This window comes from Mya arenaria, chromosome 12 (genome assembly GCF_026914265.1).
Source record: "Mya arenaria isolate MELC-2E11 chromosome 12, ASM2691426v1".
Classification (NCBI taxonomy): domain Eukaryota; kingdom Metazoa; phylum Mollusca; class Bivalvia; order Myida; family Myidae; genus Mya; species Mya arenaria.
Genome location: NC_069133.1, coordinates 52,718,173 through 52,779,120, shown reverse-complemented (window position 1 = coordinate 52,779,120; position 60,948 = coordinate 52,718,173). Strand labels below are relative to the sequence as shown.

The 60,948-nt window shown below is 35.1% G+C and overlaps 3 protein-coding genes across 4 annotated transcripts; all 3 read left to right on the top strand.

Moving 5' to 3' along the window:
* The first annotated feature begins 629 nt into the window (after positions 1-629).
* Positions 630-8,324, top strand: LOC128210325 (uncharacterized). Of its 2 annotated transcripts, XM_052914598.1 has the most exons (4): positions 630-752; positions 2,899-2,995; positions 6,149-6,312; positions 7,133-8,324. In XM_052914598.1, exons 1-4 carry the CDS (start codon positions 710-712, stop codon positions 7,282-7,284), a joined length of 456 nt encoding a protein of 151 aa, XP_052770558.1. In that variant the 5' UTR covers positions 630-709; the 3' UTR covers positions 7,285-8,324. The 2 variants fall into 2 exon arrangements, with proteins under 2 accessions (XP_052770558.1, XP_052770559.1); XM_052914599.1 differs by lacking the exon at positions 6,149-6,312.
* Positions 8,325-13,439: 5,115 nt separating this feature from the next.
* LOC128211876 (uncharacterized) lies at positions 13,440-16,862 on the top strand. The gene is made up of 4 exons (XM_052916986.1): positions 13,440-13,598; positions 15,469-15,565; positions 16,192-16,355; positions 16,622-16,862. Exons 1-4 carry the CDS (start codon positions 13,556-13,558, stop codon positions 16,792-16,794), a joined length of 477 nt encoding a protein of 158 aa, XP_052772946.1. The 5' UTR covers positions 13,440-13,555; the 3' UTR covers positions 16,795-16,862.
* Positions 16,863-27,913: 11,051 nt separating this feature from the next.
* On the top strand, positions 27,914-35,921 carry LOC128212130 (uncharacterized). The gene is made up of 4 exons (XM_052917417.1): positions 27,914-28,071; positions 31,958-32,054; positions 33,726-33,886; positions 34,135-35,921. The coding sequence occupies exons 1-4, from the start codon at positions 28,029-28,031 to the stop codon at positions 34,323-34,325; spliced, it is 492 nt and encodes a 163-aa protein (XP_052773377.1). The 5' UTR covers positions 27,914-28,028; the 3' UTR covers positions 34,326-35,921.
* Positions 35,922-60,948: the final 25,027 nt, after the last annotated feature.

Genomic DNA, 60,948 nt, shown 5'->3' with positions numbered 1-60,948 from the left:
TCATTTAAGCTCGATTGTGAAAGAAGCTTTTTGAATCACTGTCGAGTTCATTTCTTGGGTAGAAACCAGAACTGGTGTCCATTTTGCGAGGCCGTAAGAAAGGACATCGGGTGGTATCGAACCCACAACGTCTTGGGTGAGAGGCGGACACCTATGTCACTATACCACTCTCACCATCAAATTTAAGAAAGCAAGTTAATCATCAGTTTTCAAAAGAAATATCCAACATATGTATGGATCAGTCAATGTAATCTAATAGTTACTGTTAACCAACTATTGAAATTTTTTAAGAACAGTGCTTCTTCAGTTTTACCCTTACTACACCCCTAATAACTGGCCTTAACCTAGGTTGTACTGGGTATTTCGCCTTGAAAAATATTGGAGATATCCAAATCTAAACATTAAAAATTTGGAGTCAAAACAATTCAATAGTCTGAACTCAGGATATAATTCCATTAATGATGTGTATCAGTTTCTCTTTAAATAAAGTAACACTGCAATAAATAAAAAACAAAGAAATTAAAGGATTGTATTCAGAAATGCCTCAGCAGTTATTTAGTGGTTGCAATAGTTAAATAAATTACGACCATAATTCATTTTTTGCATTTTATATTGACACAGCTCAAGAACTGAAGTAGTCAAGCGGAAACAGAGTTATTTTGTAACTTTTAAATTTGAAGTATTACAACTACGTACACATCTGAGTAAAATGGCGGTATTAAAGCATGTTTTCCTTCTCATTCTAAGCACAGGTAAGTTTCTTTTTATTGTCGTTTTAAAGGGGCTATTAATTTTCCTTCTTAAAACATACTAACTATTCGGTGAAATCAATTTCCGATATGATAATGAATACTTTCATTTTGTAATGGATTATGAGTGACTTTACAATTAATCTTTTGATCTTTCGTTGGTGTCTATGGCCATGCCGATTTCATTCAATGTTCATCGTCATCTCGCTGGTAATTTTTGGGCGTTCAAAACAAATACTAAAATTAAAAATGCCGGACTGATTTTCCGAGTCCTAGCTGTTGTATATATCTCAAAGACGGTAAAATTATATAATGTTTGCACATTTTTCATGACGTTTGTTTGTAAATAGGACTGTCATTGGCTTACTCATCGAAAAGTTTGTATTTTGTTAAGTGCTGAGAAAACATTTCTGATTCGTAAACTTGCCAAGTAAACTAATATTGCCACTGTTAAACGTTAACAAGTTTTTTTTGGTTACAAACATGTTTATCGTTTGTCTCTAATTAAATTATGTTTCTTTTCCTTTTCTGTGTTTTCCTGCCTAGGTTTTAAAACTTGAACTTGGCGATAAAACTATAATCAATTTGGTATGTCCTTACTGGGAAGGTAGGTTTTGGGCCATCCAAATCAATAAAATACTTCTTTTCCAAAAACTGAATTTATAAATCTTGATATTTATGGACAGAGATAACATGTATTATAAACACTAGAAGGAAAGTTTGCGAACTGTAGGAATTACTTGGCAATTTTCAAAACGATTGCCAATTAAAACAATAGAAATTTAATTCATATTTTTACATACTACTTATTATAATGACAACGGGCATTGAAACAGTCTATTTTTAAAATATTCAGTTGTATATATCTCAAAGAAGTTAAATTTGTGATAGTGTGCTAGTTGTTTTGTTGACCTTTGTTTGTGTTTTCCTGCATATAGGTTTAAAATTTGTACTTAACGGTAAACATATAATCAATTTGGTATAACCTTAATGGGAAGAAGAACATAGAAGAATGTAATGTTTTAAGCGAATTATTGGATATCATTATAAATTCACATCGAAACACATTCTCTTTGGTAACCATGTTGGGTGTGTTTTCTAAATTCTAAAGAAATATTTGTTTGTTAACATTGATCTTTATCATATTTGAATTCAATATATTATATTTTTTGTATTCTATCAGTTTTAATTCTCATGATTAAGGTATTATTCTCTGAAATAAAAACTGGTTAAACCAATCATTCTTATGGGATTGCACATACGCTCCCAACTTTTACCGCAACGCGAAACATCCGGGTTCTCAAGGGCCAGTGAGCACAACTACCGACGTACATCAACTTGCTATGTTATTTTAACGACGCGCTCAAGTGACTTTTAAATTGAAATTGTTTAAAACGATTTTTTTCCAAATTGATAGACAACACAAAACAGCTGTTATGTTTGACAAATGCAGAATGTATATTTAATTTACTTAATTCATCCTTTGCATAATTATAATAATTACGCAGAAAATGGAAATATAGCTTACTTTACCTACTACAAATAGTGAAAAAAATCTCAGCAAATAACGGGTCTCATTTAAATAATTTTACAATAGCAATACACTTGCGAGGTGAAAGGAATGTCTTTATATACTAGTATATACAGCTGTATCAATCACTGTTATGATACTAGGTAATTGTATTAAAAAATCATAAATTTACATTACCTATTCTAATGCAATAATAGAGACTCATTAGGTACAGTTTGGGGCTGCTCAAAATATATTTGGGGCTGATTTTTATCACCTGTGAATATAATTGTAAACATACAGTTTAATCGCGCTGTCGGTCCTGCAGCCTTTCAACGCTTTCATTCAAACATGGCCTTCTTAAAATTAACACTAAAATATGACCTGGATATTAAACAGGGGTCCCTTTGTCAGTGCTATTAAAATGCGTTCTTTAACGATCAAGGTCTGCCACTTATCCGGGTCATTCTGTCTTTGTAATATGTTCATAACACCGATTCTCTGAATTGGCGTAAACTACATTATTTGATTAGATGGAGACTTAACAATGATGATTCTGTTTTTCAATTCAATATATTTGCTGTAATAGCTTTTCCAAATTACTATTTCTCCAAACCATGTGTTTTTATTTTGTTTCAGTCGGATTAGTCCGGTCTTACGACTATTGTGGCGAGATTCTATCTTGCGCAGAAGGCTACTGCTGTGAAGACAATACACGTTGCTGCGATTCCTTGTGGTAAATCACCTAGAATTCAACTCTCCTTTACTCCTTTTGTAGAACACTCCGATTGGTCAATGGGGAAAACACATTTTCGTGTATCATTTAATAATAACACATTTAGTGTAGCCTTGTCAACAAAGTAATGCTATTATGAAATGATCTTTTTTAGTATCACAATTCTGATGCACTTGTATGATTGGTATCCATTACACTGCATCATTTTTGAATGGATTCTATGTTAAGCTACTTATCTTATTCAATACATAGATATAAGAAGCATTCGGTACGTAATGCAAGTGAATAGTCTGGAGACTGAAATAGTTTTGCTGTAGAAAAAATACTTTTAAAGATTCAGCAATAAACACAAATATGACATCTGGAACACCTGTATTTATTGTACTTAAAACAGTGGTTTACCAAATTAAATCTTACCATATTTTCTTGTTTTAAGTGGGTAACCTTTCAACCGTTCATTAGACTCAATAAATTCTTTTAGAATAATTAATTTTCAGATGTCTTTGGTCGTCTAACAGTACATAAAGGATATTAGGTTTTGCGTTTATTTGGACTATAACAGTTTGATGCTGTCTTGTCCAAGAAAAAGATAATGTCCTCAGTACCAACTTAACTTTTTCATGAACGTTTTTAATTACTGTTGACATATGCTTGAAACAGACACTTTTACAAAAGTGAATGGATTTGAACTAGAAGGCTTAACATAATACTCTTTGGCCATAAACGGATGACCAGCAAAACATGACTCTAGTTACAGCTGACATATGCTTAAATCAGACACTTTTACAAATGTGAATGGATTTAACTAAAATGCTTAACATAATACCGTTTGGCCATAAACGGATGACGAGCCAGACACGACTCTAATTACTCGTGACATATGCTTGAATCAAACACTTTTTAAAGTCTACAAAGGTAGATAGATTTGAACTAGAAGACATATCACAATTCCCTTTAGCTATATCGGATAACAATCCAAAAGTTCTGTAAGCAAGCAAAAGCAACTTTGCCAGATAATCTTTTCATGACTCTGTTTCATTGCTTAAGTCTTTAAGTTTAAAATGGATAAAGTTTGAGTACGTGAAGAATACGCTACGAAGTTGTTGTAGTGTCAATTTGGTGGGTGTAAAGAGGATAAAGTAAATATAATCAATATACTATAAACTTTTTATTTGATCAATTGATCTATTTGCTTTAAATATGGATCCGTTCATAAATTATCATGTATACTTTTTATGATAATCGAGCTCTAATTACATAACACACTGACCGTACAAGCCTCAGTTGCACAGCAAACTGGTAATACGGGCTGAAGTTGCATTACACACTGAAAATAGAAGCTTCTGTTCTATAACACACTGAATATACAAGCTTCATTTAATTAACAAACTGGATGTATGAGTTGAATTGCATTACATATTGAATATACGAAATGAGCTGAATGTCGAGCTGAGCTTCAGTTGCTTTGTTATTTGTTGCTTTGTTGCTTTGTGCATGACATACTGAATGCACGAACTTAAGTTGCCTTGAATCCTGAATGTACGATATCAGTTGCATTACATTCTGAACGTAGAAGCTTCAGCTCCATTACACACGTAATGTACGAGCTTTATTTATGTTACATAATGAAGTTACGAACTTGAGTTGCCTTACATACTGAATGTACAAGCTTCAATTGCATTGCACACTGAATGTACGAGCTTCAATTGCATTACACACTGAATGTACGAGCTTCAATTGCATTGCACACTGAATGTACGAGCTTCAGTTGCATTACACACTGAATGTACGAGTTTCAGTTGCATTACACACTGAATGTACGAGCTTCAATTGCATCACACACTGAATGTACGAGCATCAGTTGCATTACACACTGAATGTACGGGCTTCAATTGCATTACACATTGAATGTACGAGCTTCAATTGCAGTACACACTGAATGTACGAGCTTCTGTTGCATTACACACTGAATGTACGAGCTTCAATTGCAGTACACACTGAATGTACGAGCTTCAGTTGCAGTACACACTGAATGTACGAGCTTCAGTTGCAGTACACACTGAATGTACGAGCTTCAGTTGCATTACACACTAGATGTATAAGCTTCAGTTGCATTACACACTGGATGTATGAGCTTCAGTTGCATTACACACTGGATGTATGAGCTTCAGTTGCATTACACACTGGATGTATGAGCTTCAGTTGCATTACACACTGGATGTACGAGCTTCGGTTGCATTACACACTGGATGTACGAGCTTCAGTTGCAGTACACACAGGATGTATGAGCTTCAGTTGCAGTACACACTGGATGTACGAGCTTCAGTTGCAGTACACACTGGATGTATGAGCTTCAGTTGCAGTACACACTGGATGTATGAGCTTTAGTTGCAGTACACACTGGATGTATGAGCTTCAGTTGCATTACACACTGGATGTATGAGCTTCAGTTGCATTACACAATGCATGTATGAGCTTCAGTTGCAATTCATACTGTACTGATTCATCTACATTGCACACTGGATATACCAGTTTCTGTTACATTACACATTGGATGTACGCGGTTCAGTTGCATTACATTCTGGATGAACAAGATTCATTTGCATTACCTAATATTTTTTTCTGAATGTTCGATCTCCGGTTGCATTACATAATAGATGTTGCATTGTTTTCTGAATGTAAGCTCTATCTTGTTGCATTGACTACTGAACGAACGAGCTTCAGTTGCATTACATACGGAATGTACCAGTTTCACTTGGATTACATTCTGAATGTACGAGATTCAGGTGCATTATTGAATAATTAGGCCTTAATTTCTTTGGATGACAAACCTAATGTTCTGTTTGTAGGCAAAAGCGTACATGTCTGATAATTGGTCCATGACCTTATATGATTGCTTGGAGTATAAATTGAATATAATCTGTGATAAGACATGGCGCATGTGTTTAATTTGGATAAGACACTGAATGAACGTGTATCGGTTGTATTACACATTTGATGTAGGAGCATCAGTTGCGTTACATACGGAATGCTGCTCGTACTTGTAAAACAAAAATGTTATTTAAGTGATCGTTACCGCCACCAATAATTGCTATTTAAAACCCAGAATTGTGTATGATTAAAGGGTTTGTCTACCATCAACCTTTTTTTCAGGGGGACGGGCGGGTTTGTCGGGCTAGGATTTGGGATCTTCGTCTTCGTCTGCTTTATTGCTGCGGTTGCCTACTTTTGCCGGAGGCGCTACTACACAAGGCAGCCAGTATATATTCAGCATCCCTTGCCCGGCGCCAATGTGACCGTGGTCAACACATCAACAGGTTGCTTTAGTAGGCTCTTAAACAACGAAAAGCCGGTTTTATCATGCGTCAGCGCGCTCGACACGCATGCTTAGTCTTTGAAAAGAATGGTTTGGATTTGACAATGATATTTTTTGACTCGGGATAATTATATCTGGTAAATGAGAAATCTGATGTTCGAGTTGTTTAACTATGTAAAGAATAAGTGAATTAGGAATAAATCAAACGAAACAAGCAACACACATGAAACGAGCAAAATGATACAAGAACATTCCTCAAAAAAAGACTGCTTAAGTCAAAAATATAAATATGAACACAAGTTTGTTCCAAAACGCTATGGTTGGGGTGTCAAACGATGCAATATTTTGTACTTAATTTATATGTGGTATAATGGCAAATGTATTTTTAAACCTTAATGTTTGTCTGGAATTTTGCAAAAGTTATCTGGTAAATCAAAAAATTAAATACAAACATGCCATTTACAATATGCATGCAAATCATTGATTATTATGTTGCATAATAAAAATGACTTCAGAAAAAATACGGAAAACATAAATATAGAATAAAAACAATGAAATGACAGTACAAATATGAAATTTAAGAACATGAATATGACATTTATCGCATAATTATAATTTATCGAATATTGCAACATCTTACACTCGTACATAAGTTAATAATTAATAGTTAATTAATATTTAACGTTGCGGTTTACATTGCAGATATGGTCGTACTATGTCATCGTTTTTTTGCTTTGCAGTATGGACGTGCACTGCTGTGAAAACACATATCCCCCATACTATCAAATGATTGTTAACCATGTGTTTCTGTTTCTGTCCAGGTGCACCTGTTCCCCAAGGGATACACCAGGGATACATGCACCAACCCCCGACAGGACAGGCGGAATACATGCACCAACTTCCTACAGCACAGGCGGGATTTGTCAACCCAATGGCGGACCAGACATCATACTCTCCGCCCTTTTCAAAGTAAATCAGGCATGCACGTTGGAGTCTTACGGTTTGACTGGGTGGAACAGCCTGCGATTACCTGTCTTATTTTTTTTAAAGTTTTTGTGTTGTGAATGAATATTGACTGGTAATTTGTTTGTCATTAGGATATTTTGAAATGTTGCTCTGTTTAGATTAATATATAGTAGAATGAAATGTTTTACAAACGTATTGTATTTGAATTAAGTTTGCTTAAATCATTGTCCTGATATTTTATCTTCACAACTCAGGTTTAGCCATTCTGCCCTTCTTAATATTATCGTTTTCCATTTGTTAATCTACGGAATCTATTGTTTATGAATTTCATAGTTCGTCTGCCAAAATAGTTAATCTGATAAAGATCTTTGAGAGAGGATAGTAATTGTGCTTCATTTAACCTTTAACTCATTTTGCAATTCTTCAAATTATGTGAGTGACACGAAGTCAAATTGCCTTTTCTCATTTTGTTTCTATTTCGGAATGTTATTTGCGGCAGATTTGTTGTGCTATGCTTTTCAATACCATGCAAATATACTGTATTGAAATCGCCTCTTACGAATTGTTATTTTATTGCAATTGTTTGTATAGGTTATAAACTTTTATATAACGAAGATTATATTAAGTTTAACTTTGTACGTAACACAGTTCAAAGGTCACAGTAAACATACAGATACATTTTTTTTCAATACAATCAAATCAATACACATCATTCACCCTGAGTCAGGAAAACAACAACAACTGTAACCAAGTATTTATCAAGCATACTAATTAATTATAAAAAAACATGATTGTAATAACCAACCATCACTTCAACATTAAAGACTCATAACAGAAACTAGTGTTTGGATATTTCACACAGTTTATTGGCTTGTCTGCTCACATTAAGTTACATAGACTGATAGGCTTATAGTCTAAACTTGAGAGGTAATTCTAGTGTAAAAACAACATTTATCAACAAAATCCATTTAAAAAATATATTAATGTATTTTTTTATTAATACATGTACTTACAAATTGACAGAAATAAACTTTCGAAAAATTTTCATGTTGTTTTATGCCTTTTTATATATAATAGAGTTTTTTTTTATATTTTTTATTATATTTTCAACACTTACTTTGAAATATATATAGTTATGCTCATTGAAAGGGGCGTAGCATGGCTGAATATCATTTGCTACGGGGTCCAGAGGCATGTTCCCTCGTGAGTTATTTCATCATTATAGATAATACATGTTGCGTTTCGGCGTATTCTCGGTACCCTTCTAGTCATCAAAATTAAGTAAACACTAAATAAAATACATTATGTTTTTCTCTTGCTATTTTTACCTTCCTAACTTTCCTCCAGGCCATGGGAGCGTTTCAATAAAGAATTTATGTCGTAACTTTAATAATAATAATTTCGTACAAACGTCACAAATAGTGGTGCGGTCAGACCACTCGTATGTAAAAGTTGTCGTTCTAGGGGCTTCGAGCATGCTCCCCCGGAGAAATATTTAATTTGCAGATGCGAGTAGTAGCGTTTTCGGATGTTTATCAAAATCAGCATATCTTATTTTAGAAAAATATTAAAATGCTTAAGACCTTATGAGTAGCTAGTGATGTAATAATCTAAAAGTGAAAACACCCAAGAAGATTTATTCTTAATTTTGCGTTTCCTAAAAGTAACATTACATTACTAACAGTACTGACATTTAATGTCCCTCCCGGACGGCGATTATTATTTTAGTCCATTTAAACAAATCAAACTACAAGAAATAAGGTAATTGCACATAGTAAGGATAGAAATCATAAGGACTATATAAGTTTAAACCATTTCACAAGGTAAAGTCTAGAAAGCATTTTCACTTTACAAATATTATTATTGTATGGTGTTAGTTCAAAACTTAGTCAATCGTAACATAATGAAAATAGTGGTATAAATCTTAGATAAAATATCTCACTACATTAAATGTAATGAACGTGCATTGAAAGCCTCGTATAAATACGAGCGTATTTACTTAACATTCATATTTCAGATTTATTTTCTGACGACAACAACTGTACAAGTAAACATACAAGGTCGTTATCTATTGTAACGCTTTATATATTTCCCTCTAATTTGTTGGTAAAACTGTAAAAACGAGATGAAATAGAATTCATCGTCAATAACATTTGCAGTACAAATCTGGCATACACGGAAATTATGGAAGGGATTATCCGCCAGTTAATTCATGCTGCTTTATGACATTTCTCATTTTAAATTGCAAGTGCATCCGTCTAAATGGCAGGTGCCTTCGTGCAATTGATTCGTGCCTATTTGTTATTGACAAACGCATTTGTCTATGTTTACAACTTTATGTTGCCTTCACTTTATTGCTTAGTGTTTACGTCTAAACGAAAAATGACCTGTGTCAAGACGTTCTTACATCTAAATAACTTAATAACTAAATTGTGTACAAAACTACAACTTTACTATAAATACTAAATAACTAATAACTAGTACACAGTAGTCAATTAAAAGTAAAAACTTGACATCTGTCATTTATTGTTTAGACGTAGACACTAAGCAATAAAATGAAGGAAACTTAAAGTTGTACACACAGACACATGCGGTAGTCCATTACAAACACGAACGAAGCAATTGCATGAAGGCACTTACGATTTAAACGAATGCACTAGCAATTTAAAAAGAGAAATGTCATAAAGCAGCATGCATTAACTGGCGGATAATCCCTCCCACAGGAAATGTCTCATTCTATTTCGAACATACCTTTGTGTATTGACTCTTCGACAATGAGAAGACACGTGTAGCTTTGTTAGGGCAACTCTAAGGTGTCTGGAAATAATATTCTCTAAGTACGTTTCAATATCTAGTAAACTTTGACATGTACATATACCGTCAGTACACCATCGTCATTCATTCCTCGTACCATTTTTGCACAAAATCATCAATTACTCTTTGTAAAACAATGGAATAAAAACATCAGCATCGACATTGGGAACATTTCCACAAACTCCTAAAAATTAGATTAAAAGATTATTTTGTTCATTAGTTAAATGGTTATCGATATCATAGCCTTTAATATAATGTTGTCTGCTTGATACAACTTCAACCAAATCTTAATTATTTTAATGTATCTCTCTTCACAAACATTTGAAACAACTTTGGACAGAGGTTAATGAAGTGCTAATGAATTGCGTTTTGGCCTAATTACGCAAATAAAATCATATAAAACGCGACTATTTTAATTTCGATGAGTTACAAAACGCAATATACGTAAACATAGAATACGCAAATTGTTTTACAATGAACGCGCAAATGAATAAAAATAAATACATGTATATATTTTTGTTTTCATTTTGGCCTCGTCCGGGAATCTAGATACGATCGGCTTTAGAAAGAATCTGAGTTCACGGATTTGAACAGATATATTTCGCGGAAATTAACCCGCAAAACTCGGTTAATCCCAGGAAAAACAGGGATCATATTAAAGATGCAATACAATGCTCGTTAGGCGTAATATATCAAACCAATATGTTGAAATGAAATTTTAGTACTTCATTTTATCCGATTTTATTTTGTTGACTGTTATTAATTCATTATAGTATGGTTTCTATGTTTAAAATACCCTTAAATCGGCTCTTTCTTGACATGTTTTACTAAGATTGCTATGAATTGAATGGAACGGATTGTGTTTGAAGATTTCTTAGTTTGTCTCAGTAATTTCAACACTAAGTCTTAAGCGTGTTGCATATGCATATTTATAAAACAAAATAATATAAATCTGTTCATTTGTGTTTATGAGTGACATTATAGGTTCAGGGCAATATTAAGATACATCAATACAAACATACATAGGTTAAAAATAGTACTAGTATAAGGTTAAATCGATCCAAAGGAATGTTGTGCGAAGATCCTGTCATTGTAGAAAAATATCTTTAACATATACTTTATTTACATGTCCAATGCAATTTGTTGGATACATTTCTTAGCGGGCATAGCCTTGTACTAAATTAAATAAAACTCAGTCATGTTTGAAGTGTAGCGTAGATTTAACTATCGACTATTGTGCGTGTCCCTGTAAATCCTCAGATTTTTCTCCTTACATTACGATAATCTTTACTATGTATAGGTAAGTGTTTTTTTATGTATGTTATGTATTACAACTACGTAGACATTTAAGTAAAATAGCGGTATTGAAAAAGGTTTTCATACACATTCTAAGCATAGGTAAGTTCCTTTTTTCATGATTTTATTTTGAACACGCGGCATGGTTTACAGTATCTATTGTATGATGAAAATACATTGACATACTGCTGAGAGTTGCCAGCAGTATCGACGGCTTGGCGTATTTCACACTTAACATCACTCATGTTAGAAAAGTATTTAAATGCGTAAGACCGTTGAGAGTAGATTGTACTATCAAAGTGAGCACACTCATGAAGAATGGTTTTGTTTTAAGTACTCAGGTTGCCGATTCGGCGCTGTTTCATGGTAATGTGCAGCCTATGTTTTGAATCATCTCAGCGCTCAAATGGTTTAGGCAAGTAGTCCATTTGTGTGCTATTCACTGGGAGACTTCCATTTGAGTAATTCACATAAATACTTTTCTAGTCATCATATGTGATTTCAGAACATTACAAATTACATATTATAAATGATTCATGTAACCATGTCGTCCATTCTATTTAAGATGCATTACTTTACATGCAGCATAGTATCCATGGTAAAAATGTACGTCACGCGCACCAGCTGACACGGTTTCATGCATTTTATCGAGATTGTGCCCCCTAAAATACATCAAATTATCGATTTTATTGACTATGACTGAAGAAATATAATTCCGTCCGCAGGGAACCATATCTGGAAAAAATGACGGAATATAATTCCGTCCGCAGGGAAACATATCTTGAAAAAATGTGCTATTGTTTTTGCTAAAACTATGTCGGTAAATGTTTTTAAATACAAAATACCTGATTTGTTGAAGTCTTTCTAGTATGCGTGGAACCGTTCAAGTAGGTGTACGCAACGTACTGCCATTGAATATATTTGAATGGCCCGTTGGTATGAACAGATACTGATGTAAACGAAAGTCAAAATGTAACATTAATTTCACTTTCCAGCAGTACTTTCAGTACTTTGTTTGATTAAAGTGCTTTTACAGTTTGACCCTTGCTGCGCTCCTAGCTATTTGCCTAACATATGGTTTTCTGGCCATAATTTTCTCTTCACAATTTCCCTGAACATATAAACTGCTAAAACGGCACAAGAAGACCACACGTCATGTCATGGGTTTACGTGTGCTATCGATACGCTCAAGTGATATCGGTAGTGAATATGTTAAAAGAAAACAACTTTTTTGTTCCATTACAACATGCTCTAAATTTTACAAAATTACACATACATAATTATGCCTTACGTTCGATACAAAAGGTTGGTATCTAAAGTTTGCATATTGTTCAAATAACCTAAATTCTCATTTCAATATGTAATTTAGAATTTATGTTTGTCAAAAATGTAGTGCAGCTATTTTAAGAGGTATGAGGGTACTTAGATTTGTTCAAATTTGTATGCTAAAGATATATCATAGCTCTATTTTCATTTGCGTTCTGTCAATAACGGAAACATACAAGGTGAAAAGTCAGTGTACGTTGATCATAAGATTAACTTAAGTTGCGTACTGAATACAGCCCAAGGGACCGTATTTAAAATCTTAACATCTATTAATCAAGTGTGAGTCTATGAACTTCATACTAGTTTAAGTTCCCAGTAGATTTGTGTCCCAGTGATCGTGTATTTCACTGACCGTTCAAATGTTGTTATTCCATCATTTATTGGTCAAGCTATTTTGATGCGTGTGTGGCCTGTTCGTAGTGTTTGTATTTGTTTGTGTGGTATTTATACATTTGTGGATATAGTTCAATATCGTTTGGTCCATTGCCTGGTGCCTCAAACAGGTTTTATTTTTAAATGTTCGACTATTGTTCGTGTTTCTGTAAACCCTCAGATTTTGCTCCTTATATTTCGATCAACCTTTTAAGATTTTTGGTCGTTGTTTATCATTTTAATTTAAGTTCTTACACATAAATTAAACCAAACAAATTAATTTAAAGATTGTATTACGAAATGCATCAGCAGTTATTTAGTGGTTGCAGTGGTTAAATGTATTAGGACGAGGAATCCTTTTTATATTCTGTATTGGCCCAGCTGAATAACTCAAGTAGTCGAGCGGAAACAACGTTATTTTGTAACTTTAAAGCTTATATGTATTACAACTACGTAGATATTTGAGTAAAATGGCGGAAATGAAAAAGGTTTTCTTACTTATTCTTAGCATAGGTAAGTTTATTATTATTATTATTATTATTATTATTATGATTATTATTATATATTCTTCTTCTACCTTATGGTCTTATGTTAAACAGGTACTAGCTTAATTGATGTTTCGAGTTTTCTATATGATCATATTTAAACTGCATTTCGTTGTTGCAGTTCGTTGATATGTGTATATTGTAATGTAAAGTTGCCTGTAATTGGAGATTTCCTATTTCAAAGCATAATTACTATTCACTCATTTAAGTCCCCGCATGTATATAAATACTTTTTTATGTCTGACTTTTCAATTAATCTGTTCATCATTCATCTTTACGTAAGGCCATGTCAATTTGTTTCAATGTTCGGAGTCATCTGGCTGTTTGTTTTTTGGCCATCCAAACCAATCAAATTTTCTCTTACTGCATTTATAAAGCTAATATTTTCATAAAAATATAACAAGTAATAAACAATCTATAAGAAATGTTGAAATGTTTCCTACTTATAAGTATAAAGCTGTATTTGAACGAATGGCATTGTCGGATTGATTTTCTGAGCATAAAAATCTCCTAGAGATTAGTTCTATGATAGTGTGCTAGTTCTTTTCTTGACCATTTTTTGTGTATTGCTGCCTGTGGGTTTGAACATTTGTACGATACGATAAACATATAAAAACACTTTAATGGACGAACCGGGGAGAAGAAAATAGACGCATACAATGGCACTAAGCTCATTTTTGGAGTATAAATTTGGGGTTTATTGCTGAATTCTGAAGATATGTGTTTGTTAACATTGCTCTTTATCATATTTGAAATCAATATATTATATTTTTGTAATATATCAGTTTTTATGCTCATGATTAAGGTATTATTCTCTGAAATAAAAACTGGTTAAACCAATCATTCTTATGGGATTGCACATACACTCCCAACTTTTACCGCAAGGCGAAACATCCGGGTTCTCTAAGACCAGTGAGCACAACTACTATCGTACATTAACTTGCTTTGGTATTAAAACGACGCGCTCAAGTGACTTTTAAACTGAAATTGTTACGAACGATTTTTTTTTTCAAACTTGATAAACAACAAAAAACAGCAGTTATGTTTGACAAATACAGAATGTAATTTTAATTAAATTAATTCATCCTTTGCAAAATAATAAAAAAAAATACGCAGAAATGGAAATATGGCTTACTTAACCTACTACGAATAGTAAAAAAGTTATCAGCCAATAACGGGTTTCATTAAATTATTTAACACTAGCAATACACCACTTGTGAGATGAAAGCAATGTCTTTATGTCCTAGTACATATAGCTTTATCAGTTACTGTTATGATACTAGGATACTAGGTAATTGTATCGTAAATCATAATTTTTTATTACCTATTCTTATCAAATGACAGGCACTGAATGGTTACAGTTTGGGGCCGCTCGAAATATATTTTTGGGTTCGATTTCTATCGCCTGTGAATAAACTGTAAAAAATAGTTAAATCGCGCTGTTGGGTCTGTACCCTTTCAACGCTTTAAATGCTTTCATTTTGTCCTCCTTGTTATGATGTAATTATAAATGCAGATTGTTTCTGATTTGAGAGTTTTTGATAACCTCCCTTTGACTTTTTCCCCCAAACGATATAATTTGAACTGGATGTTAATCAGAGGTCCCTTTTGACAGTGCTATTAAAATGCGTTCTTTAACGATTAAGGTCTGCCACTTATCCGGGTCATTCTGTCTTTGTAATATGTTTATAACACCAATTCTCTGAATTGGCGTAAACTACATTATTTGGTTAGATGAAGACTTAACAATGATGCTTCTGTTTTTTAATTCAATATATTTTTGTTGCAATAGCTTTTACAAATTACTATTTCTCCAAGCCATGTGTTTTTTGTTTCAGTCGGCTTAGTCCGGTCTTACGACTATTGTGGCGAGAGTCTATCTTGCGCAGAAGGCTACTGCTGTGAAGACAATACACGTTGCTGCGATTCCTTGTGGTAAATCACCTAGAATTCAACTCTCCTTTACTCCTTTTGTAGAACACTCCGATTGGAAAATGAGGAAGAAACACATGTTCGTGTATCATTAAACATTTACACTTTTGTGTATACTTGTCAACAACTTAATGCTTTAATAGAAAATATCATTTGTTACGTTATATCTCAGTTCTGATGCACTTATATAATTGGTATGCATTAAACTGTATCCTTTTTGAATGGATTCTATGTTAAGCTACATTTCTTATTTAATACTGTTTGATACATAAATATTTCTGTTTAATTACACACTGAATATGCGAGCTTGAGTTGCATTACACACTTGATGTACGAATTTCATTTTTATTTTACACTAAATATGCAAGTTTCAGTTGCAATTCACATGGATGTACGCGTTTATGTTACATTACACAATGAATATGCGAGTTTCAGTTGCAATTCACACTGGATGTACGAGTTTATGTTACATTGCACGCTAAATATGCGAGTTAATGTTGCAATTCACACTGGATGTACGAGTTTATGTTGCATTACACACTGAACAGAGGGGCTTCAATTGCATAACACAATAAACCATGAGTATACGAGCTTCAGTTGCATTTCATACCATCAATTTTTGTTTTCAGGGGCACGGGCGGGTTTGTTGGGCTAGGATTTGGGATCGTCATCTTCGTCTGCATTATAGCTGTGTTTGCTTACTTTTGCCGGAGGCGCTACTACACAAGGCAGCCAGTATACATTCAGCATCCCTTGCCCGGCGCCAATGTGACCGTGGTCAACACATCAACAGGTTGGTTGAGGGGCTCTTTAACAACAAAAGCCGGTTTTATCATTCGTCAGTGCAATCACCACGCATGCTACGGTTTTGAAAAGAATGGTTAGGATTGGACAATCATATCGTTTTTCTCGGGATCATTATATCTGACAACTGGAAAAACCTGGTGTTCGAGTGTTTTTACTATGTAATGAATCAACAGGAATAAATCACTTCTGTGTAAACGCATATCCACATAACATCAAATGATTGTTAACCATGTGTTTCTGTCTCTTGTCCAGGGGCACCTGTACAAACGGGATACATGCCGCATCCCCCGACAGGACAGGCGGGATACATGCCGCCAGCCCCGACTGGACAGGTGGGATACATGCCCCCAGCCCCGACTGGACAGGCGGGATTTGTGAACCCAATGGCGGAACAGACATCGTGCCCTCCGCCCTATTGGAAGTAGAGCATGCATGTACTTAAAGACTGGTTGAAATGAGCCTGTGATTTCGTGCATAAAATGTTCTAAAGTTATCTTGTTGTGAATGGAAATTGCCTCGCAATTTGTTTGTCGTTATGCTACTTTGCAATGTACGTGTGAATATATAGTGAAAGCAAAAGATCTACAAGTGTCATGCATTTGACTAAAGCTTCTTTATATTATTGTCCTGATATTTTATCTACACAAATCTTGTTTTTGCCATTCTGCCCTGGTACTTTATCTTCACAACTAAAGTTTTGCCACGGAAGCCATTGTTTATAAATTTTATATTTCTTCTGCCAAAATTGCTCAACTGATAAAGTTTTTTTTAAAGAGGATAGAAAATGTGCTTCATGAAGCCTTTTTACTTCTTTTCCATTTCTTCGAAATTTTGTGTAACACGAAATACAAAATAACTGTTCTAAGAATTTTTGTTTTATGCTGTTCACCATGCAAGCATACTGTATTAAAATCGCCTATTAATTATTATTTCATCACTATTGTTTGTATAGGTATATGTACTTTTATATAGCCAAGACTGTAAGTTTAACTTTGTATGGAACACAATTCAGAGTTCACAATACACATGCTTGTACATCTTGGTTCTTTCAATACAATCAAAGCAATACACAGCAATCATTATTAGTCCGTAGGTAAATAAAATACAACTGCTAACAACTTACCAAGTATATATACGGTTTATAATAAATTTATCATAAATAGAATAGAATTTGTTATAAAAAATATTATATTATTATTATAATTAGAAACCAATCGAATCACTTTAGGATTTTGTTCCGCACGGAGTTCTTCGCATGCGCGCAACCTGGACGGCCAGGACCAATTCTATCGTATCTAGGGTTCACTGTGAAGTGGAGGCAAACTAGGTTTTACCTCGCACCGGTTTTTAGGGTGTGAGCTGGACCATTTACAGGTAAAACTATGCAATTTGGTGCTCTGATATCCGCTCCTGCGCAAAACCGGTAGAGCAAGGACCGGTCCCGTTCGTGTCGAGGATCGAGTGTGATGTGTATATTAACTTAGTTTTTATCATCCGAATTGTGTGCTGGATTTTCAGATTACACCGTAGACGTGACAATGCCTATATTAGACGGATTTTTGCGCTTTTGGGCAACCGGGAGGGGCCTCACCGGTGATGTTAGTTTATTGGATCAAGGACCAAGTGTACGCAAATTTGGTTTGACCTTGCATGTCATTAGTTGCTCTGTCTGCCTACTATTCTGGCGACCGATAGTGATTTTGGTATTTACAAATTGCGCATTTGCAGACTTGGGTGGGTTCACTAAGGTTCGAGTGTCGAAAGTATGCAATCTTAGTTTGAACTCGCAACTAATTAGGTTAACGTTTTTGAAATTTAATTGCTTGACCCTATTTAAGTGCATGCAGGGATTTTGGAGCCCAGCATTTTACGCATGCACGCACCTGGAAAGGCAATGACAAGTTCCCTTCGTGTCAAAGGCCAAGTGCCAAGTGTACCAAACTTTGGTTTCACTTCGCACCTTTTTTCTCGATTATTTAAGTGCAGTTTTTAGATTAAATAGGAAACTCACCAGTTTCTATAGTATATGTTTTGTGTGCAGATTTCTGCGCATTTGTGCACCCGAGAGGGCACGGACTGGTTCCGTTCTTGTCAAAGGTTAAGTACCAAGTCTTCCCACCTTAAGTTAAACCTTATTTTTGCTTGGTTATCGTATTACACCGGAGACTCGCCTATGCCTGACGCACAGGTCGAATTCTAAGACTTCGATTTTTTAGTTGCAAGTTTTTCAGAGTACTTTTGTTTATGTGAGTCTTGTCCCACCAATTGCGTAATGGATTGACGCCATCACGACTTTATTTGTGTTTAAATACCATAAGTGACAGAAGAGATAGAAGAGACAGCGATTCGCAGTAAAATCCAGACAAAAGACGTTAAGAAACAGAGTGAGAAAAAAGGAACCGGATGCAATACCCAAGGTCTTTGCGAATATACCTCTTAGTTCTTAAACGTGCTCGTTGTAAAGCATCGATACACGGGAAACAACATTGCTGGGTTGAACCAGTACTGAGTACACATATATTTCATGACTACCCTTTAAATGCAGAGCGCTGGGCAAGGTAGCTTCTTATACCATATTTAACGTCTTTCGGTTTGATGCGGCCGGGGTTTGAAACCCCTACCTTCCGCGACCCAAGCAAACGCTCTTCCTCCGAGCTATCGGTGAGGGTTTCAGAGTACACCAGGCAAATAAGCCTATATATTAACACGCAATTTTGCGCAGATTGTTTTTTTTTCTCTTTTGGCACCAGCAAGGGCCCGTTCCGTTTTCGTTCATGTAAAGATTTAATACCAATTGTCCCAATCTTAGTTTGACATCGCACTAAAAATGAAGCTTTCTGTGTATTCAGGTGATGTACCTGTTCACATATTTTTGTAGGTTGCACCAACCGGTTCTTTTCGTGCTAAGGGTCAGATTTCAAGGGTACGCTATCTTTGCATGACATCGCACCTAATTATTTCCAATGCATCGGCACAAACAGGGAATTGATACACAGAAAGACTGTATAGAAACGCACTCGGAAGAGACCGGACAGGTCCTGTTTGTGTCACGGGGTACGTTTAAGGTTTTTCAAACCTTGGTTTGAACTCGCAGCTGATTAGATGTACCGTTTTCATGACAGAAGCCTATATAGGTACATATAGGGATTCTGATGGGGAAGATTTAGTGCGTGTGAGATCAAACCGGTTCCGTTCTCGTCATGGGATGAGTTTCCGGTGTAACAAAGATTCCTCAAAAATTGCTATTTATTAGTTCAGCGTTTTCAGGGCAGGCGCTGTGCTCCATCAAGGTACATACAGGGACTCCGATTTGCAGATTTCTGCGAATGCGTGCATCCGAGGTGTTCGGATCTTTTTCTTCTTGTCATGCGATGAGTCTAAGGGGAACCGAGCCTTGAGTTGAACTCACACCTTACTAGGTACGCCGTTGTCAGGACACGCGATGGACCCAATATTGTCAAAACAGGGACTTTAGTGAGCAGATGTCTGCACTTGCACACACTCGGGAGACAATTGATCGGTTCCTTAAGTGTCAAGAAATGGATTCAGGTGTACTTTACCTTGATTTGAATACGCGTCAAACTAGGTGCGACGTTTTTAGAACACGTCATGTGCGACACATTCGTAAATAGAGGGATTTTGGTGCACATTTATTTTCGGTCCGGTACCATTCATGTCACTGGATGAGTCTCAAGTGTACTCAACGTGTGTTTGTACTCGCCGGTTATAAGGTGCTCGACCCCTTAAATGTAAAAATAGGGATTTTGGCAGATTTCTGTGCTTGTTTGAACCAGGGTGTGCCAGGACCGGTCTCGTGCGTGTCGTGGGAGGTGTCTCGGATATTCCAAAACTTTATTTGAACTAGCATCAAATAGTGTTACCTGATTAAGAGTACTTGCGGGACCCTACACACGCAATAAACAGGGACTTTGGTGTCCAGATGACAGCGCATGCACGTGTGTTTCAAGTGTACCCAACATAGCTTTGAGCTCGCAGCAAATGAGGAGCACCGTTTTCAGCGCGCTTGCCTGACCTAGATAGGTACATACAGGGATTTCGTTGCGCAGATTTATTTTGCGCATGTGGCCACTCAGGACCGGTGTATCAAATCATGGTGTAACTTCCATGTTATTTCATGGCGCGCTTGGCGCTATGGCTGCGCGTTCTTGCATAACTCGCAGAAAATTATGTGCACCGTTTTCAGGACGTCTTTTCTGATGCCTTGATTGTGTGCTCAAAGATGATGTGGTGATATTATGAGGACCCCAATGCGATTTTCAGCATCAGATTTAGTATTGATTGCAAAAACTAAATATTCCAGAAAGGAGTGTCCTTAACGAAGCGGGGCATCTCAAATAAGCACTAACGGCAAGATTTCATTCACTCATATGGCGACGGATAGGAACTATTTAATGGATATATTGCGACCTGCATTGAACTTCTGCTCTTCTAACTCACTTTCTCATGGGGACATCATGTCTTTTGCTCAAATGGAATGTTGCTGTCATTTCTATATTCTAACAGCTTATAATATGGAATAGGAAAAGCGAGACTCAATGTCTTCCTGCGGAAAACATCTTTGGTGATAAATCCAACAATCACAGCCGTAAAAAGTACATTAATAAAACGCTTTATTATCAAAATTTGTCATGAACACACCAAAAATTATCAAGAATAACAATAAAAGTTGTTTTGCATAAAACAATTAAAAAAAAAATGTTCAGGAATATTAAATATTTACTTAAAATAAAACAGCAGCTAACTTATCTAGAAAACATGACAGTTAATTTTAAATTGACAGCCCGGTCGTAGTATTTTAAGTGTTCTATCCCTATTAAGATGTAGAGTTATCTCATTCTCTTTTATGGTTCGAGTAGCATATAGGTGATTCGCTCCATAATGAATGACCTTTATCGCCTTTCGAGTTACGTCCCCGGCCGAGAAAATACCTTGGTGCGTTATCCAGTAGTAATTGTATTGAACAATTGACCCCACCTCTAAATCAGACCATGTGTGTACTTCGAAGATCTGGAATTCCTTGTAGGCTTTAACAGCCTTCAGAAGATGTACGATATTTTCTAAAGCACTATCGCTTTCACCGTTAACGATAGCTACAAGCGCTGGGCTCTGCAGGACCTTTGACCAGAAGACGAAATCAGTTTATGTGTTACCCCATCTGTTAAATCGCTGCTCTCCTACTTTCGACCCAGCCCTTCTGACAACTTTATCTGCTAGATACGTTATGTAACCTTCAAAGCTCTTCCGGAAGACATTGTCCTTACTCAGAGACATTGAAATTATCTCCTCTTTGATTGTTCGTGTGTCCAAAAGACCTTCAAATGCGTAGTGTATCACTCTAACCACGCCAAAATCAGTGGCCTTTGAATCGCCCGGCACAATTTCAGTGACAATTGCGTCATGTTTTAAGCCCCAATAAATGAAAGTGATTGCATCTTCGGGTGGTATTTTATCTATTTCTTAAATCATTTGATCTCGATCATTTTTTTCACGACTTTTTCGTGAAATGAACCGATCTGTACATTGAAAAGTTATTATTTCTTTCACAAATACGCGCCCTTGCTCTCTTGATCACTTCTTCATTTCAAAATCTACACATGGGGTGGAACTTGTATATTTATATGTCCTCGTATCAAAGATCAAATTGAAAGGTTTCTTCAATTATGCGGCGCGGCTGTTCAGCCCCGTAGTGAGCTTGGAAGACAATCGCAAACAGGCATAACCTCTGTGCTTACCGCCTTGTGCCAAAACCCATCCCATTTAAATTCAACGAGCTGTCCCATTTTTACATCATCTCGTACTTTAGCACACTGTTTGCCCATTTCTTTTGAAGAATGTTTCCGTCTTTGTGGTGATCAATATTGACTTGTTGTATGCTTGAAATCGTTTTCATAGGATCTATGGACCACAAGATCTTCAGTTTGACTTGTATAGCCTCAGTATCCATTTCGATGTCTCCAACTACCTTTACCCAATGACAGAAATGGCAGGAACGGTTTGATAGCAGATTAAACTTTGTTTCGCCTATTCTTTGCCGGGCTCGTTGCACAACGTGTTCTGGAGGGTGCGTTTTGTAGTCACTGTAATTGTCCGCAACTAGTCGATCTTTACTTGAATCGATTAATATCTCATCTTTGGTGATTTTAGGATGCCAAAACTATTTTGGAAAAGAGTAATGAATTACCTTCAATTTTCCTCGTTCGTCGCTTATGTGTCCATTACTACCGAATAAACTATAACTTCAGGGGAAATGTTTTTGTGGTCTAACGAAACGACATGTCCGATCGATACCTCTCTATGTGAACGAACTTGGTGCTTGGACCCTTGGATTGATGAAAGGAATAGTTTCGCATCTTTAGTATTAGTGTGTGAAACATATTGTAAATATTCCACAGACAACCATGACTCTTGCTACAATGCCCGTTGTTGCTCCTGCGGCAATGAAAGCACTCATAATGGCCAGACCTCCCACTTGAAGGCTGCATTAGGATATGTCCATATAACTATTCGTTGTCGACGGCAACAAGATGCACAAATCTTTCAGGCATCCCTATCTTTACCTAGCTGTTGGTGGCGATATACTGTGTAAATGAGAACAATCATAGCGACACTTGTCAGAACTCACCAAGACGTCCAGACAAGAGCCGTCTTTGATGCCATAGACATATCGAAAGAAAGGAATATCAGTTTGCAAACGGTCCTCAGAGCCTTCCCATCGACGGTTACGACTCCGGATGCAATATCACGTATCATCACTTTTGCACTGTTGATCTGGAAACTTTTCTAATTGCCGACTGAATACCAGCTGCAAAATGTTCACAGTTCCAATTCAAAAGTGAGTACATTATATCCCGTTTTTCCGTGACTTTGCCCTTTGCTCTTTTAACGATTATTTAGGCTCATATGGCGTTTTGTTATAACACACGAGATAAATCACTTCATATCGAAGATTCAGTAACTCAGTGGTTTCAACGGTTTTCAGTTTTTCGCTAAATGGCGTGCTGGAGGAATGGATAAGGGTAGCAGCTGAACGTTTTTCACAATTGCATGGTGTGTATAGGGTTATATTTCCCTATCCCCAATGTTGAACATAAAGTTTTGACCTCCGATGGTGATGTGATTTCCTTACCCAATCTGTTTAAAGTGGGTTACCCGTTTTCTGGTGGTACAAAACACACAGGCGATCCCCTCTCTGTCTTTGCGATCTAACTCAATGCGATTGCGAGGCCCATTATGTAACTTGCTGAATACCATTGTCAGGCTCTTGTGTCGATATATTCATGTGGAGTTGGTTACTCGTTTTTCGGTGGTACAAAATACGCAGTACGGTTTTCTTGATGTCATTGTACACTGAAATCGAAACAAGAAAATTTCAGAGGCTTTTTTAGTCTTTCGATTTTAATGTTAAACCTTCTGAGTTCCAACTTCAAGAATTCGCATGAGTTTTGATTTTATTATTAGATTTATATTAAAATATTCTGAACATAAAAGTAGTTAAAGGTTTATCAGTCAAAATTGATGTTTCTTATACATGTGTATGTACTGATTTTGAATAAGAGTGTCACTTTAAGCCATAGTTTAATATGTTTTTCAAAAGTAATAGTTAATAACATAAATTAAAATATTAATGATTAAGACTTGGCCGAGTGAATGATGAAATTTTAACTAAATATCAATGTGAAGACCAGTGGTCTTTAACATCCTTGTTTTGAACAAATCTACATCCAATTTTGTAAAAATGTATCTTTGGATTTTGTATTGGCCGAAATGTTAAATGATTGGTCAATAATTATTCAAAAATTACTTAATAGCCTTAATTTATCCTATCCAAGTTTATACAAATAGCAGCTAGAATATTAACGATTTTAAGCATTGAACATTTTACTTTCCTGAATTTGACTCGAGACGTTCGTGAACAGCGATACTGCATATTTGAAATTGAAAAAAATAAAATATTGAATGAAGTTCGCGTTTTACTTCTAGTTGGAAAGTATTGTAAATATAACATTAAATTCAAATGGGAAGCGTTTATTAAATGTATCAAACCAACGAAAACAAATCCGTGCAATAGAACGTGGATTTTACATTTTCTGACATTCAGAAAGTAGTTTTCTCTTAATATTTTTCTGAGCATGTAGACTGTTCAACCTTTACACAAAGGAATACTATCCACAATATCGTGGATAAGGTAGGCTATCGTTTCTCTCAAGTGATAGGGATTAAAATGTGTAAGGCAACACACATTTTTGTACAATTACTTTGTGTTTTTTTTTACAAAATTACAAGTAAATATTCCTTACTTTGATACAATAAGTTGGCTTTTGTTATGTACACATATAAGGTTTTACCCCAAATTATTCTATTCTCATTTCAGTATGTACTTAAGAATTTATTTTTTGTCAAACCATAATACAGTTATTTTAGGTAAAAGGGTTCTTAGATGTGTCAACATCTGTTTGCTAAAAGCATTATAAAGCAATACCCTATTTGTTTGCGTTTTATTAATAATGGGTCCATATAGGGAATAAAGTCAGTGATATATGATCATAAAATTTAGTAAGTGTGAGGTTACATCTATAAAAACTAGTTTCAGCCACACGCAGACTCGTGTTCCAGTGATCTCGCGGTAATCCAATCATTTATCAGTAAAGCTAGTTCAATGCGCGTATGGTCTTGAAGAAACAGAGTGAAATACTAGAGATCCGGGTGCGATACCCTAGCAATTGCGACATCTTGGTTTTATAACGTGCACGGTCTAAACCACTCATACAGGGGATACAACTTTCCTGGGTTGAACCAATACTGAGTACGCCATTTTCCTGAATAGTATCCTTTTAATGCTGACCGCTAGACAAGGGGGCTAATGGTACAATATTTAACCTATTTCGGTTTGACGCGGCCAGTGATTGATATTTTGAAATTTAAGCCCGCTCTTGGTTCCAAATCGAACGTCAGTGCGCACAAAACTGGAACAAAATTTTATCGACGCACTTTTCGAAATGACGTTACGAGCGCATGCAAATTGAGTCTTTTTTTAAAGGAAAAAGACTTCATATTCCTAAATATGGCACATAATAAAAAAAAAAGATTGTTTGTTCCAGTTTAAGATAGCAATAGCATTCCCCTCATGAACACCAAGAGTGAATATATTACACGTGGCTACACCCCTCGTGAACACGAAGAGTGAATATATCACACGTTGCTACACCCCTCGTGAACACCAAGAACGAATATATCACACGTGACTACACCCCTCGTGAATACCAAGAGTGAATATATCACACGTGACTACATCCCTCGTGAACACCAAGAGTGAATATATCACACCCGGCTACACCCCTCGTGAACACCAAGAGTGAATTTATCACACGTGGCTACACCCCTCGTGAACACCAAGAGTGAATATATCACACGTGGCTACACCCCTCGTGAACACCAAGAGCGAATATATTATACCTGACTACACCCCTCGTGAACACCAAGAATGAATATATCACACGTGGCTACATCCATTGTGAACACCAACAGTGAATATATTACACGTGGCGACACCCCTCGTGAACACCAAGAGTGAATATATCACACCTGACTACACCCCTCGTGAACACCAAGAGTGAATATATCACACGTGGCTACACCCCTCGTGAACACCAAGAGCGAATATATTATACCTGACTACACCCCTCGTGAACACCAAGAATGAATATATCACACGTGGCTACATCCATTGTGAACACCAACAGTGAATATATTACACGTGGCGACACCCCTCGTGAACACCAAGAGTGAATATATCACACATGGCTACACCCCTCATGAACACCAAGAGTATATATATCACACATGGCTACACCCCTCGTGAATACCAAGAGTGAATATATCATACCTGACTACACCCCTCGTGAACACCAAGAGTGAATATATCACACCTGACTACACCCCTCGTGAACACCAAGAGTGAATATATCACACCTGACTACACCCCTCGTGAATACCAAGAGTGAATATATCACATCTGACTACACCCTTCGTGAACACCAAGAGTGAATATATCACAATAGGCTACACCCCTCGTGAACACCAAGAGTGAATATCACACCTGACTACACCCCTCGTGAACACCAAGAGTGAATATATCGCGCTTGGCTACACCCCTCGTAAAATATAAAATTTGCTGCTATTTTATGAACAAAATTAATCTTTTGTATACTTTTCGTGCAATATATTACATTTTAGCCCAATAATAACTAAGAAATGTTTTCAGGGTAGTAATTATTCCTATTGGTCATCAAATGTTTCAAAGACATATCCTGACTAATGGATTGAGGTACGTTGCTTAGACGTTCAATGAAATTGCATTTTGTTGCACTCATAATGTTGAGTCTCAGTGCCAAGTTAAATATACATCAATGTGACTTGGTTATGGAGACTACACACAGGCAATTATTGGCTATGTGCACTATATGCTAGAAATTACTGAGCAGAACATACAGATATTTATATACAACCACGCTTGGTTCTTAGTATTTCTGTAAATCTTCAGATAGACCCTCAGCAGTTTTAGAGATTTCGCGGGGACAAACTTCGTGAATAGAAAATGCAATATGGATGCCATTCAGCCACATTGAACATAACTGGAAAAACATTTTTATTGTATACACGTGAAGTTTGGAAGAAAGAAATCTATTCAAGCATCGTCTGTTTATTACGTGCATGTGCGCTATATTTAAATAATCAAACGATAATATCTCTATAAAAATACCCGAGTGTAATATGCCAATGTCAATAGTACTCACCGTTCATGCATTTTAAAGCTGTAGGCGGCAGACCTACATACTAAAAAACCGCAAATCGGAATAAGGTATCGTCAATTTGTATGAGCCGGAGATTCAGTCTGACTTGAGACCGTTCGTAAACATGCGAGAAATTGGCGGACAGTGTATGCAGCTGCATTGCAAAATTAAAAATGGACTGTTATTAGAGCCAATGCCCTAGTTTATTCAAGTTTTTACTCAACTGATTACCCTAATTTATGTCTGGTATATTGAGTTAAAGAACATAAAATAATCTCTGGTAATTCCATTTTTATATATTTTTCCATTTATTATTTTTTTTATCTAAATTATGTGTGTTTTATCTTAATAAGGTAATCAAATATGTATGCAGCACATAGTACCTTCAGTTCTATGAATAAAACTACTCTTTATTTCTGGTTAACAACTTTTATTAAAACTATTATTCTTCAGAAGTAGGGGAATAAATGTTGGTAAAGGTGGATTTTAAGCCTTATAAATTCTAACATTATCAGTCTCTATGTATAATAAGAATATTTCTCAAAACACCCGAACACACGAAATGATGAATTGATTGCATTCTTGAATGCACAGCTATTTAGTTCCCGTTTACAATGAATGGTTGTATATGAAATTCATCTCATGCGGTGAATGCGAAAAGGTTCTACGTGACATAAAATAAAATAAAAAGATAGAACCTTTTCGCTTTGACCCCTCGATCTGTAAACACGCGAAATAGGAGTACACCTTGTCACAGCTGTAGAATAACTTGATGTAATCAAGCTGAAACTGCGTTATTTAGCAAATAAATAAGGAAGTTTTCAAACTTAGTTGACATTTTGTTTAAAATGGCAGCATTGAACAGCGTTTTCGTTCTCATTCTAAGCACAGGTATGTTGCTTTTTATGAACTTTTGTTTTTGTGATATGCTATTACTTTTAAACGTGAACGTATTTAGACAGATTAAGAACTTCCGATTTTAATTAACAATAGCAACGAAGAAGGGCCTTTTGTTTTGAAACTAGTTTTATGGAAATGCAGGGGGGAGAATCGAGCTTAACCTTAGCATTCAAACAAGATGGCGGCGCCCATGTAAAAGGTGAGTTTTTCGGCGATTTAAACTTTTGGAAGCCAGTTTAGACACTGGCATATTGTGAAAAACCTGCTAAAGAAAATTCCACACCCATTGGTACTTGGATCTCCATGAAACATGCTGTAGTTTTGTCAAATATTCGGACATCGGCATCGACTCGAGAGGAAAACGAACTAAAAGGCACGGCTAAGGTTAGGATCCCTCGATAATGTTGGCCTGTTTTGACGATTAGCAACACTATTCATGATTGTTGTGTCAAGTTGGTGCAATATAAATGTGTATTGATCAAAAGTTATCCATCTAGAAACCCATAATGACGTATTTGCTTCAAAATTAGTATTTATGCACAATGCTAAGGAGCAGTGCACGCAAATAAGTGGCTAAGGTTAGGTGCCATTTATTGAGAGAGGCGTTCATTACATACTTACCGATCTACCGTTGACAATTTAAGTACTAATTAAGTGCGATCAGTTTCGCTTCTGGTAACGATTGATTAAATATGAATGTGAATATTTCTTTATTACTTGTTTTAATGCATCCTCAAATTTAAACAGGTACACCAAAAACTACAAAATAGACGATTTTCATCCACAACATCGCGTCACTGTAGTTTTTTTCTCAACTGTATCTAGATGAAAACACAGCGAAATCAGATTTGGCAGTTTCAAAATACCTCATCTGGATAATGATGATGTCGCAGTATTACGGAAACCTTTAATCTCTCAGAAAGAACAGATACAAACAGGAAACAAAATTACCGTAGGTAATGAACGCCTCTCTCAATAAATGGCACCTAACCTTAGCCACTTATTTGCGTGCACTGCTCCTTAGCATTGTGCATAAATACTAATTTTGAAGCAAATACGTCATTACGGGTTTCTAGACGGATAACTTTTGATCAATACACATTTATATTGCACCAACTTGACACAACAATCATGAATAGTGTTGCTAATCGTCAAAACAGGCCAATATTATCGAGGGATCCTAACCTTAGCCGTGCCTTTTAGTTCGTTTTCCTCTCGAGTCGATGCCGATGTCCGAATGTTTGACAAAACTACAGCATGTTTCATGGAGATCCAAGTACCAATGGGTGTGGAATTTTCTCTAGCAGGTTTTTCACAATATGCCAGTGTCTAAACTGGCTTCCAAAATTTTAAATCGCCGAAAAACTCACCTTTTACATGGGCGCCGCCATCTTGTTTGAATGCTAAGGTTAAGCTCGATTCTCACCCCTGTAAATGGTAAGCATAGTTTCTATTCAGAATTTTTTCACGTATATGCTATATTTTTACGCTGTATCTAGTTATGTCTGCTCCCTTCCCCCTACCAATTTGTCCAGTATTCACCTTCCGCCTCCTTGTTCGTGTTCAATTAAATAAGCGCATTGATTACATGCATGCATGATGAGCCAGTAAGCTTAAAGCTGCACTCTCACAGATTGAACGTTTTGACAACTTTTTTTATTTTTTTTTGTCCTGGAACGAGCCAATTTTTGCGAAAATCCATGGGAACCAGTTATATAAGACTGCTGACAAAAAATAAGATCGCAGATTTTGATTTTTAAGTTCAAAAAATGATGTTTTATGCATTTTTTTTAACCGTTAACCGTTAACGGTGGAGTCTTTGACCTTTAAATTAACTTTGAGGTTGCCCGGCGATTCCATTGGTGGAGTCTTTGGCCTTAAGATTAACTATGAGTATGTCCTGCGATACCATTGGTGGAGTCTTTGGCCTTGAGGTTAAATATGAGTTTGTCCGGCGATACCATCGGTGGAGTTTTTGGCCTTAAGATTAACTATGAGGTTGTTCGGCGATAGCATCGGTGGAGTCTTTGGCCTGAAGATTAAATATGAGTTTGTTCGGCGATACTATTGTTGGAGTCTTAGGCCTTAAGATTAAATATGAGCTTGTCCGGCGATACCATCGGTGGAGTCTTAGGCCTTAAGATTAATTATGAGCTTGTCCGGCGATACTATTGGTGGAGTCTTAGGCCTGAAGATTAAATATGAGCTTGTCCAGCGACACCATTCTTGGAGTTTTTGGCCTTAAGATTAACTATGAGTTTGTCCGGCGATACCATCGGTGGAGTCTTTGGCCTTAAGATTAATCATGAGTTTGTTCGGCGATACTATTATTGGAGTCTTAGGCCTTAAGATTAAATATGAGCTTGTCCGGCGATACCATTGTTGGAGTCATTGGTCTTAAGATGAACTAAGAGGTTGTCCGGCGATACCATTGGTGGAGTTTTTGGCCTTAAGATTTAATATCAGTTTGTCCGGCGATACCATCGTCGGAGTCTTAGGCCTTAAGATTAATTATGAGCTTGTCCGGCGATACCATTGGTGGAGTCTTTGGCCATAAGATTAACTATGAGTTTGTCCGGCGATACCATTGGTGGAGACTTTTGCACTAGGATTAGATATGAGTTGTCCGGCGATACCATTGGTGGAGTCTTTGGCCTTAAGATAAACTATGAGTTTGTCCGGCGATACCATTGGTGGAGTCGTTGTCCTTAAGATTAAATATGATGTTATCCGGCGATACCATTGGTGGAGTCTTTGGCCTTAAGATTAAATATCAGATTGTCTGGCGATACCATTGGTGGAGTCTTAGGCCTTAAGATTAATTATGAGTTTGTCCGGCGATACTGTTGGTGGAGTCTTAGGCCTTAAGATTAAATATGAGCTTGTCCGGCGATACCATTGGTGGAGTCTTTTGCCCTTAAATTAAATATGAGTTTGTACTGCGCTAACATTGGTGGATTCTTTGGCCTTAAGATTTAACTATGAGTTTGTCCGCCGATACCATTGATGGAGACTTTTGCCCTTATATTAAATATGAGCTTGTACGGCGATAACATCGGTGGAGTCTTTGGCCTTAAGATTGGATATGAGTTTGTCCGGCGATACCATTGATGGAGACTTTTGCCCTTTAATTTAATATGAGTTTGTATGGTGATGACATTGGTGAAGTCTTGGCCTTAAGATTAATTATGGGTTTGTCCGGCGATACCATTGGTGGAGTCTCTTGCCAAAAGGGTAAATAGTAACAGTAGATATGAAACCACGTTGTAGCATTCGCAATTTATGACACAAAGTCTTTCCATGTCAAACAACGACATTTCTCGACGACAGATGGGATAAGATCGGTAGTCTAGTGGTTAGACTTTCGACTGGGGATCGCAGATGCTATCTCATGGTGCTGCTCTCACAACTTATACCGTATGATCTGCTATAGACGATTGTGGGCCCTCGGACACAATATATTCTTCTGACATTATCATCGGTAAAGGGTATATTTATACGATAATGAGACGTATTGTTTCAAATAAGTCCTTTGGCTGTGACATCTTGTGTTTGACGTATTCACAAATTCCATTAGATAGCCATAGTTATAAACGTATATTTTTCCCAAGTTGAAGGGACATTAGTACAAAATGTTTACAACTTTACTTCGACATTGAGTTCACGCAGTAAATAGAGAATAAAAACACACGAACGTCAGAAGACCCCAAACACGTGTTACTCGGCTCTAGTTTAGCTATAAATACGTCAGTGCTCTATTAAAGTAATTGATACATGCTTATAATGAAAACGTAAAAGTGATATATGTTTTTGATATTTGCTATAATTGACTTTGAATATTACACCCTCTGTAACACATTCTTTATATCTATTTTAGTGGGCTTAGTCCGGTCATCCGAGTATTGTGGTGGTCTTAAGTACTGCGATGAAGGTTACTGCTGTGAAGACGGAACATCTTGCTGCACTACCATTTTGTAAGTCACTAGTCCAAGGGCTTTAGATTTCCCTTGTGTTACAATGAACCATAAGAGTCAGTGAAACCAAACAGGTTCATGATTGAATCGCAACCACGCTTGTTTTAAAAATGTATTTGAAAGTATCACTTTTTAAGTTTATTTACTTTAACTTTAACCACTATATATTTTACAACGATTGTGAAGGAAGCTATGATAGCTTATACTAAGTCACTCTCGTTGGCACGATGTTGCGCGAGAGTGTGGTCTTGTGTTGTTGGGGAAACCGGAGTACCCGGAGAAAACCGACTTGTCCGGCTTGGTGACCACTAACCAAACTCACATGCGTCCAGCGCGGAAATCGAACCTGGGTCGTCTTGGTGAGAAACGAGTGCGCTAACCACTGCGCTAACCGGATATAAGTTTATTTAGTGTCAGACATGTACTTGACTTTCAAAAATAATAATTTTAAATTATGAAAATCTTGACATTAACAATTAAAATTAATACATCAAGGTATCAAATTTCATCGTGTTGTTTACGTTGGTTATGATCTATTTTATCAAAGGTCATTATCCTTGACTATATTTAGCCTTCCCAAATGACTATATCATAGTAATGTATGCCACTTACGATTGCGTTGCAATAATTCAATTCCCACTAGCTCCCCACGGCCCCTTATTGGTGCATTTCATTATCAAAGAAACGAATTATACATGAATAAGCAGAAAGCAGAAACTGTTTCCTGGTGGCGGGGGGAGAACCACAAAACCCACATAACCAGATACAAACGGCACAAGGTGTGTTGACTGTCACGGCATCGGTACGATTTCATTTGGAGAGACGATGTTTAAGCGGTCCGGTAGCTGCTCAGGCGGTAGTGCAATCGCCCTGTAAGCTAAGGGTCCATGATCCGAAACTAATTTTGGATGCACAGTCATATTTCTCACCCTGTGACAAATGGCACCCACCCGGGGACTACGACTGTATCTATAAACACATTATCCTACCCGTAGTTTCGTCGAGATCATGTTTACCTTATTATTTTTACTGTTAAATCGGAGACGAATTCCAACTTGGCAGGAGGGTATGTTACGGTATCGTATGTTTCCTATTCAGGTGAAAGGAAGTTGTGTAAGCGGCCCGGTAGCTCAGTCGGTAGAGCACTCATCCTGTCCTCGAACTGTTAAACATGTGACTGCTGTTCTCATACTCGTTTGAGATCTTCCAGAATATTTAAATCATTTCACTGTACGGATATGACGCCTACAGTTTATTTGTTCCGATGCAAAAAAGGAATCAAGGTCTGCAGTCAGAAATGCTGTACGTCATGAGACACAGACATAATTTTGCGTAGTAACGTACAGATACAGAAGCGCGACGTAGACCCCCCCCCCCCTCACTTATGGTTACTTCGCAATTCCGTAGAACCTGTATTACTTAGGTTATGAACACTCCTTTTTGATGTTCTACCATTTGTTTAAAATAAACCATCAACGTTATAAATTTGATCGTTTACATTCTTAGATTATTTTATCGATAACATATTCTGTACAATAGTTTAAAACAGTACGTTGTGTGTCTCTCGTTTAGTGAATGTTAGAATTTTCTCTCAATATTACATTATTTGCTTCTGGGAGTTCCCCTGTAGTTTCTATTGTTATATTGACTACACGCGCAGATTGTTTTCAGAGGGGTCGGCGGTTATGTCGGGCTAGGGTTTGGCATCCTCGTCTTCGTCCTCATTATTGCTGCGATTGTCCACTGCTGCAGGAGGCGCTACTACGGGCAGCCAGTGTACGTCCAACAAGCATTACCCGGCACCAATGTGACCGTGGTCAACACAGCAACAGGTCGGTGTAGTATTCTCTTATTGACTCTTAACGCAATGTAACTAAATGGTAGTAAGAGACATATGAATAAGAACTACATCTTAGCATACAAGCAATAATAAAAATACGCTGGTTTAAATAAGCCTGTGTTCTTTTCAAAAGTCTACGCACGAGAACACTAATTTCAATAGTCAAATCGTCCAATATGGAAAACATGCAAATATTTATATATTACTCAGCTAGATCCACTATTTTCATCTGTTGTCTAGGGGCGTCTATTCCCCAAGGCGCGCCAGTACAAACGGGATACATGCCCCCACCCCCGACAGGACAGGCGGGATATATGCCTCAACATCAGACAGGACAGGCGGGATATATGCCTCAACATCAGACAGGACAGGCCGGATTTGTCAACCCAATGGCTGCACCGACATCTTACCCTCCGCAATACACGAAGTGAAACATGCATGCACTGTTCAGCCGACAACAGCTTTACTGGATGAAACAACCTTAATATTGTTTTAAGTCGCCCTTTTATGAATGGGTACTGACTGGTTATAAATCGTCATTGTGTTATTTTAAAATGTAGGACGGTTCGTGTGTATATATAGTGAAAAAATGTTATTTTAACTATATGTAATAAGCTTCCTTATAGATCTGTTTTTTTTATTTGAACTTCAAAAATTAGTAAAATTACTTCATTTAACTTTAATTCTTCGAAGTTGTGAGTTTAACAAAAGGACAAAAAGAAAGTGACATAGCATTGACTTTTTTTCTCAATTATATCCCGCACCTGTCTAGTTTGCAACACAAAATTCTTCGATTATCTTAAACTTTGTGTATCTGGCTATTGAAATTGTTTTATTAAAATTTAGATCGCTATTTAATTATTTCTCGCTTCGAATGTCACCATAAAAAAGTTTTAACGCACAACTCAAGAAATAATGCTTCACTCCCCTTAGGACTATTTAAAGACCGAATTGACTTTAATATAATCGGAATCACTGCGCGCATATCCATGACAACCATGAATTATCGCATAGCGATACGCAAATATTTTCACTAAGCACAAACGAGTTCCAGCAAAAAACACATGTTTACTTAATTATATTTAACTGAGGTGGGAGAAAAAGCATCTACCATAGCCACTCGTGTAAGATAGGTTCATCCCGACCCTCACGTAGGGTGTTTTGCGGAAACTCGGTAAACCTCGTTTCCACAAAACACCCTACGCTCGGGTCAGAATGAACCTATCTTGCACTCTCAGCCATGGGGGATACTTATAATCTTCGTAGATATCCGTAGATGTAACTAAACATTGCTTGCATATTTGTAATAACTAACGTTTTATAAATAATCCTTGATACGGAACACAGTTCATAGAATCATATTGGAATAAATCTTCTGAGTTCTCAGAGTAAGATTACGAAAATCAAGTTTGCTACATGACTTAAAATGAAAGGACACTAAAAAAGGTTGTCACATACATATTTATACATATCTATTGTTTTAATACAATCAAAATGACTTCCAACTTTCATTTGTGGCCAGAAACTGAATAAATTCAATTACAACCACATATATAAGCTCACTGCTGTCCATGCGAAAAAATAAAATGTAAATACAATTGTAACCATTGAAATAGCATAATTTGTTTCAATTTGATTTTTTCGCAAGTATATACCTTTGACCAATCACAACCATCATAATATTACACAGATGACCACACAAAAGAATAATTAAACATATTACTATCAGGAATACAAGAATACTAAAGAGCTACATAAAACACATGTATAAAAATTGGTAAAGCAATACATTCCATCATAACAGCAAAAGAATAAATAAGTTTTGTCAACAGTCAAGTGCCTTATGGATATTTCACACAGCTTATTTGTTTGTTTGCTGCAATACGACCAAAATATGTTGATTTGCTCAACGTAAGAGAGCACTAAATTAGCTTTATGTTTAAGGACTTGTACAGTTAAACTAAAATAATGTTAAATTCTATTTGCTTAGTATTTACAAACTGACAGAATAAAACGCTTATGAATCACTTTGTTTTATCCTTTTAGACCATTCCCGTTAAACATAAACACTCAATTGATATAACGGAGAATGTCATGCGGGCATTACGATACATTTCTAGTAGATTGGTAATGGAAAGCAAGCAATTTTGTGAATTTCACGCCAGTCTTTTCTCTGACGTTTTTTGTCGCAATATTTTGCAACTTTACATCTTTTGCACGTTTTCAATACACCGGCATGTGGTTCTCGATTGCATGACCAACACCGTGTATTACATGGTTGAAATTCATTTACTTCTACCCCATACTGTGTCCTAACGAACGTGAACATTCCGTTGTAATACGACACCGTGGCGTTTCCATTGGCACTTATGGCAACTGCTTTATCTTGATTTTTCAACAACCATTTAACGTGCTTGACATTAAATGGTGCAAATCCTAAGCTCCTAGTGTGGTCATTACTAAGTGTGAGACTTGAGTCGTCTTCGTCAGGGACTTCGTCTTTGTATGTTGAGTACCTCTTTAAGGAAACAAATTGTGATTCCGGCATATCTCTTACAAACGTGTTGTCGATAACGTGACCATCAACATTCAACCATATATGTGGAACATTGCAAGGTGTTCGGATTCCAAAAACCAATTTCACATTAATTCCAATTGCTTTCAGACATCTTACTAATGCAATGTTTACGTAATAACATGCATTTGTATTTTCTGTGATTTTCTGGAGTTGGAAGCTATGTGCCAAAACTTGATTGACCTCGTTTGCTTTAGGATGCGTTGACGGCAACCCAAACGGTGCCTGGCAGAAATCGATCGTTGTGTCCATGTCTGAAGATAAAGTAAATTGCGAATAGTTTACAGCCTCGGTTTATTCGAGTCTGACAGTGGATTATATGTATTCCTTTATTAATTGGATGGCGAACATAATTGGCAGAATTGAAATTTGAAATCCCTAAGGTTATGAAAGGGATTATCCGCCAGTTAATGCATGCTGCTTTATGACATTTCTCATTTTAAATTTCAAGTGCATTCGTCTAAATGGCAGTTGTCTATGTTTACAACTTTAAGTTGCCTCCACTTTATTGCTTAGTGTTTACGTCTACACGACAAATGACATGTGTTTTTGTACAGGAGCTGTCAAAATTATATCTAGAAGAGGTAATGTATGGCATTATCTGACCCTAAAAATTTAATACTGCTAGATGCTTTTTTCTGCTGATTATTTTTCCTGGATGTTTTATTCGGTACTGAGTTAGATACATATCCACATTCTAATCTGCGTTTCGGCCTTTGAAATGTGTTGTCTCCTAGGCGGTGAGATTTTGGCCAATTTTCGATGAATAACATGCATGGTTTGAAAATTCTTAAGCCATCAAACAAAACCCAAGTATGAGCATAGTGCTATCATTCGCAAGAAAATATGTACGCCTGGCTGTCATGTATAGAAAGATATGCATGTGTTTCATTCATTCAAATTTTCAACTTCTTTGCCTTCACTGGCTTCAGGACAGCCAAAGCATGTATATTAGAAATCTTTTATCAGCATCACTAGTGGAGGCAAAAAGAAATAAAATGCACCCAAAATGCACCATTTCGGACTAGAAATGGTCAAAACACCCCAAACACCCCTGCCAACACCTTTAATAAAAAAAATGTGCCCATAAGTTATGCCCCCTCTAAAGTCAGATCCTGGATCCGCCCCGAGGTTATTGCCTGACACATAAGCCCGGTGAAAATTTAAAATGTGACTTTCTTAATTGCAGTTGGATTGCAGCTCCCCACGCCTAAAGATATTCACCAAAACTTTGACTGCCCTCAATGCCAAACAACCATTTATAACCCCAGCAACTAAAGACCAACATATAACAGAGTAACAATGTCATGGTAATATTATGAGTTTCTAAATTGAATAAACAAAACACCTCTTGAGTATAAAACTCGATTATATTCTGACATGGAGCTTGCATTTATTGCCAGTCTGAATTATATTTTGGATATCTCAATATGTATTTATACACACAGGGGTTTAGTAACAATTAGTAAATGAATTTTAGATGTTTTCATGACAGGATCACACAGGGATGGCAGAAATATGTGCCCTCTCTAGATATGGTGTAGTAAGTAACACACTAGTAACACCAAAGTAACCATGGTGTAACGGGTTTTGTATTGTATTCAAACAAATTAGTTGATTTATTTATACATATTTCGTACAATTATCTCATGAATGTAGTAAGAATAACATAACCCTTTAAGTATCCATATATTTCATTTTTTTGTACTAAAGTTGTGTGCCATGTTGTATGCTTGGTACGATACCAGTAAAACAGCTCCTGCAAAACCGCTACCGTAGCAAACGTCGCGAGAGTGCTTTCCCCTGGATTAAAAGGGTACCAGCATTTGGTTTCCGTTCCCATTTAATACTGCAGGATACCAATAATTACTGGTTCCCTTTTAATTCCATTCGTTCAGTTGCGTTCGTCTACATGCATTCGTCTATTTGCTTATTGGCAAATGCATACTGCTATGTTTGATTGATGTATACATGTAATTAAATTAGCTTTTAATGGTCTTATTACATTATATAAATAATATAAGTAATAATATTAGAAGTTTAAATTGTACTCTTGTATTTTAATTAGTAAACAATAGTCAATTAAAAGTAAAAACTTGACATCTGTCATTTATCGTTTAGACGTAGACACTAAGCAATAACATGAAGGAAACTAAAACTTGTACACATAGACAAATGCGGTAGTCCATTACAAAAACGAACGTAGCAATTGCACGAAGGCACTTACGATTTAAACGAATGCACTAGCAATTTAAAAAGAGAAATGTCATGAAGCAGCATGCATTAACTGGCGGATAATCCCTTCCATATAAGATAACCATTACAACTGTGTGTTGTTGTCTTTATTGTTTTCATGATAATAATGCAAATGCCGACTTAAATCGGTCCAGTTTCTGCATCGCTGCTGTGTCTTGAGAACGACTTTTTGTCAATATATTTTATTGGTTTAAGGAAAGTGTTCCTAAACGATTTCAACCAAATGATTTAAAAATGGTTATTCTATACACATGCCACAAGGGGTTGTTTTTCTTGGTCAAATGGCTATTGTACGTAGTCTGATTTCAAAGTATTATTAAAGAATTCGTAGTGTCCTCTACCAAAAGCATGTATAAGTGCGATTTAGGTTAGTTTGGAGACATAGGGTTGGTTATGTGTCTCTACATTGACATTGGTAGACAGAGACACATTGCAGAAGGCAAAGGTGTTTTATAACAAACGCGTCTTTACATCAAAAGAAAGACCCTGAATTGATACCACGCCGATAGCGATAAGGCTACGCATACCGTGTCACGTGAATCCTTAGTAAGGGCCATCCGACATATACACCAAACAATTTTGCAAGTTTAGCATTACATCAGTTTATTATTGTTAATTGAATGCAATTGATGATTCAGGTAGAAATGATTTGTTGTGTAAACTTTAAAAAAAAATATTTCTAAATAACATTGGAATTTTGTTTCAGTCGAGAGGCAGTCTTTAATTTTTAACTCAAATTTAGGGAAGCAAAACGTGTATGAATTTCCTTACGAATGTCAACAAAAAGACGTTTGTTTAGATCAAATGTCAAACTCAATGGATTTCGCTGTTTTTCGTCCTTTCTCCATTAAGAATCACCTGATTTATACAAGTTTAATGAATTATTAGTATTGATATAAATACCTTAAAGAGGCAGCAAATAAGTTACAAATGATCATAGTCATAATCAATGCACATGTTTATACTTTGATATGTGTCCTTTCAGGGAGTAGTAATTAGTTTGAGTCATTAATAAAGATGATTTTTATCGACGCGTATATAATTTTTGTGACCTGAAGTTATAAGATATTAGATATTAAAACGTAATGTAACTCAAATAATTTTCCCTTAAAGTATCTCTTAACAAAGACTAACGGAAAAAAATGTATATTTTGTACGGTTATATTAACGATTAAGGCATTTCAATGAATAAGTCTATTTAAACAAATACCAAACTAGATGTAAAAAAAGGGTTCATATACAATAACGTCATGAGTTTGAGTTCAAAAATTGAATTCTGAAATGTTTTATAATTTATTTAATATAACAAAGTTTAACAAAAGATGTGTGCCTAATTGTAGATCAGATTCAGCAATTTTGACCATCTTTCGTTCTGTTATAGATATTTTTACAACAATCACAAAATTTAGTTTTCCTTTTTTTAAGCCTAATTCGTCTCAAAATAAAAGTGATTATAGGCCCACGATACGTACTGTTTTAAAAGCTTATTCCTAATCCAAAGCTACAATTCAATTTGAATTAGTTTGAAAATCACTTGTAAGAGCACAATGAGGGTCAGCAAATGAACTGCGTTTTATATCTAAGTCACCACCTGAAAAGAGATATCAGTTTTTGAAAAATGACTGTATTGCTGTTATGTAAATTGGTCTATTCTTTACTTGACGTATAATTCTAATCGTAAACACACTTCTGATAAAGACGGAAACGCTTGAAAGGGTTCCGATTGAAAATCTACATATTGCATTTAAACAAACGGATCAATATTGTCGTTTGTAATGGAAGCTACTAGTCAAAAATAAGAATCTTGTCAGATTAAGAAATACATGACTTTATTATTGAACAAAAACAAAAATCACTATAAAACAATTATAAATTACATTGGAGAATCGAAAGACTGCTGACAGGTTTTCACTGCATAGTTCCAAAGTCGCAAGAGTGTTAACCATACGATCCTCGGACCTCTGCCGGCTGCATTTGATACCTCGGTAAAGGCCAGACCAAGAGGCTTTCTATACCTCTACATTTTTTTCCAAGTCTTTCACCGGTTTAACTGGTAAAATGAGGAGGAAACCCTCGGAGAAATCAGATTCAGACTTCCTGCATTCGGCGATAGGTTGCTTTGCTAGCATCCCCCATCTAAAACAACCCGCTCCAAATGGGGGTCGGTATAAAAAAAATCCTCAAAACTGCAAAGGCGTATACCCTTGATGTTTAATAAAAAGCCCTATGTACTGGACATTTGCCAACATTGTTCAAATTATATCATTTTGATCAAACAGGCCCAACTCCTGGGGTTCCCTGGTGTTCTTTAAGATTATATGTTTATAGTAAACTCATCAAACGATTTCTCAGACACCCCAAGGCTCGACCAAAGACCCTTGTTATTTGGTTTGTCGCATCTTGTAGTCTATAATTACTTACATCCATAGCAACGGATGCCTTCCTTAGAAACCGGTGACTTCAACAACTTATTAACTTTGCATCTTATGATTTCCTTAGCAACCAATGATTTATTTAGCAACAACTTTCTTCTTTAGCAGCCTCCTTTGCAAACAATGGCTTCCTCAGCAACAAATAACATCCTGATCAACAATTTTATCTCTAGGTAAGCAATGATTTATTTTAAGATCAATGACTTTCGCAACAATGTTTTACCTTAGCAACCATTTGTATCCTTTGTAAACTCTATCCTTTAAGGCATTATCCATGTAATACACACTTTTCTAAAACATTTGTTTCGTATTATCACAGATAATGAAATAAACACAACAGTTTCTGGAAAAATAAACATAAGTTAACAGAAAACTTAAGTTCAAACGAACACAATATTGATACAAATGGAAAATTTATGATTGATCTTGTGACTCTATGGAACAGTGCAGTTTTTCGATGTTTGAAAATATAAAGCAGTTTTATAAACTTCTATAATGAAAAGATAAATATGAGGCAAGCTGATGAAATCATTTTAGATAGTTTCTATGATGTCTATTGCACAATTTAAAAGACAAATTATGATTGTTTACCGTCCAGTTTCAAAGAAAATTTACATAATGTCATGTAACCATTCATTTTTATAACCAATAAAATGCTTAAAATTCAACCGTTTTCTTGTTAAATTTTATAAAGCTTAATTCGACTTGTGCATAAAACGTACTCTTTCAAATAAATGCATTTTACTTATGATATAAATGCTGATTTGGTTTGATGCCCCTTCAGGTACTTTACCCATCAAGAATGTTCTGTGCTGTTAATGAAAACAATTGTACTTTAAAGCCTTTCTTACTAATTAAAATATGTAACATGTACATAAGTACATGTAAAAATTCTGTCTGAATATTTAGCTAATATAATGATTTGAGAGTTCGAAAGATAAACTAAAACACACACGTTTTGAACACATACACGTACAAAACTGCTTTAGGTCTACTTACATTCATAAACCCTTTGACACGAATATCTGAATATTTCAGTTCTTTGATGTTTGTTGACAGTTGTTGTTGTTTTCAAAGAAATTCTTCTCTTACACGTATAATTTACTTATAATCCATGTTTTACTGTAAATACTCAAGTTGTTAGATGCATCGCAGTCAACTGTCAGCGTGCACTTTTTGTGTTTATTTATTTTAAACGTATATTTATGAGAAAAACATCATCGAGTTTCCAAATTCGACGATGTAGAAATTCCATTATTGACCTATGAGTAGCGGGGAAATACGTTTGTTTTTTTTAAAAAAAAACAGCAACATCCAGTACAGGCCGAATACGTCCGATTTTCGTCGCGATCTGTTACGGCGAGTGGCGATATATGTCGGTGTTACCCGAGTTGTATTACATGGCTAATACCTTAAGCAACCAATGACTTCCTTGGCAAACATTAACTTAAGAAGTCACTTATTACTTCTCTAACAACCAATGACTGATTTAGCAACCAAAGACTTCCTTAGCAGCAACTTACATAGCAACCAAAGACAACCTTAGCAACCTTTCTTTTCCCAACAACATATGCATTCATTATGTAAAAATTACAAGCTTAGCAACTACATTATATTACACTCATCAATCACTTCCTTAGCAACACCTTAATTCCTCAGTAACCAAAGACTTCCTTTACAACCATGCCTTCATTACACACTTACTTTATTCATAGCAATCAATCAAGCAGAAACTTCATTGTTAATGTCAACCTTTCGAGCTTTTTAAATTCAACACAAAACTTTTCTATCAATTCAAACAACCTAAGACCGTCAGTATCATTAAGGCATTGCCGCATTCAGCACTCCGATTGCTTTGATATATAAATGTGTTTTATAACAGTAAAACTATAATATTTGCACGAGCAATAAAATACAGAATTGAAATGCTCATTGTTTGAATATATACAACATGTACTTTGGATATAAGACGTTAGGGGTGTAACATAATCGGTATTTACGTAGTAAAGAAATTCAAAAGAACTATGAAGATACCCCCACCCCCTTACGAGGCTTTTACCATTTTCTCCGCACCTCGCATGCATTTTTGGCGCTTCTTTCCTTTACGGTTCTCCCGTTCAAACTAGCCCATTCAACAGTGCTTCCTTGCCATAAAGGTTGTTTTTTTTCCAATGCTTATCAGAAAGTTGTCCAAATGCCTCTAGATTAAGCAAAAGTCTATCAATGCTTTCAGCACTTTCAGCACTTTGATTCAAATTTATATCATGATTATATATCAAACATATCTACTAAAATATTTGCTTGAGTAACATCTAAGTTATCTAATCAATTGATGTAAATAACGTGATTTTAAACGTCAAGATTACAAAGTTATAAATATCTGTAAAGATTGGTAACACAATTACAAGCTTTTAAAAAACGTAAAAATACATGATTCGAAACATACTTACGTCAGGGGTTTTAGCTCAAAAACATGTATCTACAGTATTAATTTTTTTAACAAAAGCTATACGCCAGATTGTATAACATATTATATAAAACAGATTCAGCAGTTCTGGCGATATTTATTATTGTAAAAGAATTTTAAAACAAAATAAAATTTAGCTTTTCTGAGCCTGAGTTTTTAAAATCAGACTACTAAGTTTTTGAAGAACTATTCTCACCCAAAATAAAAAAAAAATCAAGTTAGTTTAAAATTACCAGTCACCATGAGCAAAAACGTTGTAAGCAAATAAATAGCTGTTTATATCACGGCGATAACCTGAACATGTATATCAATTTTTGGAAAATGACTTGATTGCTGTAATACAAATTCACATGATTACATAGATCACTCTACTGAAACTGACGACCGAGGGAGAGATAAACTGGAAGTTTTTCCATTGATCGTAAAACAGCACAATACACACAAAAAGAAAGGACAGTGATTACAAATCAATTGTGACAGATCCGTTGTCCTAAACTAGTGGTAACAAAATTGACTGTAAATCAAGGGATTACAGGTACGAGTCCACACCGAATCACCTAAAATAAATCGCCTCCCGGGAAGGACGTTAAATAGGTCGTGACAGTGCTATTCACTAGTCTATGTTAAAGTACTAGAGTAGCTCTTGCAAGGGTTACATTCTGCCTGTTCACTATGTTCCAAAAACCTTCTATGACTAACAATCTTATCGGAGCACTCGCCGAATGGACCTTGCCTGAGTGCGAATATGAATTTACTTGCACATGTATGTCTGATAACATTATCACAAAACCTTGGACCATTTAATATGAATTTCATGAGTTGTCCCAAAGCTCGTAAGCTACGGTTTTTATAGCTTAATTTACGAGCAAATAGACCCGATTCTTCAAATCACCAAAAATAAATTTCGGAGGATGTTTTGCTTATTTAAAATAATCTGACTTTTGATAAATGGGTAATCTTGAAAATTCAATGACAATTCATTACATAAAACAGTATCAATGATACAATGTTGGATCTGTACGTAACTCAATATAGCAAAATGTATGGCAGTATCATTGTCTTAATACCTCCCTTTCTTCAAATTAATGTATTTGAACTTAAAATGTTAATATTTTATGAAAATAATAGTGTAAGTATGTTTTTTTATAAATGATTTGCAAGTCATTCAATAGTAGAGTGAATGATCAGGAATGGTGAAGTGCCGGTAATATAAATCACACTTGAAACTCTGTGCCTCAAACTATTGACCGTGGTTTCAGGCGAGTGGTAGGTAGTTAGGTAATCCAAACGGGATTTTGCTTTAGTTATTCATGGTTTTAACTTGTACTGAAAAATAAACAAAACCCATTTTAAAGAGACACAATGCTAGGCCACAAACGACAAGAGACCCAAAACATACAAGCAGGCCACAAAAACATCCTAACAGCTTCATCAATAAATTGGAATAAATTGGAATGGTCAATGAAATACGCGTTCACTGGATATAGTATAAGTCTTACATGAGCAAGCTTTTTTTTATTCTAAAATTGTTTCAATTAATCTCCTGTTCTCTTTTTTTAAGGGACAATAATATAAATGATTTTTCTATTCTACAGCTTACTTGATTAAACCCTCGGAACTGAGTTAGGTCACGGTTGTAGAACAATTGAGTTTTAGGTATACTTAACATTGGTTTACACTCGCACGAGTTTAGTGCAAAATTTTCAGTGCACACAATGGGCCCTTTATAGATACACACAGGGATTTGGGTATGCAGATCAGTGCGTATGCGCGCACCCTGAAAGGCTCGGCCCTTCTCTACATGTCCCTTGACGTGTCTCATGTGTCTCTAACCTTGATTTGAACACGCACCTAATAAGCTGCACCGTTTTCAGGGCAAACGCTTGGCCCTATCATAGTAACATACAGAATAATACAACACTGTGCTATGTTTGAAATGTAACCGAGGAAAGTTACGTGGTTGCCGGCGATCATTGTTACCATATAATATCTTATTGTATGTTTCGGTGTTTATATCAATATTTGCCAATTTTGACTTGCAGACAAACGTGCTTGTGTAATTTTCCCAATACAATCGAAATTGTCCTGTTAAAGACTGTGAGCACACTGATTTTTATTTCTAGAAAATATTATAATCACGAACATAATACCTATTTAAATGGTATACCAATGGCACATAATAAATGACTTTTATTCTCGTAAACACCAATCACTCCGAAAATGTACGCAAATAAACTTATTTTGTATACCATACGTTTATCACTAGTTTAAGGGAAGTAGTCATGTTTAATAAATAAGATTCAAGATTTATTTACATGTTATCCTGATGGCCATGTTCAATATGGACAAAAAAATATACAATACAGTATATGCCAATGAAACGATGTATACATTCTGTTTCTTACGGAATACAATACTATATACCTTAAATATAAGGCAAAACTTTTGAGGTATTGTTTTATATTGTATATAATGTATTTTGGACCTGTGGCATTGTAATACCATTGTATTACCATTCCAATAATTGACTTGATTTAACTTGCTAAAACAGTAAACACAGTTTCCCTGCTGGTTAAAGTGCAACTATTTTATTTCTACTACTTTCTACTATTAAAATTAACCACCTTCAACACGATATTTAACACAAAGTATCGTATTACAATCTCGTCTCCATCCGCATATTACTTTTCTACAGCAATTGCATTTACATATTATTAGCTTTCTTAACACTATGTGTTTATATATTCATTGGTGCAAATGTTAGTTTGGCGAAAAAATAGGCCTTGGTTTCCTGGGACAAACCAAGGTTTTTGTTTCCTACTTGTTCAAAGCTGCTTGACGACAATTCTATGTTTGGCGTACATGTTTATTTATGAGCAAGATAAGTGGTCATTTCCACACTGTTGAAATATTCCGAACTAAGGTAATACATTTTTTCCGTTACCTGAAATATTTCTCACCCAGTCTCTGAAAAAATTAAAAGCAATTAGTTATTGTGTCTTGTAACATAGTCTGTATTCGGTCTGTATACTGTGCATTTAGTGAAATTTAAAACAAGTACGTTACTGTTTTTTATTCCGAGTACTCGAGTAGTAAATAAGTATTCGAGTACTTGGACGATCGATTGAGTACTCGAATTTTCGGGAACTTGTTGCAATCTCTAGTAATTCCATTACCATTATGCAATAAAGAATTAAAATTGACAGGAAGTAAATGTGTTTATTATAGATACATGTTCCTTTGAGAAATGTATCTAAAAAAATCAATAAATGTCGTATGCTATGTTAGCCGTTTCTACTAAGTTGTAATTTCAAAAAACACCAAGTAAGTTTGAAGATCTTAAAACGTTGATCGTAGGCTTGTAGTATAATTTCTCAAATCGTCGACGTAAAAACATCACTCTAGGACAGTGGCAGGATAATCATCTTTCAAATTGATACTTTCGTACTAGTCATTTGTAGGAAAGGTAATAAGTGGAGCCATATAAAGCAATGGTTTGAATAGAGACACCGCATAGAGCTGAACGGTCCGCATGGTCTACAGCATATAGGGTATAATGTACATGCGTGGATATGCTGGCTCCTATGTCTTGTTCAGAGTTGCCAATAGAGTCGACGGCTTGGCATCGTATGACGTGAGACCACAGTTATTTTTAATATATGTTTTATGTAGTCTTGAACCTGGATTTTCACTTTAAAGCAGCCCCAATTGAAAAAAAAGTAACTGGCTGTTGTAGAACAATCCTAGACACACAATTTAATCGCAAGAAAACATGAGGTTGACCATTGCCGTGTCTCACAAAATGGAATAGAAATACATGACTCTGAGGTCAAGACGGGAAAAGGCTACAAACAACCAATTTTCACAGTTCCACAGACATTGGGTTTTTTTCAATATCCACACTGAAAACTACCATGATTTGCTAAATAATGTGATATTATGTTCACCTCTATCCAAAAAGAGCATCCCTTTCTTTTCTTTCATTCAACTTTAACAAAATAATGATACAGGCACTCTTTTGTCTGTATTAACATGCGGATCAGCGGGAGGCAGATAACTGTAGTCTTGGGCCATATTGTTGTCATCTCATACTCTATTTTCACACGTTGTCTCTAGTTAATATGGAGATAAGGCGCATGCCGAGATTTTTCAGATATCACCAAAAGGAAATGTTCGACTGTCTTCCGATTATACGAAAACATGCCTTTTGGACTGTTATTGAATGTTATAATAGGCTCAATTTAGATTTAGAGGTTTTATCGTGTTCAGTTATGGATACGAACTCTAGGCCAGGATCGTTTTAAGCTACACCAGCGGTTTTCATCCTGCAAAAATGTTTGGTGCCTTGTGACCAAACAATTTTGGAATCATAAGAAAAGAGGCTGCTCGCTGATTACCAATATGAGAAATAATGTTGTAGATAAGGTTCTTGCAGTTTCTTTATGATTATTCTTTATTTCATCTGAAATCCGACGTAAAATGATTGTTTTTGACATTGTTTTTAGGTAAGAATGCATTTTTCTAAATGTTACATTTTAACCATCCTGCACTAATACAGGAATGCTGACAGTTCTGACAGTATTGTAGAATAGAAATGGAATGTTTGTGGTTATTAATTTAGCCTACATGTTTATTTATCATGATTTTGCTTTTCAAAAACGTAAGACTTTAATTCAAAAATGTGTATTAACACCATAACATGCATGATACATGCGAATACGTAAGTCATTTTTTCAGACGTGTGTATTTACACCATAACATACATGATACATGCGAATACGTAAGTCATTTTTAAGACGTGGGTATTTACACCATAACATACATGATACATACGAATACGTAAGTTATTAATTCAGACTTGTGTATTTACACCATAGCATACAAATGTCATGATACATGCGAATATGTAAGTAATTAATTCAGACTTGTGTATTTACACCATTACATACATGATACATACGAATACTTAAGTCATTAATTCAGAAGTGTGTATTCAACACCATAACATACATGATACATACGAATACGTAAGTCATTAATTCAGACGTGTGTATTTACACCATAACATCCATGATACATGCGGATACGTAAGTCATTAATTCAGACATGTGAATTAACATCATAACATACATGATACATGCGAATACGTAGTCATAAATTCAGACTTGTGTATTTACACCATAACATACATGATATTTTGCGATACCCTTTGTTTATTTATTTGAGTATATCAATGCGTGCCCGCGCCAATTGGCTCCATTATGGCTTGACCCGAAATGACCCCATATGGGCTGATATTCAATATTGGTCTTGTTTGGATCTAAGAACGGTGTATCTAATCGGATGACTTGTTATTAATAACTGACCAAGTGAAAGATGTTTGATCCTAAGATTAAGTTAAGTTGCATATTGAAACCCACCCCTACTTAAATTGTGTTGAAATGCCATAAGTGACATGAGATAGCAGTGACGGCATTAACCAGTCATATCCAGATATAAAAGAAACAGAGTGATATACTAGATATCCGGGTGCGATACCCTAGCTGTTTGCGAGGAGACCTCTCGGTTCTTTAACGTGCTCGGTTTAAAGCACTCATACAGGGGATACAACTTTCCTTTAGTGGTATATCTATTTCCTAATGTGTTTCATGTTACCATGCATGAATGATCTCTTCAATGTCAAGGTCAAGTTCATTTCAAGGTCAAATTACAAATACGCAAACTTTTGTATCTTTAAGGTATCATGTCTACTATTGCATGTCCATTTACAACGTGTGATTGCAGAACTGGTTATTATGAATTTATATATATTTATATTTCAATATTAGGTCAGTTTTCAGAGAACAGTGTCAGAGTTTCTAAAAACGTTTTGGTACAATACCAGTACACGTTGCATAATGAAAGTGCAGACATTGGCATTACCATTAAATTTTCCAGTTAAATATTTGACTTAATTCCAATTTCTAAATACAAGCAGTGTTTCTATTTCATAAAATGTTTAAAATTATAAATTAACCAACATAACAGACCACATAACGGTTATTATAAGGTCATAATACAAAATTGTATCTTGTTGGAGTGTTTTCATTGTTTCCGTCTATAAAATAACTTCAAAATCTGAACTGTAGCCAGTAGGCGGATCTTAACCATACAGGAACTAGAGTCAGGTTAATAAAAAAAGCAATTCACTTATATACATGATAGTTATTGAACATTTTCCTTGACAACAGTTACGTCACCCTCTACTCTCATTATTGAAATATGTAAAAGGTTGTTGATGCACTATTATATAGCTTACATTTCGAGATAGCCGATCTATATAGTATCGTTTTGAAGATATTTCAAGTTCAGTTTTGTTCAAATTCTTTTGCCAAATTTTGAAAATCTTCTTCTTTTTATTTGATTTTTTTTAAATTGAAAAGTGGTCGATTTTTCAAAATAAAAATGTGGAATGAAGGGAAACACATATGGAAAGAACTTATAGGATATACAAGTAGATTTAAAATGAAGAAAAAACTTCTGATTTCATTCGCCAAATATATCATTTCATGTAAATAATGAAAGATTGTCCGAGTACTCGAGTACCAATTTTACTACTCGTTGCCATCCCTAGTAAATATGAATCTCCCGTTATGTGTCTTGCTTGGGTTTGTTTGCTCTAAATATACTATAAAGTTCCCAAAAGGTGGTCTTATGGTCATTGTGTATGCTAACTTAAAACTGAACATGGGTTTGTTGTGGTTTTAAGTCGCTTTATGGTTTCCAAAATGTAGTCTAAATGACATTATGCATGCTAACTTAGAGCTTAAAATGGGTTCGTTTGGCTCTACACAGGCTTTATATTTGCCAAATTGTAGTCTAATGCGTACTTTTTTGCTAATTTACAGCTGCACATTGGTTTGTTTTGATTTAAACGGGCTTAATATTTCCCAAAATGTGGCCATGTGTATGCTGACTTAGAGCTGCACATGGTTTTGTTTGGATCTAAATGAGCTTAATGGTTTTCAAAATGTGGTCCATTTGTGGGCTTATTTTGAGCTGCCCATGGGTTCGTTTAGATCTAAATGGGCTTTATAGTGTCTTAAATGTCTAGTTGACACTGAGTAGGCTTATATAGAGCGGCACATGGGTTAGTTTTAATCTTAATGGGCTTAATGGTTTCCAAAATGGGGTCTATTTGACACCGAGAGTGCTTACTCAGTACTGCACATGGGTTTGTTTTTATCTAAATTGGCTTTATATTTGCCATAATGTGTTCTAATGAGCACTGTGTAGGTTATTTGTGAGCTGCACATGGGTTTATTTGGCTCTAAATAGGCTTAATGGTTGCCAAATGTGTATATATATATGACACCGACTAGGTTGAATGAGAACTGCACATGGGTTTTATAGGTTCTAAATGGGCTTTATGGTTTCTAAATAAGGTCTATTTGACACTGAGTAGGCTTTTTAGAGCTGCACATGGGGTTGATTTTATCTAAATGAGCTTAACGGTTTCCAAAATGTGTATGCTAACTTAAGAGCTTCAAATGGGTTTGTTTCGATTTATATGGGCTTTATGGTTTTCAAAATGTGGTCTAATCGGTACTGTGTAAGCTTAATTAGAGCTGCACATTGGTTTGTTTTGATCTTAATGGGCCTAATGCACTGGCACCGGATTTTCAAACTCAAACATTTTTTTTTAAATAAAAAAATAATCTTATAATTCTAAACTAAAAATTATAATACCGAATATGTAAAAAAATAATGATTTTTTTTTTTAAATATGCACTTTGTACTGTATATTATACTAACATGGTATTGAACGTTCTCTACCCGGGTCACGTAATCATGTTATTACTCAGTTCAAAAGAACTTCTGCAGATTGACAGTCATCGCAATCTAAGGACATGATATCCATCTTCAAAATACTCAACCTTAACCCGCGAAGAAATCCGCCGGTCATACGATTGTTTTGACTTTATTCCCATTTTTCTGTTTTCCTGGATTTTCTACCACCTTTGACTTCCGGTTTGTTGTTGTTTTTCGCTCAGTTTGTAACATGTGATTTGATTGGTCGAATGAAAAGGCGGCGTATTTAAATTCTCAAATCGTTAACAAATTGAAACTCTAACATTTTGGCCCTTCTTCCCCGTTATCAAGCAAATCATGAATGAAAGTCCACATGAAATATGAATTTGCAATGATTCAATGCAATGGTTATACAGATTAAGGCATATTTATAACAGAAAACAACGGTCCCTCTGCACTCAACATTACAATACATTTCTTAAAAAATTACGAGTTTACTGTATTGCTAAATTCTTACTATTCGAAACGAAGTAAAATCGATAAATATAATGAAGAAACTTTGTTGTTCTTGGTATTTGAGTTACTAACCACTAACAGCTATAGGGGAACGCACCTGGCGCACCCCCCCCCCCAAAAAAAAAAAAAAAAAAAAAAAAATAATAATAATAAAAGAAAAAAAAATATATATATTTTTTAAACTATAATAAATAAAATTAAAATAAATACATATTCCTATAACTGGATATTTTTTTATAGAGATTCAACCTCTGATAACGTTTCCAATGTACTAGTCAAGAAGGGTGAGAGACTGGTTTGGTGGATTAACATGTCTGCCTCCAATCCAAGAGTTATTTGGTTATATCCAACCTGGTGACAAATGGAACATTGTGATGTGGCTCTTGAACGTACACACAGTACTGATTTCCAGGGGCGTAGCTAGCCCTCTATTCATGTGGATTCATGATTGTGCTGTACTTGTAAATTGACAGTTTAAAGATAATAAATTAACAAATTTAATTTCTCAGCAGATCATTTCTACAAAATAGCAAACAAATAAGGTTCGATAATGTGAAAAACACTCAGATTGTCTTACAGAAGTCTAATTGTCTGTCCTTTTTGCCATTGAACTGTATAATTACATACTCGATGACAATGTCCATGTGTCTGTTACATCCTGTACTCAAAAAAACATAGTGATTCTGTAGCTTTGGCTAAACTGTTTTTTTTTGTCAGAATCATGTGGAATCTGCCGTGTATTTCGCTTATAGGCAGCTACGCGCCTGGTTTCTACCTACCAAACAGACTTGGCTGTTAAGTTATCAACTTTCATCACAATCAAGCAAATTATTCTATATATATGTTTTATTACACAAATCTTGCAATATAACTTTAAGCAATATTACAACACAACTACATTAACAACAAACATAAAATGGTTATAGTGACTTCTGACTTGGTCACAATTTATAGAGAGAGCAAAATAATTAATTTCCTTATTGATAAAAACTAGTTAAAAAGGTAACAAATCACTTAAAGTTCCAATATAGCTAATTTAAAAGTCAATACATCACTATTAGTTCCAATAGAGCTCTATAATTGAGTTTATTCATTTAAGAAGTTTCAAAAATGCTTTATTTTGCTGAAAAGAATTGGTAACATTTGCTACTTTAAAGGGCGCCTCTTTTAAAGCTTGGACTTTCAAATGATTTTGCTTTTGCTCTATAGTAATTTAAAGCTGCACTCTTACAGAGTGAATGTCTGGTAAACAATGATATAAGACTGCTAACAAAAAATTTGAATGTAGTTTTTCATGTTTTTGTCAGAAATTTGATGTTTTATGGTAATATTTGAATATAGTTTTTCATATTTATGTTAGAAAATTGATGTTTTATAGTAAAAAGCATTATTAACACTTATTATTTTTTTAGATTTTTGCGTTCTTTCTTACAATTGAGATTTTCTCTAATTTAAGTTACGTTTATTTTGATAACCGAATTGAAGGCTTTAATGCCAACATGAGCGTATTCTGAGACAAAACCCCCCAAACATTTCATATCAGTGTCAAACTGTGAGATTGCAGCTCTAAAGCCAAACTGGTAATACAAATTGAAAGCAATTATCCTGTAAAAACAATAGCATTAATATGTGCTCCCTACTAAAATGTTACGAAATGGTCTGAGAAACTAAACATTTACTATCCCTATATTGAGCTGAGGTGAAATACATACATATATATACCTACAAAGCATTATTCCTAAATAACATTTCATGCATTTCTAAAGATACTATTTCAGCAACTGTAAGTATCTTTTACTGAGAAAGTACACAAAGCTGGACAAAATCCCAACTCTTGCAAAGATAAAGACAGCAGATTGTCATTATATAAGTCATTGTTTCCAGGTTGTAGCGATATCATGTTAAAACTCTTAACAGCGCAATGTAACATCTCCACTGAGTCCAGATATAGGCGGTGGGATAGGAGATAGTGCCGGTGTGTCTCACTCTGTGGAACTGCAGCCCACAAGCCTACACTTCAATACATATGACCGTCCCGGATACTGGTGTTGCCATCCATATCTTCCCTGCAAAGATATAAAAAAACTGATTTTAAAGGTTTATTTTAACCTAGCTACCACTGTACATTCATTTTAAATCTATTAATTAATGCACAATGTGCACATGGACTTGTAGCATCTGCATTATAATAAATGTTTTGAAAATGCTTATTGATATTCAACTTTTCAGCAAAAGCTGGGGTATGTGCCTGTATAGTTGAGTGGTCTATCCATTTTCCTAATAATTTACTTGTTTCCACAAGAAGACTCGAATCAAATCTGGGATCAGTCTATTTTGTTACTTATTTCCCATTTGTTTCTACAATTATGATATCAAACATTCAAATATATTTGTGATTGTAATACAGGTAAATGTAAGCATAATAATAATAATAATAATATTTTTCAGTTTCAGGAAATATAAAAAAAAATTATCACAAAACATGACCAAGTCCATTTAAGAGCATTTTGGCAATTGCAAAGGAAATTGAGATGGCACTCGTTTCTGTAAACATGCATAAAAAACAAAGCAATAAGTTAACTACAAAATTAATTAACCAAAGGTGTTCGTCACATTTCCTGGATACAGTAATACAATTCTTTTTTTCTTTTTTATTATCAATATATTTTTATTATCAATATTTTTTTTTTTTTTTTTTTGGTCAAAATAGTGAATATATGTCATTTAAAAATATATTCCACAATTTTCCATGAAAGAAAATTAGTATAATATATAAATAAATATAATGTAACTTAATAAATATACATGTGTAAATGAACCAAATGCATGTATACACACAAAATACATGCATGTTTCTACAATAATATAGATTATTATTTAACTTGGCGTATTGGTAGACAGCTCTTTTTTATAAATCAAACATTTTGCACATCTTACCTGTGTCAAAACGTTTTTGCGATGAGATCGCTGTCAAAACAAGTCAATCCTGTGGTGCATATTAAGCCACTTTCCGTTGTCTCATGAAATTTCATATTCGGCTTTGATGGTATGTGTAATTCCAGAACCAGTCTGACCCGAAATAAGCACGCTCAAGTCACTCAAAGCGGAATTTAATGTCAAAGACTTCTCTGTGATTAACACTTTCGGTCCAAATATTACAGTTGTTGACACTTGTACGCGAAACGTCTCGCGGAGTTTATGGACCAATGAAATGAGCCGTTTTAAAACCTTCCTCTGAAACCGGAAGTCAATGGTTGTAGAAAATCTAGGAAAACAGAAAAATGGGAATAAAGTAAAAAAAAACGAATGATAGGCAAACTTCTTCGCGGGCTTAGGTTGAGTGTTCGGAAGATAGAAACCATATCCTTAAATTCCGATGATTGTTAATCTTCAGAAGTTCTTTTGAACTGAGTAATAACATGACTACGTGACCCGGGTAGAGAAACGTTCAATACCATGTTAATATATATTACAGTACAAAGTGCATATTCATTTTTTTTTTTAAATATTTTCTTACATATTCGGTATTATAATTTTTAGTTTAGAATTATAAGATTTTTTTTTTGATTTTTTAAGAAAAATGATTGAGTTTGAAAATCCGGTGCCAGTGGCCTAATGGTTTACAAATTGACCTATTGAGTTTTCACTTATTGAAATGCTTGACAGTACACTGTCACTGGTGCTTTTTCGGCGTGTATAAATCCTACATGGTCTTGAATATAGCAACTTTATTGATCACTTGGCACTCGATTGGCTTCATACGGTCTATATTTGGCAGATATCAGAATATAGAAAAATGCACAAAAGTGCAAGTGCAATTGAACTTGAGAAGAGCCAGAGTGTGGTGATGGTCTGGAATATTGGGTTTGGAAACAGCTCAAACGCGGTGGAATGACATCTGGCTTGGCTTTTTTAGATCCCGTCTGGGTTTGTTTGATGATGAAGGCGCTTGTCTGTAACCACAATAGGGAGTTTTGAGCTCTTGACGAACCCTTCTGTAGTAAGGAAGGTACAACATGGGCTTTTTGCAATATTTCAGAGGGCTGTTGGGGACCTTTTTTGTCATGTGGAATTTGTTTGGCGCTTGGAAGGGCACAAATTGAGCCATAATTGGGTTTCGGGCATTCAGTAGGCTTAGATATAAACACTTTATGGTTTGCTTAGCAGGTATTATGCCTAGGACGAACTGATTTTTGGTTGCTTGGAGCAAGAATATCAACACATTAGGTTGGTAAGACACTGGATGGACTTGAAAAGCTTGATGTGCTTACATGGGACTCACAAAAAACAAGTCATGTAGCATATTTAAATTGGCTCAAGAAGGGACATTTTGTGGTTGACTTGACTTTTAATATGGGAATATATTAATTATGGCTAAAACTGCTTGGTGATTTTGGTAATGTTTAGACATTTTTAACTAAAATTTAACAAAAACATAAATAAATTAGATAATTACAACGTCGATATTGAACATATTTGCATTTTGGCATTCAAATGAGTTTGGCTTTGATTTTGAAAAGCTTTATTTTGTATTTGAATATGAACTTCAATATAAAATAGTTATCATCTATTCATATGGATATATTTTAAAAAATGAAATAGATACCATGTACTCGTAATGAAGTCTCTGCGAATCAACAAATTGTGGTATAAACGCCTTGGGTAACATGTACTAGGACAACACCTAATTGTCTCCATAACATCTTTAAAACATTTCAATTAAAAGAAACTTAACAGAGATTAAAATAGGGGAAATTATCAATTACTTTTCTGCAAACAAAAAGGCGAATATTAAACATTCTCAACTGTTTGTGTTTCAATATATTTTGACCTTGAACTGACATTTACCTTGAAGCAATCAGATAAGTATGAAATTGATACATGCCATGAGTTATGATATATATATGACGTTATATGAGGCATGTTTGTAGCATTTATGACGATCATTTATCATTTTAATCTGACTGATATTTCATAGAGACCCAAACTCTTGCAAAAAAGCATACACTTTAGCAATCAATTTGTACGAAAACATCCCTCCAGAAAATGTTCAGTCACTGTACCAGACCGTCGTATTCCGTCCTCAATGTAGCTTTTAAAGTCAAAGGCCTTTAACGTTATGCCTCGAAATTTTATTATTTTAAATAATTATCAATATGGATTAGTATAAACCGTTCGACAGCCTGATTCTGACAGACAAATTATTATGTCCGTTCATGTTGTAGAAACCAACTTTCCTACCTGTACAATAAGGACTGGCTATTAAAACTGCTATATAGTACTGGCTATCACCTATTTGATGATATGGGGGATTATTCGTATTCACCTCGCTGTTGTAAAATATTTACTTTAAAACATAATCTACTTGTAAAATTGGTCCGAAAGGTACTTAATTTACTATCATTTGCAACATAAAATGTGTAAAATGACTTCTTTATCACAGTTTAAAATTACCTATTTCTAACATGTTCCTTTAATTGGTAAAAGTTTACAACGGAATATTAATTTTCATAGTTACCAGATTGAAAAAAAAATCTTTCACATTTTAGAAAATAAATACTTTATATAGTATGTTAAAACTTTAAACCATACCCTTGCTATAACATGCAGTATTGTTCCGTTGTGTGTCAATCGATAAATGTCTGTTAAGTCTCAACGATGTGCATCTTAACCGGGTTATCGTAGTTTGATTTGCTACTAGGGTTTTCTGGTTGTTTCCATTGGATCATTCCAACAATTTTCAAATGATGAAAACTATTTACAAATTATAGAGATTATACTTACAGCGATATTTTAACCTACTTGAACCTATGTTCAAACAGCCTCAAGCTGTTTAATTAGGAATAATGATCTATATTTGCTTGTGTTCAATAATATAACAATAATAAACAGGAAAGGGTTGTTACCGTTCTCACCGAATGTAGTTTCGTCACACAAAAAAAGGCAGTATCATTAGTGTCTTACTTAGAGGTTTCAATAATAAAAAAGACACCGAAATTTACGTCAACTACTTTGAAAGCTTCAATATTCGGAAGCTGTAACCCCAATATCTCATGGAAATGATCTTATCGAGGTTATACATGTATTTCGTGGTCAACTAAAAACAATAGAGTGTAACATTATATAACTTTTCATAAAGCAATGAATAATTAATATAGTCGATGCAATTAATAGAACCATATTATAAGATATATTAGCGTCAGTATTGAAACTTTACAATCGAATCTTTTCCACAGGAGATTATCCATGATCCTTTGGAAAAGGTATAATAGTTCCCTGTATATATTTTATTTTGCTGTTTTCTTCTCCGAAACACATGTGATAAAACTAATCTGACACTCATCGGAATTCAGTTCAACCAATAAATGTGTTAGTCAAGGTATAACGTATCACGTTTAAAATATATCAAAACATTTTAAAGTATAAATATGTGATATCAAGTTTCTTTCTTTCTCATCGATAACTCATATGCTACCTACACATGCTAAATTTGTTGTACAACTACTACATGGCCACACTATTGTTAAGACGATAAAGATGTGGTTAACGTCAAACAAATTATTTCAATTTTATTTAGTTTACTAGTTTTTTTTTAAATGAATTAGTCAACACAACCTGAGGTATATAATATATGACTACTTATGTCATGACTCCTGTCTAGAAATATATACTAATCAACACTTTTGGTAGCTTATTTCCGAATAAATTTTGAATGAATATCGAAATTAATAATATGCCTGGTGTTGAATTAAAAGTATTATATATGCAAATACATGGCTGTTACGGTCCAAATAATGTTCGTTTTACATTTTAAAAGTTTTATAAAAAGTGCTCACTACTTTAATATATTATCTATTAAAACGCCTTGCCAAACGTGCTGACAACGTCTTTATGTGTACAACAGACATGCTACAATAGGACTGAAAAACAGGCGAACTAATATCAACCTTAAATTAACTTTAACTATGTAGATATAAATAATCCTGTCATAAACCAATCATAGAATTACATTTGGGAAATAATTGTAAAGTTCTTTTTCATACAGAGCCAAGTATTATACTTGCATGCAAATATTTAGGAGCAGTGATTTCTCAATAAACATTACCTACAATATGTACAACAGCGAGGTGTGTGGCCAAACAAGACAGACATAGGCGTTTGTTACGAGCGCGTATGTCCATGTTCAACAATAAAAAAGTTTATTGTACTAGGTAAGATTGAACGTGAACACCGAAAATTTAAATTTGATATTGAGAAAAAAAATTGAATCATAAATCGCAACGATAAATATGATACCCACGAGAACTAATGACAAGTTTTAAACATCCATCCCTAGATTAATTTCAAAGTAAATTCGGCACTCTAACATAACGTATTATGCAGTCATGAATTTCTCGTTATAACCAGTATCTGGTTCAGTATTTTATAAAAATATTTGCGTATTATCACTACAATACTTAAGCTTGAGAGATTGGAAGATTTTGTACGTGTGAGTGGATGCGTGTGTGTTTGTGTGTGTTTGTGTGTGTGCGTGCGTGTGTGTGTGTGCGTGTTTGCGTGTGTGCGGGTGTGGGGGGGGGTGTTAGTTGAAAAAACCCATTTAATTGTCATAATGCAATTACTGCCTTTATGTATGTGTATTACTTTGTACTCTGTGTACAAAATAAATGAGAAAAAAGTCAAATCTCGAGCAGAATATTATCTGAGTGTTTTTACCATCACTGGAAGAAGTGATGCATCAACAAGTTTATTTGAAAATCGTTTTTTCGGTAATTATGTCTACCCCAGGAAAATCGAACTAACAACATTCGTTTACCTTGCCTAAATATCCATTAAGCTGGGTATTATGTATACCCGTCAAACTGATAGTAATCAGTATAGTTATAGCCCTAATTGAAAATGATCAGATTACTTGGAGTTGGAGTACAGGACACAAGGAATATATAAGTTTTAAGGTACAGTCTCGACTCTGCGAGTGATAAGTATGCACATGTTTGAGTTTATTATGCAGAATCATTCATCTTCAACAAACTTAAATATTTGAGATGTTCTGTACGGAAAAAACATTATTGGCTTAGCCAAATATCTATGAAAAAACATCTTTTATGTGATGAAACCTAATTTGTAATCGTTATGATAGTAAGTGAAATTTTATTTCGTGTGAACAGATCCTTTTGTTTCAACATCTTACCTTTTCTGATTTATCCAGGTACTGTTTCACTTGTTTGAGCTCATCACACAGTGACTTTCGTATCTGTAAACATGAAGTTTGTTAAATTAGTAATCAGTATGAACTACGATAATACATCTGATATGAAAACATAATTTTCGTGCAACATCTTACCTTTTCTGAATTATCCAGGTCTTGTTACACTTGTTTCAAATGACCACACAGTGACTTTCTTGTCTGTAAACATGCATTGAATTTATTACATTAGTAATCAGTATGAATTACGATAATACATTTTATACTGTCACTTGCATACAAATCGGTCAAATAACAAGGTGCCGTGTAAATTTTAGTATCTGATAGGATAGTAGACCACGTGATGTTTATCTACAGTCAGTTCACTGGCACCGGATTTTCAAACTCAAACATTTTTTTAAAAAATCAAAAAAAAAATCTTATAATTCTAAACTAAAAATTATAATACCGAAGATGTGAAAAAATATTTTTTTTTAATAATATGCACTTTGTACTGTATATTATACTTACATGGTATTGAACGTTTCTCTACCCGGGTCACGTAGTCATCTTATTACTCAGTTCAAAAGAACTTTTGCAGATTAACAGCCATCGGAATTTAAGGATATGATATATATCTTCCGAACACTCCACCTTAGCCCGCGAAGAAATTTGCCTATCACACGATTGTTTTGACTTTATTCCCATTTTTCTGTTTTCCTAGTTTTTCTACTACCCTTGACTTCCGGTTTTATTACTGTTTTTCGTCCAGTTTGTAACATGTGATTTGATTGGTCGAATGAAAAGGCGGCGTATTTAAAATCTTAAATCG

What these genes read in the sequence shown, in the direction of transcription:
- LOC128212130 (XM_052917417.1), top strand. Translation starts at nt 28,029, where the DNA reads ATGGCAGCATTGAACAGCGTTTTCGTTCTCATTCTAAGCACAG. An exon ending in TCTTGCTGCACTACCATTTT is followed by an intron (nt 32,055 to 33,725) that starts GTAAGTCACTAG and finishes GATTGTTTTCAG; the next exon opens with AGGGGTCGGCGGTTATGTCG. An exon ending in CGTGGTCAACACAGCAACAG is followed by an intron (nt 33,887 to 34,134) that starts GTCGGTGTAGTA and finishes TCTGTTGTCTAG; the next exon opens with GGGCGTCTATTCCCCAAGGC.
- LOC128211876 (XM_052916986.1), top strand. Translation starts at nt 13,556, where the DNA reads ATGGCGGAAATGAAAAAGGTTTTCTTACTTATTCTTAGCATAG. An exon ending in CTTACTTATTCTTAGCATAG is followed by an intron (nt 13,599 to 15,468) that starts GTAAGTTTATTA and finishes TTTTTGTTTCAG; the next exon opens with TCGGCTTAGTCCGGTCTTAC. An exon ending in CGTTGCTGCGATTCCTTGTG is followed by an intron (nt 15,566 to 16,191) that starts GTAAATCACCTA and finishes TTTTGTTTTCAG; the next exon opens with GGGCACGGGCGGGTTTGTTG.
- LOC128210325 (XM_052914598.1), top strand. Translation starts at nt 710, where the DNA reads ATGGCGGTATTAAAGCATGTTTTCCTTCTCATTCTAAGCACAG. An exon ending in CGTTGCTGCGATTCCTTGTG is followed by an intron (nt 2,996 to 6,148) that starts GTAAATCACCTA and finishes CCTTTTTTTCAG; the next exon opens with GGGGACGGGCGGGTTTGTCG. An exon ending in CGTGGTCAACACATCAACAG is followed by an intron (nt 6,313 to 7,132) that starts GTTGCTTTAGTA and finishes GTTTCTGTCCAG; the next exon opens with GTGCACCTGTTCCCCAAGGG.